Source organism: Theobroma cacao, chromosome 6, assembly GCF_053813885.1.
Source record: "Theobroma cacao isolate CCN51 chromosome 6, ASM5381388v1, whole genome shotgun sequence".
NCBI classification, from domain to species: Eukaryota; Viridiplantae; Streptophyta; class Magnoliopsida; order Malvales; family Malvaceae; genus Theobroma; species Theobroma cacao.
This window is the reverse complement of record NC_142644.1, coordinates 7510471-7582131: the sequence shown is the minus strand read 5'-3', so window position 1 is coordinate 7582131 and position 71661 is coordinate 7510471. Positions and strand designations below refer to the sequence as shown.

General features: G+C 33.5%; 5 protein-coding genes and 1 long non-coding RNA gene across 15 annotated transcripts; 5 read left to right on the top strand and 1 right to left on the bottom strand.

The window, feature by feature from the left end:
- Positions 1-16090: 16090 nt before the first annotated feature.
- LOC148762037 (uncharacterized) lies at positions 16091-19471 on the top strand. The gene is made up of 4 exons (XR_016026947.1): positions 16091-16189; positions 16843-16928; positions 17757-17822; positions 19428-19471. It is a non-coding gene; the product is annotated as an uncharacterized LOC148762037 (long non-coding RNA).
- A 4196-nt stretch (positions 19472-23667) lies between these two features.
- On the top strand, positions 23668-26862 carry LOC18595592 (DNA-directed RNA polymerases II, IV and V subunit 12). Its single transcript, XM_018122572.2, has 4 exons — positions 23668-23802; positions 23998-24070; positions 24146-24238; positions 26484-26862. Exons 2-4 carry the CDS (start codon positions 24031-24033, stop codon positions 26504-26506), a joined length of 156 nt encoding a protein of 51 aa, XP_017978061.1. The 5' UTR covers positions 23668-23802; positions 23998-24030; the 3' UTR covers positions 26507-26862.
- Positions 26863-37228: 10366 nt separating this feature from the next.
- Positions 37229-38335, top strand: LOC18595591 (golgin family A protein). The gene has a single exon (XM_018123570.2). The coding sequence runs from the start codon at positions 37305-37307 to the stop codon at positions 38094-38096; it is 792 nt and encodes a 263-aa protein (XP_017979059.2). The 5' UTR covers positions 37229-37304; the 3' UTR covers positions 38097-38335.
- A 69-nt stretch (positions 38336-38404) lies between these two features.
- Positions 38405-45341, bottom strand: LOC18595590 (pentatricopeptide repeat-containing protein At3g20730-like). 6 transcript variants are annotated; one of them, XM_018123568.2, is made up of 6 exons: positions 44452-45341; positions 41909-43196; positions 41577-41750; positions 41038-41135; positions 40032-40136; positions 38405-38998 (listed from the first exon to the last, which is right to left on the bottom strand). In XM_018123568.2, exons 1-2 carry the CDS (start codon positions 45167-45169, stop codon positions 42103-42105), a joined length of 1812 nt encoding a protein of 603 aa, XP_017979057.2. In that variant the 5' UTR covers positions 45170-45341; the 3' UTR covers positions 38405-38998; positions 40032-40136; positions 41038-41135; positions 41577-41750; positions 41909-42102. The 6 variants fall into 6 exon arrangements, with proteins under 6 accessions (XP_017979057.2, XP_088663383.1, XP_088663385.1 ...); XM_088807257.1 differs by having other exon boundaries at positions 41038-41129; XM_088807259.1 differs by lacking the exon at positions 40032-40136 and having other exon boundaries at positions 44452-44817; positions 44952-45088.
- Positions 45342-45373: 32 nt separating this feature from the next.
- Positions 45374-50056, top strand: LOC18595589 (lipid-binding serum glycoprotein family protein). 2 transcript variants are annotated; one of them, XM_007023613.3, is made up of 5 exons: positions 45374-45534; positions 47317-47577; positions 48356-48507; positions 49112-49248; positions 49589-50056. In XM_007023613.3, exons 2-5 carry the CDS (start codon positions 47324-47326, stop codon positions 49754-49756), a joined length of 711 nt encoding a protein of 236 aa, XP_007023675.1. In that variant the 5' UTR covers positions 45374-45534; positions 47317-47323; the 3' UTR covers positions 49757-50056. The 2 variants fall into 2 exon arrangements, with proteins under 2 accessions (XP_007023675.1, XP_017979058.1); XM_018123569.2 differs by having other exon boundaries at positions 49109-49248.
- An 875-nt stretch (positions 50057-50931) lies between these two features.
- On the top strand, positions 50932-59789 carry LCB1 (long-chain base1). Of its 4 annotated transcripts, none has more exons than XM_007023610.3 (13): positions 50932-51177; positions 51839-52025; positions 52119-52213; positions 52987-53078; positions 53488-53581; positions 53926-53998; positions 54103-54235; positions 55144-55318; positions 57433-57573; positions 57677-57772; positions 57915-58056; positions 59201-59328; positions 59423-59789. In XM_007023610.3, the coding sequence occupies exons 2-13, from the start codon at positions 51920-51922 to the stop codon at positions 59603-59605; spliced, it is 1458 nt and encodes a 485-aa protein (XP_007023672.3). In that variant the 5' UTR covers positions 50932-51177; positions 51839-51919; the 3' UTR covers positions 59606-59789. The 4 variants fall into 4 exon arrangements, with proteins under 4 accessions (XP_007023672.3, XP_088663672.1, XP_088663671.1 ...); XM_088807546.1 differs by having other exon boundaries at positions 50970-50993; XM_088807545.1 differs by having other exon boundaries at positions 50976-51174; positions 51837-52025.
- Positions 59790-71661: the final 11872 nt, after the last annotated feature.

Sequence of the window (71661 nt, the reverse complement as noted above, 5' to 3'; positions counted from 1 at the left end):
ACAAGATGCTTTTGGGAATAGCATGAAGCAGGTGAAGACAAATGAGTGGTCAAGAAAGGAATTATCACCCCAAGTGATTTAAAGAATATATCCTAACAGTTTTTTATTGATATTAGCTTGTTGAAGTCCTTAGCCAAGGCGACTTGGAGATTATGAGAAAGAGTTTTATAAGTCTCTATAAAGCTAATAATCTAACTTTAAGAACGAATATGGAGATCAATAAGAATAGACACTGTACCATACTCTTATCATTTCCGAAATATATGATGAGAGAATGAATTACACTGATAGACTGTACATTGAAAGGTTGTCAAAGAACCCTTTGACTCTCGTAAAAATTGGGTGACCATGATGCATTACTAAATGCCAATCTTGGTATATGGAATTGAATTAATTAATTTAATAAAAATTATAATTCAATTCTATTGCCAATATGTTAAGAACCTAATAGGTCGCACACAATAAGTTGCATTATGAATTAAATTGAAAATGTGATGATTTAAGTTGGACTTAAATCATACACTAGGTTTTTAACTTCTAAAAGCTTAATTAAAATAGTTTAATTAAGTATAAGGCTAATATTATAATTAGTTATAAAATTAAGGCCTTAATTGCAAACAAATAAAGTAATTTAATTTAATTTTAATTTACAATGACTTAATTAAAAAGGTTTAATTAAGTGTTAGACCAATATTATAAGGGGCCATAATATTGAGGCCTTATTTGCAATTTAAGAAGTTATTTAACCTAGATATAAATAACACCTTTCAATTACTCCTCATAATACAAGTGAAACACACAAGTTAGGTTTTTAAGTTGTCAGAAAACTATTAAGAAAGCCTAGCTGCACACTTTCTTGGGTGACTTAAAAAATAGTTTTCCAACTTTGTGATTCGGCTAGGAGGAGTGTGATTGTGTGGAGAGGACAATTTATTGTCCCCTTTGCTAGCATAATGGCATAATTGAGTTCTCTCTTCTTGTGAAAGTTCAAGTGCAATTGTGTGTGCAATCGTTGGAAGCCAAATGCTTGGGTGGCTTATATTCTTCCTCCCTTTATGGTGTACACGGGCATGAGTAGAAACAAGAGTAGTGTCATATCTTCTCTCAATCAAAAGGATTTGCCATCGTGATTACAACATCAATTGGCTAGAACTAACTGAGAGGGATATAATAATTAGGGTAATTAAGGAAAAAATTCAACAAGCTCAAAATCAGATGAAGCGTGTGTATGATGCAAGACGTCAAGAAAGGGAATTTGAGGTTATAGATATGGTATCCTTAAAGCTATAGCCATATAAGCAACATTCATTCACCCTATGGAAGAATCTCAAGCTATTTGCAAAATATTATGGTCTGTTTGAGGTTTTGCAAGAAATTGGAGCTATTGCTTATAAGTTAGAGCTGCTTAGGATGCTCAAATACATCTTGTGTTCCATGTATCAATTCTTTTAAAAGCATATTAGAGCTTAACTCACTGTGTAGACCCAATTGCCAACCTTAGATGATGATAACGAGATATAAATTTTGTTTGCTTTATTCTTGTTTTGAAATAACAAAATTGATTGAACTTAATAAACTTTGAAAATGAATGAAAAATACTTTTGAATATGAAGAAAATCCTTAAAGAAGTATTGAAACTGAACTTATTGAAATGATAAGATTATTTAAACATGCTTTGAATATGAATGATCATGCTCTTGAACATAAAGAAATATCTCTTAATTTTCTCAAAGATTTCTTGTTTTGAAAATTCAAAGCGTTTGCCTAAGAATCAAATCCTCAAAAAAGAAAAACTTGATTCTTAAATGAAAATAAAGCAAAATCTATTTCTTTATCACAAGAAGAATCGATTTTAAAGAAGAAAAAGTCAGTTTTTTAGCAGAGATCAATAGTGAAAAATCGATTCTGAGAAAAAAATAAGTCGATTCTTGGAAGATAAAAGCTTCAGGATTTGTCAAGAACTAACACCTCTAAGACAAAGAATCGATTGTGAGGAGACAGAATGTAGAAGGTAGAAATGCAAATAAGAAAGAATCGATTCTACATGGGGAAGATATCGTTTCTACATATTTTTGCTTCATCATTAAAGATTTTTAAAAAAGAGAATTTTTATTTAACAACCAATTCACCCCCCACTTGGTAGTATTACTTTAAGCTTATCTTTTTAATAATTGGTATTAGGGCAAGTTCTCAAGTTTTACAAGTTTAATCACCTTTGAGAGATCTTGAATAAAAAGCTTAAAGTAATAACCATGGCATTTTCGAGCTTCATTGGAGAAGGACAATCTATGATGTGGCCTCTTTTGTTCAAATAGGAGAACTATCCATTCTAAAAAATGAGGTTTGAGAACTTTATACAAACTTTTAATCTAGATCTTTGGGATATTATTATTGATGGACCTCATATTCCTACTAAAACTGTTGATGGTAAGAAACATATTAAGACAAGAGTAAAATGGGATGATAAGCATAAGAAGTTAATATAGTTGAATCACAAAGCTATAACAACACTTTTATGTGCTCTTAGTGAGGATGAGTTTAATAGGGTAGCTATGTGCTCTTTTGTAAAAGAGATTTGTGATATTTTAGAAAACTGTTATGATGGCACCAGTCAAGTAAAAGAATTAAAGATTAGCATGTTGATACTTGAATATGAGCTTTTCAAGATGAAGGATGAGGAGTCTATTAAAGAAATGTTTGAAAGATTTACAAAAATTATAAAAGGACTTAAAGCTTTAGGAAAAGAATTTCCTAATGCTCAGTTAGTGAAGAAAATCCTTCATTGCACATAAAGGTCATGGAAACTCACTGTCATATTAAATATGCGTGTCTAAATATGAAAAAGAAATACCTCAAGGGATCTAAAAAGACAGCAATTATCGCTACTTAGAGTGACAGTGATGAGTCACAAAATAAAGAATAAAAAGAGGCTGCAAACCTCTACTATATGGTGCTTAATGATCCTATGGATGAAGATGATACAAAGTCAAGCAGATAAGAAGAAATTCTACGGTATCTTGATTATGAATGTCTAAGTCATAAAATTTTGATTAAGGAGATACGTGTGAAGCTTGAAGCAATAGAAAGCAACACAAGTGTTGAAGAAAATCATAATGATCAACATGAAGATCTTGAAGTTGTCACCTCAATGGACATAGATTCTGCTACACCAATTCCCAACAGAGAAAGATCATCTGTGGAACTTCCAAAGTTTAGTGGTGAAAACTATTTTCAGTGGAAATTTCAAATGAAACAGTTCATCCAAACATATGATCTTGAAATGTGGAGAACAATTAAAGAAGAGCCACTTAGGATGATGAATGAAATGTATGAGTGGGACTTAAGTGACTGAAAAATGCTAGAACTGAATGCTAAGGCCATGAATATTCTCTTTATTGCATTTAAAGAAGGAACATACAACAGAGTCTCTATATGCAACACCGCCAAAGAAATATGGGAGAAACTAGAATCTCTGTATGAAGAGAAGATTTGAAGGAAAAAGATTATGAAAAAGAAAGTTCAATAAGTCGTGAAGAATCAAGCAAGATCAAATCCTCAAGACAATGTTGTGAGGTAAGTTCTTCATCTTGTAAATCATGTTCATCCTCAAATCAAGAGGAAAAGGTAAAAGTCTTGACAAATGATATTTTCACATATACACTTGATGAATTTGAATAAGTCTTTAATGAACCGGTTCATAAATATGAAAAGATAAAGTTAAAAAATGAAGAAAATATTTCAAGTTTTAGTATTGAAATTGATTTCTTGGCAAATGAGAAACCTGATTTAGAAAATGAAAATAAGAAACTAAAATTGGAATTGAGGTTATGTCAAAAGAATCTAAACAACATAGGTAAGGAAAATATAAAATTGAGAAATGCTATTGAAAACTATAAAAAAATTGACTGAATAGAATTTATAAATGAAGTAAATAAATTTTTCTGTGATTGTTATGACAAACAAAAAGGATTCAAAGAAATTTGGATACCAAAAGTTCAAATGAAGAATTTTCTTGTAGGTAAACTAAGGCAGAAAGAAACAAAGTCTTAGAGATTGGCACACACTTAAAATAGTTGATTTTTGTGGCAAAAGCCATTTATCTGTGAATAATGATTGACTGCATTCTTATTTTAAGTGTTTGAGAAATTGATTGATTTATCCATGTTTAAGTAGTATATATTATGTCTTGAATGTCATTGACTGAAATTGACCCCTATTAAGTTGATTCTTGAGTCATATTTTTTAAAAAACATAATTTGAATAAATGATATTTTGATTAAAATCTTGTGTGTTGATTTGTTGCATTCATACATTATAACATACCCGTGCATTCTTTCTGGTTCAAAGAAAGTCATGTATTGAACAAATTTATCCTATAAAGTTTATTCATTAGCAGTTTGTCTTTTTTTCCCTGTCATTCGAGAACTGACTTCTAGTTTTCAAAGAGTCGATTCTAGTCATATAAAACCGACTTTCTTGTGAAAACTCCATAAACTTTAAATTTTAAAAAATACCTTTACCACTTTAAAAATAACTCCCAAAGGTCATAACCTTTCATATTTTGAAAAAGTGTTTGTTGGAAAGTAAAAGGTTGAAACTTTCCAACATTTCACTTCCTTTCGTAACTACAAATTGAATTTTCATTCAAGGTATACAATCTTCAAAGAAAAAACTATTTTAGTACACAAGAAAACAACAACTCTTTTTCAAATTCTCATCAACCACTACCCTAATGGCCCAAAAAAAAAAAAACCACCAAAAAAAAGGGAAAGGGTTTCGAAAGTCATCTAAGAAACAACAAAGTCAAGAAATTGATTTTCTCTACATACATTTTTCACCTGAAGAGAAAAGAATAGTGTTTGATGAAGATTATGCTTCAAAGAAGGTACTCAATGGTAGAATGATTGACTTAGAATGGCTTGAAGAAGACATTGGAGAGAACTAGGTTGGCATTACTATCCAAACCTGAAGAGAGGTGTGTATGAAGACCTTGTCAGAGTTTTCCATTCAAGTGGAACCACTATCTACAAAGAAGAAAATGATAAGGACCCAGTCAATCATGATAATTCATTCCTTACATCTATCTTTTGGAATAATTATGTCATTACTCCTGTACTGCTTTAAAAAGTCTTGAAGTTAAAACCTGTCAGTGAAGATACAATTACACACTTGGGAGAAGAAAATGTTTTCTCTGAAGATGAACTAGTTGTAGAATTCTTAGTCTGATCAATCACTAATCTAGAGTTTCCAAACAATGCTCAAGACTAAGTCTACATGACAGAGTCTTACACTTTATAGCTGCTCATAATATTAAACCTTTTGGAACCAAGTCTAAGACGGTGACAATTGAAGAAATGTAGTTTATGCATCACATAAAGAACAAAACACTAATTGACCTAGCCTAAATTTATTTTCAAAGATATGACAATCTTGGTTAGAGGAGCACAAAGTGATTTGGCATATGGAATGGTGATTTTGAAGTTAATTCACAAGTTGAAGATTGACACTTGGAACAAAAAACCCAAAAGACAGAAGATAACTAAAAGGTTAAATAGATATGCTCTTCAAAACATAAGATATGAGTACAGAGCTGATTTTAACACTTGGATGAAGAAGGATGGGTGACAAGACACAGACTTTAGTTCTAACCTTAGCCTTGATTCAAAAACTGAATCATAGACTCATCTGCATTTCATAACATTTGCATACATTTTGTTTCGTACTAATATGATTTTATTATAAATTATTTTTTGGACATCCTTTATTTAATGAAATATCTATTTTCACTAATCTTCTTTATGTTGATATTTCTCTATTGATTGAACTCTCTTGCTATGGATGCCTTTATGATTTGTCCTTAAATGCTATTTGACCTTTATCTTAACTTGTGGAAATTTTAAACTCTTGCTAATAATGCTTTATTTTCTAAGTTTTTCTCTCGTTATTCTTATACTCTATTTTCTGTTCCTTTTTTATATAATAAAAAAGGAGAGAAATATTCTGAGTAAATTTGCAAGCTTAACTTTTCATTATGGTTAGATTTTTCGAAATGATTTCAAAAGTGCTTTGAAACTCAAATATATAAAGATTTTTGAAAATGCATAAATTCAGGGGGAGATTTACTTGAGAAAAATGTTTTGAAATCTTGAATTGAATTTCAGAGGGAGTTTTCTTCAATAAGCAAATTTAACTCTTAATTTTGTCATATTAAAAAAAGGGAGATTGTTAGCTTTATACTTGTTTTGAAATGAAAAAATTGTTTAAACTTAATGAGCTTTGAATATGAATGAAAGATGCTTTTGAATATGAAGAAAATTCTCAAAGAATTGTTAAAGTTAAACTTATTGAAATGATAAGATTATTTGAACATGCTTTGAATGTGAATGATCATGCTCTTGAACTTAAAGAAGTATCTCTTATTTTTCTCATAAATTTCTTATTTTCAAAATTCAAAGTGTCAACCCAAGAATCAAATCCTCAAAAGGAAAAACTTGACTCTTAAATGAAAAGAAAGCAAATATATTTCTTTATAACAACAAATATCGATTCTAAAAAAGGATAAGTCATTTCTTAAGTAGAAATCAACAGTGAAGAATCAATTTTGAGAAAAGAAGAAGTGGATTCTTGGAAAACAGAAGCTCCAGGATTTGTGAAGAACCAACATCTCAAAGAGAAAGAATCAATTCTAGAAAGACAAAATGTAGATGGTAGAAATGCAAAGAAGAAATAATCGATTCAACATGGAGAAGATATCAATTTTTGAAGCACCAAAAGTAAAATTTAGAAACTTGATGACCAAGAAAGATATGGTACAACTGGACAAGATTAGAGCGGTAAAAATCAAGCTTAAACTCAAATTTTGGTGCCAGACCACAATAAAGAACCAACACCTTAAGGTAGAAGAATCGATTCTCCAAGATTGTAAAAATGTCAGCTTTGAATCTAGTTATAGAGGAATTAGCACCTCAAAATAGAAGAATCAATTCTTTAGAGACGGAAAGCTCTAGACTTTGTGAAGAACCGACAACTCAAAAGCAAAGAATCGATTCTACATATGCGTGACAGAATTATGCAATCTGGCTAGAATGTACAAATAATGATTTACATTTCACTTCAACAGGCAAGAAATCACAAAGACTATAAATAACTACCTTGAGAACATCAAAGAAAGGATTTTGGAGGATTTTGAACAAATTTGAATCATCTTTGAAAAAGAAAAGAGCAAAAAGCCAAAAGAAAAAGTTGTGAGCATAAAAACCTTATCTTTGAGTAAAAACAGAACTTAAAGTTGAATTTTTATCTTTCAACTGATCCTTTTTTAGCTTAAACCTTCCTTAATCATTCACATCATTTGAGAAAGCTCTCATATTTCTAATCCTAAACTTTTTTATCAACCTTTCTATAGGTTTCGAGTTAGAGATTCTTTAGAATCACTATTGTATTGGTTATACCTCCAAACAAAAGGTAGAGGGATTTTATCTGATCCTTTAAAAGGCTACATTTTGTGTGAAAGTTGTGATTGAAGCTGAAAAAGGCAATGTTTTAATAAAGGTTATGCTTAATCCTACAAAAGATATGTTATGAAGGTTACGTTTGATCTAGCAAAAGACATGTTGTAAGGTTACGCATGATCATGTTGAAAAGGCAAGATGATAGTGGATTCAAACTTCTTATGATATCAAAAAAGAGGATGTAGACATTGGAAGACCGAACCTCTATAAAAATCCTATTGAGTACTCTTTATTTTTCTGCTTCTCACACATTAACTTCATACTCTGTTTTGCTATTTTTATTCTCTCATATTTCCACTTCATCATCAAAGATTTTCAAAAAGAGAGAATTTTTATTTAACAACCAATTCACCCCTTCTTAGCAGTTTTACTTTAAGTTTACCTTTATAAAAATTCCACAGCTAATAGCTATCTTGGATAGTCGTATAAGTAGAAAAACAAGAAAGGTTCTTATTTAATGGTAAAGGATACCCCATCAGAAGCTATGTGGGAAGGGTTGAAAGACATTCAAACATAGTTTCTTGATATTGCTTTCGAGTACAAGAGCAAATTTTAAGAGGAAGGGAAATGATAAGTTATAGATCAGGTTCCCACATTTTAAAAGTTTGTTAATTGAATAAGTCCTAAAGCTATTAGGAGGTTAGCTAATTTATTTCATAGTTAGTAGGAGTAGTTCTTACTTATCTACTATTTAGTTCCTATTTATTTGCTATTTTGTTGGATGTAAAGTTTATTTAAAGACTCCCAATAAATGGAAGTATTATCATTGAATATTCAACCAACACATTGAGCGTTAATTGAGGTATTAGTTTCCTCCATCAAACCAATCATTCCTTGTTTTTATTTTCCATCATAGGTTCCACTAAACAAAAGAAGCAGTTCATACTATTTGGGCTCCCAACTATACTAGAAATTTAATGTTTTCATATCTTTAAGGTCTTTTGTCTTCGAAGACATCTTTAAGACGATAATAGCATTTGAAGCAATCGTTCACAACATGCTAGTATCCTTTTGTGTAACTTATTTGATTATGTATAGATATTCAGAGCATGCTTATAAAAAAAATCAAATAAAAGTATAAAATATTTTTAAACAACTTTTAAAAAAAATCTCATTTTTCTAGTTTATGGTGGAAGAATTAATTGTATCTTGAATCAACATTTCAAATTGCTATTTGAATAATCTTCCCATGAAGAAATTCTCAATTTCTTATTCATGGTGAGAGAATTAATTTGCGTGAAAGAAGATTTTGATTTGGATCCCTTGTAGATGAAGAACAAGAAAGAGAGAGAACCATGAAAGAAAAATTCTAAAAAAATTATTTTTCAATCTGATTAATTATTAAAACTTTTTAATATTAATTTTTAAATCTTTGTAAAATTTTATCTTTGTTTATTAAAGATGAGGTGCATTCTAGTGAACTGATAGTGTATGAAAATTATATATTGTCAATGCATCAAATATAAATCGTTAACATATTGTATATGTTTCACTATATTTTGTTATTCTCATGTTCAAAATGCAAAATTTCATAACAAAAAAATTCACTCAATAAAAGATATATATAATACTGAATAAAATAAAAATTAAAAAAAAAGCACTCAATAAAAGTAATTTGTATGCCTTTTTTATGGTTTTCATCAAGGTTTTATCCAAAAAACATGACCCATAAGAAACTAATTCCAGAGTAACAAAAAAAAAAAGCATCCAAAAATAGTTGGAAAACGAGATGGAGAAAAGAAAAAAGAAAAATGGAAAAAGAGATCTTTATGTTGCTAAATAGAGAAAAGATCAAAAAGTTTGATGATGGAAAAGCTATTTTTTTTTCTTTAACCATTTTTGCCCTCCTTTCAGTCAAAAGAAAAAAACTAATGCTAGGTGTCGAGTCTCGTTAGGATTGTCAACAAGTAATGTACCCATTAATTTTGAGATAACCTACTTCGAACCCTTTTAATAAATATGATACCCAAACCATATAACTACCCCACTAATTTTGAATTTCCTATCTAAACTCAAACCCTATTACCCTCACACTACTCATTATGTACCTAAGCCCATTAAAATACTTGATTCATGTATTTTTACCCTTTCTTTTTACTTTAAAAATTTCTCAATCAATCGTGCATTTTTCCATAAACACAATGTTGCAAGCATCAACATAAGGCCAAATGATTATTGTGATGTAAAGAAAACCAATTTAACAATTCAAACTGTTATTCTTAACATTCTTCCCTTTTTGTGTATTCTAGTCCATAGCAACACTAGAACCACTAACAGAATGAGGTGTGGTAAGTCATCTTGCATTTTGATTAAAAGCTTGGGTTCACTCTTATACAGAACATTGAAAATATATAATTTTGCCACCCTTAATCAATTTAAAAACCTTATTTTCAAAATATTGGTAAGCATATAACATTTTGATTAAAAGCCTAGGTTCAATCCCTCTTATGCCCAAATTTCAAAAAAAAAAATTTCTTTTCCTTGTTTTTTCCTACACCTTTTTTCCATTTTTTTCCTGTGTGCTGCGTATAAACCCTTCACCTACTTTTTTTTTGTTATTTTATTTTCCCTTTGCACATGATTTGAATTCGTTCGGTTTGACTTATCTTAACTTTTCCAATTTCTACTATAATTACAGAGTATATATTTTCAGTTATGAAAATTGTAAAAACGAGGTTGCGTAATAAATTGAAAGATGATTTTCTTACTAGTATACTTATCTTTTACATTGAGAAAAAGATTATCAGGACCATTGACACAGATTTAGGTATTAATAAATTTAAAAGCATAAAAGCAAGTTGAGCACATTTTACGAAACCTAATGTGAAATCTAATATTAATTTTTTCTGCTTTATTTCTGTATCTATTTGTGAATTTAAAAATTTATATTTAAATTGTTAGTGAAATTTTATGTTATAATTTAATTTTATTTCAAAAGTAATTAATTTTTTGCTTTAAATCAAATCATTAATCCGATCCATGATCTTGTATAATTATACTTTAGCCACTAAGGATGGCAATAGGTATACTTTAACAAGGTACCTACAGGAACCCAACTTGATTATATAGGGTTAGGGTACCCTATATTCGGGTTTTGGATGGGTTTAGGTATAATTTTATTACTCGTATTGAGTTCGGGTACCACACATTAGGTACTCAATACCTGAACCTGATTATGTATTAGATAGCATGAAAGTTCATCGAGCATATCTTATGATGTCTAATGTAAAAATCTAATGTTAATTTTTTTTAATGTTTTATGTCTATTTCTATTTGTGAATCTGAAAATTTTTATTTAAATTGTTAATGAAATTTTATGTTATAATTTATTTTTAATTCAAAAGTGAATAATTTTTTGCTTCGAATCAAATCATTGACCCTATCCATGATCTTGTATGATTACCTTTTAGCTACTAAAAATGACAATAGATATACTTTAACAAGGTACTTACGGGTACTTTACCTGATTATATAGAGTTAAAATATCTTATATTAGGGTTTAGGATGAGTTCATATAGTAATTTTACTACCCCGTATCAAGCTTGGGTACCACCTCTTGGATACTCGATACCTGAACCGATTTATGTATTATATAGTATATAATAGATAACTAAATATGTAAAATTTTGTTGATGTTAGGAATTGAAGTTGAACAAGAAATATTTTAAACCTTTCCAACTTTACCAACCTTTCTTTAATAATATGATATTGTTAGTCAAATTATTAGTGACATGTCATTAATATATTTAAATAACAAAATTATTAAATTATTAGTTATGTTTAAATAATATCATATTACAAGGAATATAATTACTATTATATATATATATATATATTGCAAAGTGTTATGATTAACTATAACAATCAATTTGTAAAACCCAACCCTATAAATACATCTCATGACATACATGCACTGAGTAGCATGTTATTATGCTAGGAAAGCACATAAGAAAAGACGAAACCCGATATCGTACCTAACGGTACACTTGAGTTGATTTAACCTCGAACTAGTTCAAATAGGAATTGTAGGATAAAATTTAATATTTTATAGTCCAGGAATGAAAAAAATGATTGTTCGGAGTTCGAGGGTTCATTTGGGGTAAAATTAGAAATTTTGATGTTCAAGGGCAAAATCGTCATTTTGCCACCTAAGATAATAATTTGATCATGGAGTGAAATTTTTGACCAAGATTAACTTTTTGGAGTATAATTTAATGATAGGAAGTGAAAAAGTTTAATTCTGGTGATTTTTGGAGTGTAGGGGCAAAATCGTAATTTTGCCACCCACGGACAAAATTTGAGATTTTGAGAGAATTTAGATAAAATTTGACAAATTGGAGAATGGTATGAGTATAAGGGATGAAAAATATGTCTATGGGCAATTTTTTAGTTTTTTGGGCAAAAATGTAATTTTTCACTTTTACGGGGGCAAAAGTGTAATTTCAAAAATTACTCCACCGAGACTTTGGATGAGTCTGAGAATTTTATCTAAGCTATGAATATATGAGACAAGTGTATGGTGAAAATTTGGAAACAAATGGATGAAATTTTAAAAATGGGCCAATGGGAAAGTGACATGTGGCATTTTTTTAATGAAATAATATTATTTTAATGAAAAGTCAGCCCATTTAAACCCAAATTTCGAGTGCTGGCCGGCCATAAGGAAGAACAAGAGAGGAAATAGAGAGGAAAGGAAGAAAAAAAGAAAAACCAAAGAGAAACAAGAAAATTCAAAGGGAAATTCGCGGTTTTCGACCGTTTACGCGTCTAACGGTAAGATTTTTCGATTTTAGCTTGATTTCTACCTTTCCTATGCCTTTATTTCCATTTAGCATGCTTGAGGAGAGAGATCAAAAAGTGATATCAAGGGCTGGACGAAATTCTAGGAGAGAGAAATTAAAATTTTTAGGTTTTGATTTTTAGTTAAATTGATAGTTTTAGTTAGTTAAATGTGTTTAGAAATTAAATTGGGCAAGAAATCATTAAATTTTCACAATACCCACTCTTGGCTGGATGCTCAATGCTGTACAATGATGATGAATTGATTTTATTCTAAGGAAAATGAAGAGAAATGATGAAAAACGATTAAACGTGATAGAAAAACAAAGTAGAAAATTAACCGAGTTAATGTCCAATTTTTGGCCGAATTTTCCAAGGAAGGAAGTGAGCTGATTTTGTCGTTTTTAGAAGGTTATTGGCTGATATTAAATGGTTAGAAATGTTGGAAAGAGAATGGGATGATTTAGAGCTAAAATGGAGCACGTTAGCAATTTATCGGGCAAAGTGCCAAAAATAGGTTAATACTGCGTTTAAGCCGTTTTAGGCTATTGCATTTCATACCATGCATTAGTATAGGATTTAAGTTAATTATATAGTGATTTAGCATCAATGTGATGAATTGTGTAAATTTTTGTAATGTGTCTAGGAGGAGAGCCTTCCGAAAAAGGCAAAGAAGTCGTACCCGACGAGTAGTGATCGGGGCGCTTAGAAAGCTTTTAGTTTGTACAAACGGTGAGTAAACTTATTATTATTGTAAATTATCTAGAGTTTATTTTTAAATGCCCTTTATGTATTTTATGAAATGAAAACGGGATTTTTGATGTTTTAGGAATAAATGTGATAAATAAAAATATATTGTATTGATTATGAAATTGAGTAATTGGAGGCTGCAAACTGACTTGAAAAATATATATTTTCCTAGGAATGGCTTATGAGAAATGAGTATATGTGGCTATATTTTGTGAGTGCATTTGGAAAATTTATGTAAGTTGATTTTACTATGCAGGCTGGATAAATAAATAAAAGCCACGTTATACTGTCGAAATTTTATTAAAATTGGTGGGTTAGTCACTGCAGTGACGAGTTTCCGTGAACTGCCTATTAGAGGGGCACGGTAAACCCAGTTATATAGTTACTCCGGTTGTAGAGGCGATGAGGGTAACTCCTGGGGTAGTATTAGAGCTCACTTCACGTCGAACCCCCACGTGAATGTGTAACTCGGCCAACGCCAAGGAACGGCTGGTTTTTAAAAATAAAAATGTGTTTCACGTGTGAATATTTTAACACCCTTGGCGGACTCGGTTAGATGCCTCGGCCAAGGTATCCCCGAGGATTAGTTTTGGCTTGAGCCTTGTTTTAATAAAAGACATAAGCCTTAACAACTGTTTTGGTAAATTACAAATATTTTATGGTTTAAGAAACAAATTGAAAACATTATGAAATGGGTTGAAATTTGTTGTTTAAACTTGCCTCCATTTTACTCGCCTTTAGATATTTATGATAATGTCTGTTTACTCATTGGGATTGCAAAATCTCACCCAACTCCTTTCCACCCATTTCAGGTTCAGTATAGACTGTAGATAGCTTATCTCATCGAGGACTACCATTGGATCTGCATTTTCCAAACCGTAGGTTCACAGTCCTCTTTACTTTTGTTTATTCGGGGGCCCTCTTGTTATTGTAAATTAAATTAAATATTTTGGCTTACTGTATTTCAGTATGTATAAATTTATTTAGCTTTTACGCTATAAAAATTATTCACATATAACTCTATAAATATTGTTTTATAAGAAAATAGAATATTTTCCTTAATATTTCTTTTATTTTCTTATTATATTCAAATAACCGTAATTTCGTTTTAAATGAAGATTTTAGACTTTTAAACTCATTTTGAATATGAATTATGTGTTTTGTACTTGTATATTACGTTTTAGCCAGTTTCGAAATTTTTGAGAAAAAAATGACCAAAATACCCCTATGTGGCGAAAATTTTTTTTTGATTGTTTTTTATCTAAAATAGTATATATTCTCTAAAAACTCGATATTTAACAATGATTGCTCACAAGAAAGGAAAGAAATTGATATGTAAGCCTTGCGGGGTTCCGGTTGGCATTCCGGATAATGAGTGTCAATTGGGACGTCGCGGCGATTGTCATGGGCTTGAGGGAGGTTCCGGGTCGTGACACAATTATACTTGTATTAAGTATAATAGGTATTTACATTTTTGAGATTAAAAAATACTTAATATGATTATGTGTTAAAGTCATAGAATATGAAATTAGAGGTTATATATTTTAAATGATATAAGTTATATATTTTTTTGTTTAAATAGATATAAGTTATATTTTAATATTAATATATGATTAATAAATATCCTACATATTAATATTATAATTATTACCCCATAGTATATAGTATTGTTTTACCTATGTAAACCTGTATCCTACATATAAATAGGTAAATATTAATAGGTTATAAATATTAATATATTTAATTTATTTGTAAACATTACTATTTACTATATACTTTTTAACATATTAAATAGGTTATATTTAATAATAATTATTATGCCTATATCTTACATATTAATACATTATATGAATAAGCTATAATATAAATATATTTAATTTATATATAAACATTGCTATATACTTATAATGGTTAAATAATTTGCTAGTTATCATTATTATATAAACACAACTTGTAATTTACAAAAATTATAACTTACAAAATTATTAAAGTAACATTTATGCTTACATCAATAGAATATATTAAAGTATTGATATTAAGTGATAATAACTATTAACAACCTTTCATTTATATATACAAATAACAAAATAATAGAGATAATAACTATAACTTATAAGTTGTTTGAGATATTTATTTTTGATTATTCAAGTTGTTGTTTGAGATATTAGTTTTTAATTATTTAAATTTAAATTTTATTGTTTGTTTGCTTTTAGAAATTTAATTATTAGTGATTGTATGGATATTGTAAAACCCGACCCTATAAATACATGTCATGACATACATGCATTGAGTAGTATGTTATTACGCTAGAAAAGCACCTAAGAATAGACGAAACCTGATATTGTACCTAACGGTACACTTAAATTGATTTAACCTCGAACTAGTTCAAATAGGAATTGTAGGATGAAATTTAATATTTTATAGTCCATGAATGACTAAAAAATGATTGTTCGGAGTTCGAGGGTTCATTTGAGGTAAAATTAGAAATTTTGATGTTCAAGGGCAAAATCGTCATTTTGCCACCTAAGATAATAATTTGATCATGGAGTGAAATTTTTGACCAAGATTAACTATTTGGAGTATAATTTAATGATAGGAAGTGAAAAAGTTTAATTCTGGTGATTTTTGGAGTGTAAGGGCAAAATCGTAATTTTACCATCCACGGACAAAATTTGAGATTTTGAGAGAATTTAGATCAAATTTGACAAATTGGAGAATGGTATGAGTATAAGGGATGAAAAATATGTCTATGGGCAATTTTTCAATTTTTGGGGCAAAAATATAATTTTTGACTTTTACGGGGGCAAAAGTGTAAATTTCAAAAATTACTCCACCGAGACTTTGGATGAGTCTGAGAATTTTATCTAAGCTATGAATATATGAGACAAGTGTATGGTGAAAATTTGGAAACAAATGGATGAAATTTTAAAAATGGGCCAATGGGAAAGTGACATGTGGCATTTTTTAAATGAAATAATATTATTTTAATGAAAAGTCAGCCCATTTAAACCCAAATTTTGAGTGCTGGCCGGCCATAAGGAAGAAAAAGAGAGGAAATATAGAGGAAAGGAAGAAAAAAAGAAAAACCAAAGAGAAACAAGAAAATTCAAAGAGAAATTCGCGGTTTTCGACCGTTTACGCGTCTAACGGTAAGATTTTTCGATTTTAGCTTGATTTCTACCTTTCCTATGCCTTTATTTCCATTTAGCATGCTTGAGGAGAGAGATCAAAAAGTGATATCAAGGGCTGGACGAAATTCTAGGGGAGAGAAATTGAAATTTTTAGGTTTTGATTTTTAGTTAAATTGATAGTTTTAGTTAGTTAAATGTGTTTAGAAATTAAATTGGGCAAGAAATCATTAAATTTTCACAATACCCACTCTTGGCTGGATGCTCAATGTTGTACAATGATGATGAATTGATTTTATTCTAAGGAAAATGAAGAGAAAATGATGAAAAACGATTAAAAGTGATAGAAAAACAAAGTAGAAAATTAACCGAGTTAATGTCCCATTTTTGGCCGAATTTTCCAAGGAAGGGAGTGAGCTGATTTTGTTGTTTTTAGAAGGTTATTGGCTGATATTTAATGGTTAGAAATGTTGGAGAGAGAATGGGATGATTTAGAGCTAAAATGGAGCACGTTAGCAATTTATCGAGCAAAGTGCCAAAAATAGGTTAATACAGCGTTTAAGCCGTTTTAGGCTATTGCATTTCATACCATGCATTAGTATAGGATTTAAGTTAATTATATAGTGATTTAGCATCAATGTGATGAATTGTGTAAATTTTTGTAATGTGTCTAGGAGGAGAGCCTTCCGGAAAAGGCAAAGAAGTCGTACCCGACGAGTAGTGATCGGGGCGCTTAGAAAGCTTTTAGTTTGTACAAACCGTGAGTAAACTTATTATTATTGTAAATTATCTAGAGTTTATTTTTAAATGCCCTTTATGTATTTTATGAAATGAAAACGGGATTTTTGATGTTTTAGGAATAAATGTGATAAATAAAAATATATTGTATTGATTATGAAATTGAGTAATTGGAGGCTGCAAATTGACTTGAAAAATATATATTTTCCTAGGAATGGCTTATGAGAAATGATTTTATGTGGCTATATTTTGTGAGTGCATTTGGGAAATTTATGTAAGTTGTTTTACTATGCAGGCTGGATAAATAAATAAAAGCCACGTTATACTGTCGAAATTTTATTAAAATTGGTAGGTTAGTCACTGCAGTGACGGGTTTTCGTGGACTGCCTATTAGAGGGGCACGGTAAACCCAGTTATATAGTTACTCCGGTTGTAGAGGCGAGGAGGGTAACTCCCGGGATAGTATTAGAGCTCACTTCACGTCGAACTCCCACGTGAATGTGTAACTCGGCCAACGCCAAGGGACGGCTGGTTTTAAAAATAAAAATGTGTTTCACGTGTGAATATTTTAACACCCTTGGCAGACTCGGTTAGATGCCTCGTCCAAGGTATCCCCGAGGATTAGTTTTGGCTTGAGTCTTGTTTTAATAAAAGACATAAGCCTTAACAACTATTTTGGTAAATTACAAATATTTTATGGTTTAAGAAATAAATTGAAAACATTATGAAATGGGTTGAAATTTGTTGTTTAAACTTGCCTCCATTTTACTCGCCTTTAGATATTTATGATAATGTCTGTTTACTCATTGGGATTACAAAATCTCACCCAACTCCTTTCCACCCATTTCAGGTTCAGTATAGACTGTAGATAGCTGATCTCATCGAGGACTACCATTGAATCTGCATTTTCCAAATCGTAGGTTCACAGTCCTCTTTACTTTTGTTTATTCGGGGGCCCTTGTCAAGCCCGACCTTATAAAATACTTTCCATGTCATTCATATGATTGACAATATGCTTGCATACTTGGAAAGCCCTGAAAGAAAAATCGTTAAAAGACGACAATGTACCAAATGGTACAATTAAGTTAATTTAAGTCTCGAACTAGATCAAATAGAGAATTTAAAATGAAATTAAGAATATTAAAGTCCCAGAATGGTTTAATATGGTGATTTGGAGTTCGAGGATCAATTTGAAGTCAAACTAGAATTTTTACTGTCCAGGGGCAAAATGGTCATTTGCCACCCAAGGACACAATGGGAATTTTTAGAAAAAAATTTTTTTAGCCCCATTTGACTTATTGGAGTATGATTTGAGTATTGGAGTATAATTTGAGGGTTTGGCAGTGAAAAAGTTTAATTCCAGTGATTTCTAGAGTGTAGGGGCAAAATCGTAATTTTGCCACTCGCGGACAAAATTTGAGATTTTGAGAGAATTTAGATCAAATTTGACAAATTGGAGAATGGTATGAGTATAAGGGATGAAAAATATGTCTATGGGCAATTTTTCAATTTTTGGGGCAAAAAATGTAATTTTTGACTTTTACGGGGGTAAAAGTGTAAATTTCAAAAATTACTCCACCAAGACTTTGGATAAGTCTGAGAATTTTACCTAAGCTATGGATATTTGGGACAAGTGTATGGTGAAAATTTGGAAACAAATGGATGGCTAGAATTTAAGGAATTAATAAAACATTAAAAAAATGAATAAAATAATATTATATTATTTTAGCCTTTAAAAAGGTAAAAATTCCGGAATTCTTATCTTCTTCAGCTGTTCAAACCAGGGGAGAAAAGGGGAAAAAAAAAACAAGAATCCTACCTGAAAAATTTGGAGAAAATCAAGAGAAATCAAGAAATCAAGCATTAAAAAGGTAAATTTCATTGATTTTCCTTGTGATTTTCACTACCCATGCATTTTTTTCTCATTTCCATGCAAAATTAGAAAGTGGGTATGGACACCCATGCTGGCCAAACCTCCATGGATGAGTTTTGAGCTTGATTTTTTGGTTGATTTTAATTGAATTAAGTGATTTTAGTTAAGTTATATTGAAATATAGCAAAAATAAGCTAGAAATATAATTTTCTCCCATTGAAACCCATTATGCTGAATTTTCTAGGGGAATATTGGCTGCTGATCTTGATGGTTATTTGAGGAATTATGATGAATAATGATGAATTATGAGCCTAGAAAAATAATGGAAATTTTCGGAGCAAAAATACAAATTTTTACCCACTAGGGGTATTTTCGTAATTTATTATCGGGACTGATAATTTGCACCACACTGAGGGACATTAAGTCAATTTGGGTGCAATTGAGGTATAGAAACTGAAAAAAATTAATTTGGAGTTTAAACGGACGCGTATATCAATTTATCGGGTAAAAGACCGAAATAGGCTAACATCGCATTTAGGCAAAAATTTAGACATTTTTGCATTCCATATCAAGCATTAGTAGTCTAAATTAGTTTAATTTCAATTTAGTACCAATGTGGTGAATTTCTCGATTTTGCACTGTGTCAAGGTGGTGAGTCCTCTAATAAAGGCAAGGGAATTGCACCCGAGGACCAATAGTCTGAGTATTTCGAAAATCCTCACTCTAGACACGGTGAGTAACCTTACCATCATTTTAATTATCTAAAGTATGTTTTTATTCGGTTTTGGTGAATTTTATGAAAATGAGTTCAAATGGTAAATTTTTATGTTTTGTAAACAAAATGAGTTTAAATGAAAATATTTTATAAATTGTATTGAAACGAAATAACGATTTTGCAAATAGAGTAATTGGAGACCACTGATATGTTGTAAATTTAAAATTGAATTAATGGCTTATGTTATTGTATTGGTATGACTGGCTGGGCTATGTTTTTATGAATTATATGAATTGCTTTATTTTACCCTTGCAAGCTGGGTAGTAATATATTAGCCCTGTCATGCTGTCAAAATTTTATTGTATGGTGGGTTTGACCTGCTGCAGTGGGCTGGATTCTGTGGACTAGCCTATTAGAGGGGCACGGAATCCTGTTATATTTTTACCTCGGTTGGAGAGGCGAGTAGGGTAACTCCTGAGGTATAACTTTTAGAGTTCACTTCACGCCAAACCACCTCGTGAAGGGGAACTCGGCCAACGTCAAGGAATGGCTATGTTTTCAAAATAAAAACATGACTTTCTAATAGCCTTGGCGGACTCAGTTGGGATAGCCCTCGGCCAAGGTATCTCAAATAACTGAGTATGATAATAATTTTTGGCATGAGCCAAGCTTTTTAAGAAATTCATAAGCCATACTGATTACTTGCTTTAAATAAATTGATTTCATTTGGTTGAAATAAGTTGAAAGATGATAAATTACAGTTTGATGAAATATTTTAATAGTCTCCTTTTACTCGACTTTAGATATTTTGAGTGATGTTTGTTTACTCACTGGGATTTTATAATCTCACCACCCTCATTTCCACCCATTTCAGGTTCAGAATAGATTGTAGATAACTGATATCGGCAAGGATTACAGTTGAACTTGCCACATCCAAAGACTGTAGGTTCATTTCTTTTGATACTTTTGATCATTCGTGGGCCCACGTGTCACTGTAAATTAAATTCTATACTTTGGTTATCTGTATTACGGTATGTAAGAATTTATTTTGCTTTTACGCTATAAAAAATTATTTATGCAGTGTTCTTAAAATATCGTTTTATGTGAAAATTGAATATTTTATTGAATATTTTTATTTTATTATAACAGTCATAATTCCATTTTAAACGAATGTTTTAGACATCCAAAATTATTTTTGATTAAGAAATATGTGTTTTCCACTTACATACTATATTTTTAGATGATTTTTGAGATTTTTGGGATAAATGACAAAAATACCCCTGTGAGACGGAAATTAATATTTCATTTGTTTAAGTTGGAAACAGTTTAAAATCTTTTAAAATGTGGTATTTGGAAACAGTTACCCACAGGGGAAATGAGAAGCTGATATTAAAGCCTTGCGGGGTCTCGGTTGACATTCCGGGTAATGAATGTAAATTGAGACGTCACGGCGGTTGTCACGGGCTCGATGGGAGTTCCGGGTCGTGACAGCCCTCTTGTTATTGTAAATTAAATTAAATATTTTGACTTACTGTATTTCAGTATGTATAAATTTATTTAGCTTTTACGCTATAAAAATTATTCACGTATAATTCTATAAATATTGTTTTATAAGGAAATAGAATATTTCCCTTAATATTTTTTTTATTTTCTTATTATATTCAAATAACCGTAATTTCGTTTTAAATGAAGATTTTAGACTTTTAAACTCATTTTGAATATGAATTATGTGTTTTGTACTTGTATATTATGTTTTAGCCAGTTTCGAAATTTTTGAGAAAAAAATGACCAAAATACCCCTATGTGGCGAAAATTTTTTTTTGATTGTTTTTGATCTAAAATAGTATATATTCTCTAAAAACTCGATATTTAACAATGATTGCTCACAGGAAAGGAAGGAAACTGATATGTAAGCCTTGCGGGGTTTCGGTTGGCATTCCGGATAATGAGTGTCAATCGGGACGTCGCGGCGATTGTCATGGGCCTGAGGGAGGTTCCGGGTCGTGACAGATATGAAATATAATTTATTATTGTATATAGATACAAGTTCAGATAATTGGGTACCCATGAAGAGTTTAATAATTTTTTTTATATAATTGGATTTTTAAATGGGTTTGAGTAATTACCTGGTAGTGGGGTTCAAATAGTAAACTCTAAAAGTATTCTGGTAGTTATAGGGTTTAGATATCTTATTTATTAATAGGGTTAGAGTTCGGGTATCTCAAAATTAGTAGTATTCTATTAGCCACCCCTCATACAAAATCCTAATTTGTCACTAACTAGAACACATAAACAAGAACTTTTTTCTTCACAAATCAACAGTAGCATCGAATGAAAAAAAAATAAGATCATGAGAACTAAAATTTAAGTAAAAAAATTGCACTCTAGATGCACAAATCTAATACTAAATAATCTAATTAACAAAGAATCACACAAACTACCATTAATACTTTAAGCACATCATAGAGAAAAAAGGGGCAAAAAGGCAAAAAGGTTCACTACTCATAGTAATAGAGTAGGCAAACGACTAATGGTAAAGAGAAGAAAAGCGACAAGGACGACTCATGGCAAAAAGAAGAGAAGCGATTGGAGTGAAGAAATTTTGGGAAAGAAAGTGAGTTAGCCACTTAGGGTTAGCGCGTTAGGTTAATATTGATTTTGGGTTTAGGGCATAATAACTAATAAATAATTGTCTATCAATAAATTACAAGGTGAATGGCTAGTAAAGATGCAAAAGACTGGAAGTGCTTCCTTATCTCACATGGGTTGAAGTCCCTACCTAGTTATTTAAATTCGAGACGAGTAGTAAAATGTTTACCCCATACCTAGCTATCCAAATTTGAGACGGGTCTATATCTAAATATATAGTACTCGAATTCTAATATACCTATTGCCATCCCTAAGCCTTGTAAACAAAATGATGAGAAAAACCTATTAAACAAAAGACTTTTATATTATGTCAAAGTACTTTAAGATCATAAAGAAAAAACTTTCTAACAACATGTTTGGTATGGGAAAGAGCTATCCCCAACTACTCTTTGCTCCCCTTATTTGGTCGGTAATTTGGGAAGGAATAATAATTCTTAAGTTTTACTTATTCCTCAAAATAAGTAAAAAGTCACTTTTAACTAAACTCAACTTGTCTTGGTATTAGCGATTCCATGTCTAATGGAATATCTTTCAAAATCATTAAGATGAAATTAACTCTCATAAGTTTAGAAAATTATAACCTTACTCATATAAAATCATTGTTTTCTCTTTTCCTCCGCTCCCTCATTCTCTTCTAACCGCATTGTTTTCTTCCATTGTTTCCAACGTTTCTAGTCACCACCATCTTTCTCTCATCTACCTTTTCAGCTACATTACCCTCATCCACCATCCCTTTTTCCAACTCCACTCGTGGTGATCAGGTACATGTTTGATGTAAAGAAAAATGAGTTGAACTGAATATGCTCAAGTGCCCTTTTCTTTTGTTCATTGTATGATGTTTTGGGCTTAGTTTACTGCTGTCTTATTTTTTGTTCTTTGTTTAATGTCTTGGCCTTAGTTTGCTGCTATATTATTTTTTGTTCTTTGTTTAACATCATGGGCTTGCAAATCTCTTAATTGAACTGACCAAATTATTAAAAGATACATAATATTATGTATAATGGGTAAAAACTTCTTCCTTGGTGAGTTTTTCTTAATAAAATATTACACATCAAAAATATTATTTAGAAGAAAATATTACCTAGATAAGTTTTCAAAAACCTGAATAAATTTCTCTTTCTTTTTTGTCTACACCAAGACTGAACTTTGCATCAAAATGGTATATACCAACGTATTATTTTGATAAAAGTAACACAATATATTATTTTGATGAAATAAATATTAATATAATAAAAGATATTTTTGTCTGTTTATCATTTATTGGCTATTACTTTCTTATTTCAATATTATTTTTATCAATCAAATACTGTAATAAATTATAATAACAATTACTACCCTATTTCTTTTACTGTACTAAATTACATAATATTTATTTTATTTTAAAATAATTATTTTATTCAAATCTTATTTATTTTAAACCAAATATTACCTTGTTTGAAAAATACAAACTGAAAGAAGGTTTAATCCACGTCCCCAAAGCCCAGCCCCGTCATACCTTCTTCCACTGAAGTTTCCTTTTATTTAATTAAAAGACAGGAATTAGACAATATAAAGGTCAATCGAAACCTAAACTAAATATTCAAAACCTAAAACATCAGAAACTGAAAAAGAAGACAGGGGCTCCTTTTCTCTTCCAAACCTAGTGTTCGCCACGCTCGGGTCAGCCATGCGCCTCTCCCCTTCTTTTCTCCTACTCTTCCTCTTTATACCCTTTCTTGATAGTGAATAACTATACTGAATTAACTCTGTTTTCTGTAAATCTTTTTTGGCTAATTCAGTGTTGGGTTATTCTTTACCCAATTTGGTTATCTTTCAGTTAATTTGCTCATGCAAAAATCTGTTAACTTTGAGCAGGTTGGTCTGAAGAACTTGTTTGAGTGACTATCGATGGATCCGCAGCCAGAACCTGTTACCTATATCTGTGGAGGTATAACCTTTTCATCACTAAACACTAAATTTTGCCATGTCTTTGATTTTGACTCTTTTTCTTTTCTTTATGAAGACTGTGGACAAGAGAACACATTGAAGCATGGAGATGTGATACAATGCCGTGAGTGTGGTTACCGCATTCTTTACAAGAAGCGAACCCGAAGAAGTAAAGTTGCTTTCTCACTACCCTTTCCTTAATTTTACTTACTTCTTGAGGCCTTTTTTATGTATATTAATTTCTTGTATTTATTGTGTTTATTTGTGACGTGAAGAAGAATGTGTTTTAACACATGTTGAGATATAGAAAGAAGCCATCTTTTCAGCAAAATAGAGTAATAATAGCCGGGATCTCAAGATGATACCTAATTTAACTTAGGGACAATAATAGAAGTGAATGTGAGATGAGATTATGATTTTGATATTTGACAGAGTTGAAATCTTCAATGCAACTTGCTTGTTTGTCAGAATAAACAAGATTCTAGAAGAGAAACCTGGAAATCAACTCAGTTCAGTTACCTAATCTTGGTTTGAATATCAATTGTTGCGCTATTTAAATTGGCTTTCTGATGATATGGTTGATAAAATGCTGACTGTGCGGAACTTCATATTTACTGTTTGTTAAGTTACGAGGGTTTTGGCTTTGGGCCTTGCGTTGTTTTATTCTTTATGCTCGTTGTCTGTCTGAGGAGTGGGTGTGTTCTTTGGTAGGTTATGCTATTTCTTAGTTGGCTAATTTAATTTCTTTTTTAAAGGGAATTTGATGGTAGTTTGGTTTGCAGAAGAAGGTCTTAAGATTCAAAAATTTTTTGTTTGCTTTGATGCAGTGCTTAGGAAGTTGGGCTTATATTTATTTGTGCTTAAGGGTTTATTTTCTCTGGGGTTGGTGCTGCCAAACAAAGCATTTAGGCATTTGTGATTTTAAGCCATTTTTTCTTGCTTTCTTAGTTAATAATTTTCATCTTTTCAGAAAGAAATAAAGAAAAGAAAATTTGCTACAAGTTTGAACACCAATGCAGAAATTGAGGTTGCTCAAATCATGTGGTGTATTGTTTGTAGGACACATGTTAACTTTGACAGGGTAGACAACTAAAGAAGGTAGTTAGAATAGCGAGGGAGGAAAACTGCAAAATTTGAGGATCTGTAGCAATCATATTAAAAGTTAAAAAAAAAAAGATTTTGCAACTCTTATATGAAGTTTAATCAAATATCACCTCTCCTGAAAATAAACAATTATGTGTGTGTAAATATGTCCTCATATTACTTTGTCTTGAAGGAGTAAATCTTCTGTTGCAAACAACCAATAAATAGAGAAAAGTCAGGCTGGCATGTCAAACACTATTGGAATTGGGTAACTTTAAGAACTTAAAAAGATTATTAATTCTATGGTTTCATGTATGAAGGTTATATATGTTTTCTTTTATTTAGTTTATTGAGTTATATGTAGCAAGGTATCCTGTAGAGTTCCAATTTTAACAAGTCTGTGATTTATCAGTGGTGTACAAGCCTTAATGTGCATCTTTTAATGTTATTAGGTCTTTACTTTTGGTTTAAGAGTTGTTTGACGTTCAAGTTTGGTAGTTTTCTATATTTAATACGCAGTCATGACTCATAAATAAGTGTATGAACAGTTTCTGCAATTATGCTTTCTTTTGAGATTGGATGAAGCAACCCAAATCCTTAATGAGCATATTTCACCAATCGAGGATGAACCTGGATCATTTATATTCTTTCCTTTTGTTCTTTACGCTTTGGTACTATCACAATTCAACTAGCACAAATCAACCCTTGTCAATTTACAGTAATTATTCATTAAAACTTCATAAACTGTCCAAAACTCTGATTTTCTAATCTCAGTGTGGGTTGATTACACCAAGAATACAACTTTTGACACACATTGAGCTAAATTTATGTTTAGGGTTTTCAGGGTATGCCATCAACTTTCTTGTGAAAGTTCAAGATGTGATCCTTGGATGTTTGGCATCAGGCCCTTGATTCCCTAACCTTACCATATTTGTTCGCTTTTATTTTATTTTTTATTTTATGGATTTAAGTGTTGCTTCTAGATTTGTGAGCGTGATGTTTTAAATTTATGTTTTATGTTCACCATATTTGTTAGCTTTTATTTTATTTTATTTTTTGGATTTAAGTGTTGCTTCTAGAGTTGTGAGCATGATGTTTTAAATTTATGATTTATGTTCTAGCTGAAAGCTGATAATAGACCAACACTTTTTAGTCGGAGAAGATTTACTGTCTTAACTGCTTAGTGTGTGAAACATTTTTCAATGGAGTCCTTCCACATCTCAAAGGGAAATGCACTTGCTATTTCCTTGATTATTATGTAATCTTTCAACAATGCTGTTTTTATGGTCCAAAATGCTTGCAATTAATTTTAAAACTTTTGTTTACTGCAGTTGTTCAGTATGAAGCTCGCTAAATATGAAATTCAAAGAAGGGGGAGGGCATAAGCACTTATGTCAATGAGAAACAATATCAGAAGTGTTGATGCATTGTATATGGTTGATTGTATTATGCGGTTCAAGAAGATTTGTACATTATTGTCAATCAATGGTTGCTTGGGACCTGAGTGATGGCTGTTGATTTAGAACAACAAGAGTTCATACTTCTTATGGTCTGCTTATGTTCTGTTTTTAAGTGGTTTCATTTTGTTATAGGGGACTTAATCTTTTTTAATGTGTTAGCTTCATGTTATGCACCTTGTCTTGTTGATTTGTTAGCTCCATAATTTTAAAACAAGGATTAAACTTATGTGAGGCAATGCTTTCTTTTTTATTCTTTTTCCCCTTTAAAATGTCAAAGTGCCAACTCATAGATTAGATTTTGTATGTATCGTCACTAGCAAAATTCAATCAGAGAAAAAGTAATGATTCAGGATGCCTTTACGTAGGATTTTCTTCCTGGTATTTGCCAGGAGGCTGCTTTGAAGGCTTAGTTCCTCGTTTTGTCTTAAACTCAAAGGCTTTCCTTAAAATTAAGAGAATTTTGAGGTTGAAATATCAAATTTTGCTCCTCTTGTGCTTGCTCTTATGCAACAAATAAAGTTACTCATCTCGTAATGCTAGCAGTGCTACTGTATCCAAGTCTTTGATATGTGTTCAAGTATGAGGTTGAGACGTGTTGCTAAACAGAAAATCAGAAAACAAGAAAACAAAAAATTGCTAGGCAATTTAGTACACCATCATGGTACGGCAAGTTGCCTAGCATCGGCCTCAATTGCCATCTGCAAGTTTAGAATCACTCTTGATTCTCATGTTCATCTTGTCTCGCATACCTTTTCACTACTAGAGTTTGTTGTTGTTCGTTTGATTTATTTTCATTTTTCTTACCTTTAACAGTTTTCATTATTGTCTCAGTACTTCTGTTTCTATCTACTTTGCTTTACCTATATAAAAGAGAAAGAAAAATGCAAAAAATGGTTGATATTGTAACTTCCATTGCATCTACTTGTGCCCAATGTGAGGTGGCTCCAATTTTAAGATGAGTTATGTGATAAGTACTAGGGGAACATTAAGAATCTAATAGAAAAAAATTGACAAGCTGAGTATTACAAGGGCGATGGTGCTACGTTCTATTAATAGGCCGAAAGGAAAAAGAAAGACATTGAAGAACATATTGACAAGTAGTTGACTAGAGTGGATATTCACATTTAAGAGGCGACCAAGCTCATCAATAAACATCAAGATTGTGTCCTAACCTCAAGACACGTTGGCTCCATCAGCTCTGGGAAGAAAGGGAGGCTTGATAGAGTTGGTTGTCGTGGTGCTTTAAAAAGAATAGAGCACTTCTGCCAAAGGTATGAGGTCTTTGAATCAAGAATTCCAGTTGTGATAGAGACGCTGAAAGCATTAAGAGAACCATATCAACTTGGTAGGTGTAAAAGGGGTCCTTTTGGAAAGGGAGAATAAGTATCGCAAACAAGTAAAAAGATGTAGCAAAGGCGACAGAGAGAAAGATTGGAATAGTTTTTGAAGTACTGAGTGTCGTAATAGTTGTAAATGAGTAGGTAAAGAATTAAAAAGAGAATTTAGAGAGAGGAGCTTTAGGTGAAAATATGTTGTTCTAGCTTTGGAAAAAGATCCTCCAAATAAATTATGAAGGCTTTATATATAGTGTCAGAAGTGACGGTTACTGAAGAATATGCTTTAATATATATAATGAATAACATTATTAAGAAAAACTTTAATGTGGATAACCGTTATTGTAACTTATTATGTGGATGTTAAAGTGGTGATTTTATTGCATATAATGAGTAACGATTAAAAACTCATTATGTGACCATTGAAGTAATAGGTGTAATAAGACTTATTCTCGAGTCGAAGGTTAGATAGAAGAGGTATACGTGAAAACATACAAGAGAACAAGACAAGAGAAAAAGGTGTACATGGATAGGTACAAAGAACAACGTAAAGGTGAGAAGGAGAAACACTTGTACTTGAAAAGGTATAAGAGAATAAGGTAAAAGAGGGAGATACTTGCATGTCCTTAAGGAAAAAGTTAAGAAGAATACCTCTTAACTACCTCCATATTTGAGCAACTAAGTTAAACTTTTTGGAACATTCCAAGGTGAAGGTAACTCATGAATCCTATCACTTATTCCGAGTTGCTTTCATTGTTATCTGTATGAAATAGTTGTTCCAAGTGTGTTAGATGTTCTACATGAAGTAGTGCTCAACTTGCTCTAATTGTTCTGTGTGAAGTAGTGTTTCACTTGTTCTAGTTGTTCTATATTAAGTAGTGCTTCGCTTGTTCTAGCTATTTTACTTGAAATAGTAATTCATGTGTTCTAGTTGTTCTCATCATTCTCTGCATAGCATTACGTTGTAAAACATCTCTAAAGAGAATAGGTAAAAACCAAAATCAACTATTTATATTTTGCTTCCTACATAAGAATTTTTACTTAAAAATAATTTTTATTCATTAATTTATGGAAAAGTTTTATTTTGTAGTGTGAAACATTGTACCTGTAATACTTCTATTGTAACACCTTAAGTGGTAATGCTTTATATAGCAACATCATAGATAGTTAATTTCTTAGGTGGTAACACTTTAAGCATTAACATGCTACTGTCTTGTGCAATACATGATGCTTATATCTTGCACAATATTTGATTGATTGTGTATTAATGTATTCTCCATATATAAAATAATATAAGATTTTTAAGATACAAATTGTAAAAGGAAAATTAATCCTTTTTATCAAAACCTTAATTCTATGAGTCTTATAAGTACAAGTTTACTCTAAACAATTTTACTTCATTCATATTCAAAACAAAGCAAAATTCAAGGCAAAACAAAATTTAAAGCACAACTGGTTTCCTTTTGCAAATCTTTATGTGCAAGTAAGTTTTTCTTCCTTTGCTTATTTGTTTGTTTTGTAATTTCTTATTTGTATTTTTCTTACTTGTTGCCCTTACATGAATTTTTGTTTTTTTGTTTGAATATGAAACAAAAGTAATTCATGCTTGAGATAATTTTTTTTATTGAAACAAACTTATATATATATAGACACACACACACACACACACACACACACATACACACATAAACGGTTTTTTTTTTTTTTAAGAAGAACACTTCATTTTTTTATTTTAATACTGAGTAGTAACATGCAGGTAGGATTTTCTCTTTTATGCGTGGCAGAAGGGCCATGTGTTTTTTTTTACTTTAGCACGCAACATAAGTGTCATGCGTTACTTGGCTTTTGGCACGCAGCGTAAGTGCTGCGAGCAATTTATTATTTTATATTGCGTAAAATTATCTTTTCGTTTTTTTTAGCTACTAAATCAATCATAATAATACAATTTATAATTTTGATAAGTTTTGTTGTTTTGTTTTTTTCTAATATTATGCTAATTAAAATAAAAATATTATTATATATGTAAACTTATCTCCTTTTCCATGATCATGTTTGCAAGCTTCCTTTTTCATCTATCTCTATGCCTTGGGCACATTTCACTCTAAAGATCCACTATGGTGAACTTGGTAGGGTTACAGTAAGGAAAAAGACCACTGCACATAAAAAAAAGAATATTGCTTTTGAAGTTATTCTTCCTAAAAAGTTTTGAGTAGGAAAAATTAGTGAAATTCTTCCTGTTCTTGAAAATTAAGAAGATAAAGTTATTAGTAAAAGAGGAGAAGATCGTTTTTGGAAAGAAGTTCGTGCTAGATTGGTTGACGAACATCCTTTTAAATTCGTTGGATATGATTGGAATTGTCTATGCTCAGAAGCTCCTTTTTATAAAAGAATTAGTATTCCAAGACGATCAATTTTGAAGTTCAGGTTTGAACGTGGTGAGTTTTCATTTTTGGTTACTAAATTTGGCTCAAATTCTCAATTTGTTCATAGTTGGGATGAATGGATAAATAAGGTATTGAAGAATCCTACTTATGATGAACTTCTCTCAACTACTAGAATACCTCCAAGCTCAACATTTGTAGAGAGAAAAGAATGGATGTATTACGTTCCATTCCCACAAGATTGAGCACTTTTTTTTCTCATATTATGACTACAACATAGGGGAATTTAGCTTCACTTTGGAGGATGTGTGTATTCTCTTAAAAGTTCCTTACATGGGAAAGAATGATTTTCACTTCATCAAGCTTTTTGAAGAAGAATAATGTATTTGAGAATTTTTTTCTTGATCTACTCAAGAGTTTGAGTAAAATTTCAAAGGTTGCACAATTCTCCAATTGAATATAGGTATTTTACAAGAAGTTCAACACTAAGGGAATTGAGCTTTGCCTTATTGAGTACAGAGATCATGAGTATAAGCTAGTGGCTTTGTATTAATTTTTTGGTTGGCACGACATAGACTTCCAAGGTGTCTAGATGATGGCATCTTTTCAGCAATCATTCCATTAGCAATAGAGATTGCCAAGGGGATCAGATCTTTATATAAAAGGCCAAGCTTATACCAACTCAAAACTACCGAATTAGCTAGGCATAACAAAATTTTACGTATGTGAATGCTTTCTTCATTTTGATGTGCTTATGAGTTCATAGTTCCCAATTGCCTTTTATAATTGAGATTGCTACTCTAGGTAGAGATAGAGACTTACTTTTGTCGAGGTATATTCTTCTTATAAAGTAGCATGCCAATTTGGGTTTTGACTAGCTAGCTTTGCCTGACCCTTCTTTATCTATAAGATCTTCTTCTTGTGTTTCTTCATTTTTTATGGCAAGACTTTAACTTCGTTTATATAAACATAAGAGTTGTGTTGTCCAAAGTTTTGATAGAGTTGATATTCACACTTCTAGATGGTTTGCTTACTGGAGAAAGTGTCTTGAAAAATGGAAATCTTTTGTTGTGCCAATAGCTAATCCTAAAGCTCGTCTCTACAACCCTCATTTTAGTAACATCAATGTATCCTTATGCTTGATTTCTTTTAAAAAGATGAAAAATGTAAATGAAGAAGAAGATGTTGCTCCTCATGATCCTACTCATCGAACAAATAAAAGACATGCATAGCAAAAAGTAAGTTTATCCTTTACTTCTTCTTCTATTTATTTTCCTTTTTTATTTCATTTCCTCATTTTGTTTTTTTTAGAGAGAAACAATTGCAAAAGTATAACTTAACTTAGTTGAAGAGGAAAAGACATTCGAAGTTAAGACTGAAAAGGAACCATGTGACTATAAACATAGTGATGAATCGGATGATAAGTTTATTAATGTTGATGAGGTTGAAGTTAAAGGTGTTGCTACTTTTTTTAGAACACCAAATATATTGACCGACCTTTTTGATGATTTCATTGATTTAGATACTTTATTGCCTCTCATACTCAAAGTTCCAATATAAACTAGGTAAAAAAAAATTTAAGATGTCACTTCAATTGATGTTGTTTCAACTTTTTTTTTTTAAAAAAAAACTAAGATTATTTTTGCACCACAGGCTGTTCAAGATGAGGTTGGTCCTACCACTGAGGTTGTTTCTAACATTGATGCTATTGCTGCTGTTGAGGCTGTTCCTAATGTTGGAGTTGATGTCGGAATTACTCCATATAATGACCTTGCTCCTTATGCTGGAACTGTTATTGATGATGCTAAAACTACTCCAACTAATCCTTGTGCCTCTTTCTCCTTAGTGCCAGAACACAAAGATGTTAGTAGTGCTTCTGGCACTTACGTAGCACATATTGAGCAAAGTGGTATAAAAGTCGACTTCCACAACTTTCAAATTTCATTGGAGCATGTGAAAAATTTATAGCTAATTTTCAGTATAAAGGGGGGGCTTTTAGAGTACCTCCTCTTTAAAGAACATAGATGTCATCTCTTTCATAATAGAGGTCTTGGGTAGAATTTTAGTGATTTCCCATACTCCATTGAGGAGTTCTTCACTTGAGAAATTGGAATTGATGTTATAGTGTATCAATGACACCTATAACATTGGATTCAAAGTTGAGTGCTTCAATGATTGTAGATCTAGAGCTAAAGCTTTTCTTAAAATAGAAGGTGACAAGTTTTCCTTGCAAAAAGAGTTTGAAGAAATTGCAACGAAGGTGGCTGCATTGAGAAAACTTGATGTCGATATTCGAGAAAAATTAGATGCTTTTGCCAATATTAAGAGTAGTAACTCTTCTTTGTGAAAGTATATAGTTGCCTAGACTTTTGTTTTTTTTTTTTAAGTCATATCTATTTTTCTTTTGCAATAATTATGATGCTATATGCATGCTAAGTACTTATTCACATTTCATATTATTGTGTGCGGTCAAAAGGGAACCCTCAACTTTACATCAAGGAGGTTAACTTTAATCTAATGTGAAGGAGATTTACTCTACCCTTAAATAAGCATTACAACTGCGATCTATTCTATCCAAAATATGAGCGATTAAGCTGCAGCTAAAGTATAAATAGTAAAACACAATAAATATAAAATTGATAAAGTTGCAACTGGTATGGTTTTCATTTAAATAGATAAGATAATGAAGAATCAAATCATGTACTTTGCAAGAAAAGTGAAGTAGAGATCTCATACATAATACTTCTTTATGTATTTAAAATTGATTGAAATGGTGATGGCATTATTCTTTGGATTCACTGATTTGCAATATCGTTTTTATTCACCTCATGAATAATATATGGTCCTTCCCATTTTTGGTTGAATTTAAAAATGGGGTTACTCTTCTAATACGCTTAGCTGCACGTAGTACTAGATCACCTTTTTTGAAATTCCTCATTTTCACTAACTTGTCATAAGCTCTACTTAACTTGCTCTGGTATACTAATAAGTTCTTCCTTACTTTATCTCTTCTTTCTTATAAAGCTTTCAATTCCAATGTCCGTAAAGTATCACTATCTAGTTAAGCATCTAAGGCTAATCTCGTGGATGGAACTAGAATTTTCATGGTAGTACAACCATTGTCTCATATACTAGTACAAAGGAGTTGCCTTTGTAAGTCCATATTAGAAAGTCCTATATGCCTATAATGTTACTGGAAGTGTGTCATGCCACATCTTTAGTTTTTCATACACCATTATGCTAATCACTTTAAGTAATGTCTTGTTAGTTGCTTCAGCTTGACCATTCCCTTTGGGGTAATAGACTTCACATGATCCATATCGTAAAAGGCAAGTAATTCCCTTACATTGGAGCTAATGAATGGAGTACCATTGTTTGAAAGAATACACCTAGGTGTTCCAAACCTGCAAATGATGTTTACTTTGATAAAGTTTGCTACTATTGGACTAATCACATTCTTAAAAGAAATAACTTCCACCCATTTAGTAAAGCACCCTGTTGCTACTAATATCCATGTATATCCTCTATAAGAAGAATTTATGGGTCTAATCAAATCAAACACCAAAGTGTGGAGACGCTAGTGAGTAATGATACTATGAAGTTGTACAATTGAAGCATATATGGCATTCCTATGAACCTAACATGGATAACACTTCCTTGCATGATTCATTACATCCACTTCCATAGTAAGCCAATAATATTCAAGATCTAAAAGCTTTTGATAAAGCTTCTTTCCACCTTCATGTTCTCCACTACTACTTACATGTAGTTTTTCCTACAATAGATTGACATCAATTGGAAAAACACATTTCAATGGTGTTCTTGCAAATGAAAGTCTAACAAGTCATTCCTTTTAAGGAAGAAATATTGAGCTCTACTTTTAAGTTGTTTTGCATCTTGAAAAATAGTTGGTAAAATCCCATTTTGGAGAAATCAATATAAGGTCTATGTTAATCACCAGCACTTCTCATAAAATGGCACTCTTATACATTTGGTGGTTCAAAACATTTGGTGCAAGACTTTTGAAGCTATAAAGCATCTTTGGACATCGATGGTCAGAAATATCTTACTCTTTAGAGTAAGCGATGTAAAGGTGATCATTCCTATCCACACCATCGTTCATAGGGGTGTGCAAACGGTTAGTTCAGTTAGTTCGATTTTGGATATCCAATAACCGAATTAGCCAAACTCTTTTTTAAAAATAACTGAAACCGAACTAAACTATATAATTAATAGAACGAATCGAAATCGAACTAATTCAGTTAGTTCAGTTCGGTTGCCAAAAACCAAACTTAACAAATTTTTTATTTTTTTTGTTTGTATATATTTATTTATGCTGTATTTTTTAAAATAAATCAATACTATAAAAATATTAAAAATGACCCTAAAAAATTATAATAAATAAAATGAATACTCATATAATTTATATGATGTAAACAACAATAAATAATTTAGGTTTAGGAATTTTTTCATGTAAAATCTCCATAATACTCTTATTTAGGTTCGATTAGTTCGGTTATAAATTTTTCTAACCGAAACCGAACAAAAATAATTTTACTAACCGAACTAATCGAAAAACTAAACTAACCGAACCGAAAAGACTAAACTCATTTTGGTTTGATTTGGTTATTCGGTTCGGTTTATATTTGCTCACCCCTAATTGTTCGTGAGCTATTCTCAATCTTTCTTTGCCTCATGCTCAGAAATACATGTTGCTAGCACTCCATTACTTCCTTTGTAGTATAATGTACCATGAATTAAAACAAAGTGTTTCAAGTGTGGAATAGTAGTAGAACTTAGATTAAGCAACTCTTCTATGATAGGTTTTCGTCAATCCTCTTTTTCATGAGTTGAAGGTTGTAACAGCTCATTAAATGGACATAAAAGAGTCCTCTTAAGTGCAATTACAGGAATACTTATTTTGTTCTCCGAAATGGGGACTCTAAAGGCCAAGGTAACAAGTGCATTTACATAACAGCTTACTGTTCTTGGAGTATGTTCACATCTCATCGCTTAAAATGTTTCTAATAAGGATCGAGCAAGAAGCAAACATAGGCTTTTTCAAGGAGAACTCATCGTTGCTCTGCTTTATGATAAGATTAGAATTTTCATGAATGCAAAGATTGTTTACTTCAATTGTTGTTGCCACATGCAAGCCCAATGTTAATGCTTCATACTCTACTTGATCATTAGTGCATGGAAAATCTAGCTTGAAAGCTAAAGAATAGGTTCTCTACTCAACTCTAAATAATTGAACTCTAAACCTAGAGTCAAGGAGCTTCCATCTTTAGTTGACATTTCCAAGACATAAAAATCTTTTTCCTCCAAAAAGATGTGACTTCTACTCGAACGAGAAGAGGTTAACTCAAAACTCCGTATCAAGGAGTTATCTTCTCTACTTGGTGGAATAAGAACTATTCAAGCATCTCTTCCAAAACTATTTGAAGAACCATTGAAATATAAATTCCACCCCCTTATTTCACATCCACTACCCATACCTTTTCATGAAATTCAGCTAGAATAGCATTAAGAATAATTTCTTCAAACTGAGATGGGAAATATGTTAACAAATCTGAAAGAGCTTGAGAATTGATAGCTTTTGTCTAAACAACTGATATATTGAATTCTCCCAATAGAAGAAGTAATTTTGCTATTCTTTTAAATAAAACTGACCTAGAGAGTAAAATCTTGATGGGGTCTGACTTTGTATGAGCTTGTGAGCCAAGAAATAATGTTGAAGCTTCTAAGTTGCATACACCAAAGTAAGACAATACTTCTCCATAGGGGGATAATTCAACTCACTTGGAAAACATCTTCTATGTATTGCACCATTAGCTTCAATTTTTTTTGAAAAATATTTGCCAATAAGGATGATGTGATCTCTAAAATGTTGGCCAAGGCCTCTAAAATAGTTGCATTCATGTTTTGGCTTTGGAAAGGCCAAAATTCACCTTCTATGCTATACATATGCTCCAAAAGCTCCAAGTGTTGCGACAAGACTAGATTGCCATGAAAGTCTTTAAATGAATGTCAGAAGTATCATTATTTCTCTACATCTATCATTAGGGGAGGATGACTCATGGTGAGTAGCAAAAGGAAACAAAACAATACTTGAGTTATACTTGATAGCTTCGGGAGAAAAAAAAGGGCATTTCAAGTAGTATTCTCAATAATTCCAAGAGAAGAAGAAACATTGCGAGTCTTATTCTAAATACTTACAAGAGAAGAAGCAACATTTCAAGTATTATGCTGAATACCTTTAAGAGAAGAAGAAGGATTGCAAGTAATATTCTAAATACTTCTAGAAAAAGAAAAAGCATTACGAGTAGTATTCTGAATACCTCCAAGAAACAATGAAGCATTATAAGTAATATTTTGAATACATCCAAAAAAAAAAAATTTGTGAGTAGCCCTAAGGGTAGCACCAATGATTGTTCTATCTCTAGTCCATCCTGTTTTACTTGTTGCAACACGTCTTTCTCTTTTTATAAAAAAAAACCCTTTGCACACAACTTCGGATATTTTGAGCCAACTATCAAAACTGGTCCATGAGGAAGATTTTGGCTTTGTTTCTTCCTTTAAAATTTATTTCTTTCACATCTTTTAACCTTTAACAATTTGATATATGTGACTGTGATTTATATTAGCTTACAAAACAAACCTAGCAATAGCAGAAAATGTTGAAATTCATCCTAAAGAAGTGGGAAAAGGAAAATGAGAACAGAAGAAATTAAGAAAAGAGTATTTTCCCACTAATTCAATTACAGCAAAAGAACAAATCCCAACTTTTTAAATACATTAATTTTCTTGAATTTTTGTACAGATTTACCAAATATCGGGCTAGACCAAAGATATTTACTTATTTATTGTCATTGGCTCCCCCCCCGCCCCCCCTCAAGTGACTATTGGCCTTTCTACCTTTATTCTTTCCCTTGTAGCATCTCTGCTGTTGCTTCAAATATTTTGAACCTCAATCCATGACTTTCCTACTTTTGAATGCTCCTTCTTCAAACCCAATATCTCTAGGTCTAAGACTCTCCTCTTCTCTGAAACCCAGAAGAGCCTCATCAGCTTCGGCTCCCAAAACAATTCCAGCAACAGACTTAGTCATAGACTTTGGCAAACACAAAGGCAAGATGCTAGGCACCCTCCCTTCAAACTATCTCAAATGGGTGTCCAAAAACCTGCGTGTCCGTCACTTTGAACACTGGGCAAACCTGGCTGACCAAGTGCTTCAAGACCCTGTTTACCAGGACAGAATAGAGTGGGAGTTTGCTGAGAATGTTTTGCATGGAAACAATGCAAAAGTAACAACAAATGACTCTTTCTTGTCAGGTAACCAGAGCGCAGTGTCTATGTTGTTAGAGATAAGTGAAAGATTCGGTTGGGATAATGAAGATAAGGCTGGCTGGAGGAAGGTTAACTTCGAGCTTCTTGGGACTAGTAAAGGTGGCAGGATACCGAGAGTTGCGGATATGAACGATGGTGAAAGCAAGAGTGGAAGAGAGGAAAAAGAAGTGAAACCTGAAGATGGGGTTTTCGGAGAGAAGAGGAGGGAGAGGAGGGAGAGAGTGAGGTTGAAGAGAGAAGTGAAGTTGGGGATTAAGCAGAAGAGTGGGGGTAGTTTCGGACATGGGGTTGATGGTGGTGTCAGGTTGGACAGGAGTCAAGGGTCTGATAAAGATCGGACGGTGAAGATTTACAACCCATTTCCTGGTCGTGAATCTCTCTTGAACAAGCTACTTAACAACCGTAGAAGATTTTTGTAGTGTCTCCTTCGGAATGTATTTTAACAGTTGAAAATACTGTCCATGTTTTTTTACAATGTATGTGGATATTACTCAAAGTTCTTGGCGATTGGTGATTCTGGTGATCTATGACATATCCTTTTTCAGCAATTCCGAGGAGATCCCAGTCTCGGGATGGTAAAGTTGTATCAATTTATTAGAAGGAAATATAGGAATTCAAAGATAGTTTAATTACAGTGGCTGAACAAATTGGCATCACAGAGTTATGGTGTTGACCCCCTCCCTCTTCTCCTCCTCTTTCCTAACAATCTGCTACACAGGTCTTAAGCTTTCGAACTGAAATTTAGACAACATTTTACTTTTTGTTTTCTACAGTTTTCTTCATTTTAACGAAATTTCTTACAACTTCTTTGCAGCAAATGTCAATGACAGAAAAAGAAAAGATAAAAGGAGAAAGAAAAAAACTCTACAATAATTGGTAGCCGCCAATCCAGTTCATGAAACACTACAGCAACATGGCTCTTCTCAAGATCCAACTTTGTTCCTGATGATGCCCCTGTAAGTCTGTAACATCCCTGTTTAACTGAAGGATAAATTAGCATTAAGCATCCACAAGTCAGGAGCAGACAGACTTTGCATATCCACAAACCATTCTCTGTTTTGGGTTAAGATATGGTCATCTTGCAGCACCAACTTACCATCTTAAGTTGATACTTCGATTCTCCAAGCATCACCCGATGGAGGAAAACATGGCCGTTAGAAGGTCACCAGTTGAATTTCTTAAACAACCTGGTCAAAAACATTTAGAATGCTAGAACTTTGTTGCTGTATCATGGTTACACCTCAATTTGTGGCAGTACCATATTTTCTCTGGGCTATAATTTATGCCTGGAGTTGCTTTGCTTGGAATTCCTACTTATGTCCTGTTTGCACAGACAAGAAAATATCAGCTGTTATCCTAAAAATCAAGATAAACCAAAGCTATTGCATATAAATAAGTAATTATCCTCTATTATCATGCTTCAGTTAATTGCAATTAAAAGCAAGTAATATCAGACAGATTTATAGTAGGGTAAAATACACCTAAGTCCTTTAAGATATTGCCCCGATTCAGCTCAAGTCAATTGGTTTTCAAAATGGACACCTCATCTTAAAATAATATTCTTCACAAGTTTCATAAGTCCTGTGATTAAGCCACCATTTGACTTTCCGTTAATTAACTCACGTGGGTATCCCGTGATACCCATTTTACCCTTCATGTAGAAATATAAGAAAGAAAGACTCAGCTGATGACTTAGACAGAACGAAAACAATCTAACAGAGAGAGAAATCACTTGTTTAGCATCATCCAAAAGCAAAATGTGGGGGTCCTTCAGAATTGCTCTTGTTATTGCCACACTCTGCTTTTGTCTACCAGACTTCAATTATTGAATGGGGAAGTAGCATTAGCCCATTGAGCGTAAGATAATAGCTCTGAAGCTCAGCCAAGGTGAGTTTAGTCGATGTGAGTTAGGGGACTCGTTCAATGAAAAGCATATCCCTTCTTTCTTATTGGTGAGAACACCTATTTGGGGTCAACCCAAGAAAGGTAAGGTTGAATAGAATAAAATACAGGCATTTCAATACTCAACTGATCAGTCCCTCTTCATTCCCATTTCTGGAGCAGAAGAAAAGCAATGGACAAGACACACATAGGCTGATGGAAGCTATGGACTTGGGAAGCAGTTCGAAAGCCATATAAAGGTGGTAAGCGGACATCTTTGGGCTGAGTTAAATAAATCCCACACAAGTGATTACCCAGAATGGATAGCTTACTACAATTACACATGGTTGAGTTATGGTATGTGTCCCCCTACATATGGAGTTCGAAGTTCAAAAGTAAATGCACAATTCAAATATAATTACAAAAGTTGAGATATAAAATAAGAAATAACCATGTGGATGAGAAATTAACACCTGAGGTAATTCATCAATGAACTTAGCAGCATTTGCATGTTCAGCTGCAGCTTTTATCTCTTCGGTGATTTTTGGGTGTAGAGTGGATGAAAAAAATGGAGCAATCTGGAAACAAGAAAAATCCAACACAAATGAGCTTGGGCTTTTGGGTTTAGGATGGATGGAGACAATGAAGATGAAGATTGACAGGTGAATGACTCGTCTAATCTGTCTTCAAAGAAGGATTTTTGGTGTTTTAGAGTCATAGGTAGTTTAGTAATTTTTCAACATCCGCTAACACCATTTGGTGTTTTAGGGTGGGGTGTCCATTTTGAAAACTAATGGACTTGTGTTGAATTAGGGCAATACCTTAAAGATTTGGGTGTATTTTACCCATTCATATAATGTCAATGGAAATTTTTTTTTGTATTAGCAAAAAGAGTGAGGGGGGAGCTACAACTTGATGCACTAACTATTCTCCTCCCATTTGTCTAGTCAAGGAAGATACTATGTTTGCTAAAATGTTCAAAACAATCAAGGTTATGTGGTGATTAAGGTACTTCAGGCATATTATTTGTGACAGCCAAAACCAATGGCATAGCATGGTGTCAAGAAATAACATAGCGTCAAACCTAACCTAGAAAGTTGTGGGAAAATCATTGTTAAATTTTGACAAATTATATTTAGAGATAAGATATAAAGATGGTCTAAATTAACAGCAAAAATGACATTGATGTTTTTCTGTCTTCTAATGCAATGAGATTGATAGGATCTTTTTCCTCAAATTCTGGTTTGATCCCTTTATTTTATTTATATCCTATCTCCCTATGACTGCCCTCTTTCCTAAGCAACATTATGAGTCTTAATATGAATACTAATTCTGACGATCTTGCTATTTGAAGATGTTCTATGTAATGATTCTCACATCATTCAATTCAACGATGAGCAAAATAAAATGTTTATCATTAATAAATTGCCTGAACTTTAAATCAATGGAATACAAAGATGTAATTTTATCACTTCTTACCACATTATTGAAGATTTGATGACATCCCCAGCCTTGACTTTATTTAACTATGAGCTTGGTGCGTGTCAAAGATATTCCACCAACAAGACAAGCTAAGTCTGTAAAAACGAATGCCATGAATGATTACGACAACAGTAAGAGGGAGGAAATACAGCTAAAATCCATAACAAAAATAAAAACAGTAAATTAGAAATTAGTTTATTCATTACAAAATAGAAATATGTGTATAATCCCTAGACCAGTCATTTGACCACTAACCCAGATGGCACATAGTTTAAGACAAGAAAACATTGAAACCAAATGGGAACTTATATAGCATATAAGAAAGCAAGAATTTGATGCACATTTGACATCTCAGGGAAATATACACACAAGACATCAATTTTACAAATATATTAAACAGAAACAATATAAATAAACACATATAGAACCCCTCATATCATCCAGTTTCAGTAAGGAAACATGTAATAAACCTACAATTTGACTTTCATCATGAACTACAGTTAATGCATACGAAAGGTCTAAAATCAGCAACCAACCTGTCTGATTGAATGGGCTAGTTAGACCCACATGCAACCAAAGTTAATCATAGATTTACAACAGCCGATCACTGTGTTCACTTAAGCCATCAACTTAAGATAGAATAGCCAAATTGAAGGCCTTTGCTCTCAATCATCATAGCTCATTTCCCCAAGATAAAAGAATCTCCTTGCCTGCAGATATTTTCCATAGATAAATCAACCTCTCTTATATGCTCACACATGCAAAGAGTTATCAATATGCATAACTAAATGCATAATACACATCTAAATTACTTAATACTTGTTTGAGAAGAAAAAATCGATGAATAAAACTATAGTTTGTTAAATACCAGGATGATGTGCAGCATCAGAAGGACATTAGTCAACCGAATTGATGTCCTTTGAATAGAATGACAATAAACAAAACCAATACTCCAACTTTTCTAACCATCAACATAAATTTAAGTGTCTAGAAAAGTTCTTGTAATTTGTAAATAATGCTGCATCTCCTACATGAACAACATAATAAGATAGTTTGACCCTTTCAATGTAGCTGCAAAAGCACCACTTTCTTCTCTGTAGAGCTCAGAAGGCTGTATGCCGGATCCTTTACTGCACTTCTTTTGTCCATTAATTTACGTGTCTCCCAAGCATTTTCCCATGCACCAGCTCCTGCATATATTCCAGCTAAGGCAATGTAGTTAACTGACTTCTCTGGATCCATATTAAAAAGGTGTGCTGCTGCTGCTTCTCCTATAGACATGTTGCCATAGATGTTACTAGCCCCAAGAAGGGCACCCCAAAGTGATGTTGTAGGCTCAATATTCATCTCTTGTATCAGATTATAAGCAGCTTCTAACTGCCCTCCACGTGCAAGGAGATCAACCATACAGGAAAGATGCTCAGCTCGGGGTAATATCTTGTATTTGCTAATCATTGCATTAAATAATTCTAAACCTTCATTAACCAACCCAGTATGGCTACAAGCAAAGAGAAGGGACAAAAAAGTTACATCATTTGGCTTCAACCCTTCATGCTCCATTTTCTCATATAATGCAATTGCCTCATGACCATATCCATGCCTTCCATACCCAGCAATAAGTGATGTCCACGAAATCACATTTCTCTCATCCATTTCATTAAATACCTTGTTAGCATCTTTTATTTGTCCAGATTTTGCATACATATCAATTAGAGCATTGCCCATTGCCAAATCACTACTTGGTTGACATTTCAAAGAAAAAGCATGGATCTGTCTTCCCAAGCTCAGTTCTGCTACATTAGCACATATGTTAAGAATAGAGCACAATATCATATTATCCATTCCCATTTGCGTTGAGTTTATTTCTTTAAAGAGATCCAAGGGATCCCTATTGTGCTTGCCCTGACGTGCAAAGCTAGCGATCAAGGCCGTGCAAGATATAATGTCTTTCTTTGGCATATTCCTATATAACTTAGAAGCACACTGTAGATTTCCACATTTAGAATAAGCATCAATTAGTGATCCAGCCAACAAATTACACGATTCAAACCCCAGTAGGGTGATCAGTCCATGTACTTGGCTGACCTTCATGAGGCCACCCTCCCCAAAGGAGACTCTTAAAACACTACCAAAGGTAAAGCAATCAGGGATCTTTCCTGTTGAAGCAGAGTGTTTCAGATAATTTCAGACTGTTTTTTTTTTTCTAATGTTAATTGAAAGTGAAAACAGAGTATGCAACAAAGAGATGCCAAAACCAGATGATGTCATAAAGGCAATTGATAAACTGTCAATAATGACAAGAATATTCTAATGGAGAGAACAAGATTTACTAGTTACTAAATATGGATGGGAAGTTTCAGATTTATCTTTAATGACCAAGTGTTCCTATTGATCTAAGCCTGGATTAGTTTATATATCACAGTTATTTCTCTCTATTAAATTTAGAGTAAATTATATTTTTGGATCATCTAATATTTTGAGACCTTTCATTTTCATCACCAAACTTTGAAAAGAATATTTTGGTCACCAATTTTATAAGTATTATTGTTTTGGTCACTCAATTAATAAAATATAACAGACCTCCCAGCTGACATTCCACATCACCATATCTTATCTAGGTGACATATCCAAGTCAGCTACTATACAACATGGTAATATAATTTTTTTTCTTAAAAAAATAATTCCATATTTTTGAAAGTCCATTTAAAAGAAATTATTACCACGTGAACTTAGCTACATGGATATGCCACTAGCTAAGGTATGGTAACATGAAATGCCAAGTGGAAAGTCTATTATCTTTAATAGTTGAGGGACCAAAACAATAACACTTATAAATGCTGGTGATCAAAATATTACTTTTTAATGTTTGATGGCCAAAACAAAAATTTTCAAAAGTTCAGTGACCCAAAAAGTAATCTACTCTTGCATTATATGCCCCACAGCTTTTTCTTGTAAATCAATAGTACTTAATATCAGAATGTGTTATGCATCAAAGTTAACATTACAATAATAAAAGAATTTAATTAAACAAAAACATAATAATTGCTACAAAGCAAGTACATTTTGCTGTCATAAAACTAAAACTAAGGCTAAATACTCATTTGAAGATCTAATAATTGTTAAATTTTTCATAGCAAAATTTAACCTATTATTTTGATCAAATTAAGTTGCAACCTTTTGCATCTATCCATTTAAAGAAAATTGATGATGAAAGTTAGTAAATTACCATCAAAAGAATTAATAGATTCAAATTTGTATTTGTTAACTTTTGTCATAATTTTATTTAAATGGATAAAATCTAAAAAATTACATCTTAATTCGAACAAAATAATAAGTTAAAATCCTGAAATAAAGAAATTAATCAATGTTATATCTTAAAATGTGCGTTTAAAACAAGTTATGAAAGCAAACCTTCTCTCATCATTTCTCGGAACAATTGAAATGCATCATCAGGGAATCCTTGAAGAGCAAATCCACCAATCATCACATTCCAGGAAACCAAATCCCTTTCTCCCATTCTATAAAACAACCGACTAGCATCCTCCATGTTTCCACACTTTGCGTGCAAATCAAGTAACCCACTCTGAACAAACAGGTTCATGACAAACCTCCCTTTCTCAACACACCCTTGAATTTGCAACCCTCTTTCCAAACACCTCAAACCAGTACAAGCTTTCAGTGCACTCCCATAACTGAACTGATTACCCTTAAAACCCGCTTTTCGCATCTCCGAAAATACCAACAAGGCATTCTCAAAGAACCCATTCTGGGAATACCCTGAAATCACAGCCGTCCATGACACAATAGTTCTTTCACTCATTTTATCAAACACTTTCTTTGCAGCAATCATGTCACCAATTTTGGCATAAGAAATAATTAATTTAGTAGCTAAATGGACATTAGAAATATACCCATTTGTTATAATTTGGCTGTGAACTAGAAGGGCTTGCCTTTTGGCTTTAGAATTGATGCAAAGCTGCAAAATTCTCATGTAAAAGGAAGAATCCAATTGAACCAATTTGGAATCTTGTTGAATTTCACCTCCATTGCACAAAGATTTCGTGCCTCTGAGTTGTGTTCGGTTAAGAAAGTTGATGGCTTTAGCTGTTTTTATACGGACAACATTCATGGTTTTTTTCTGGTATTCTCAGATGAACAGAGAACTAGAAAATCACCATGCTGGTGAGGAAAGCAACGTTCAATCACAAAAAAGAAGAAAAAAAAAAAAAAGGAAAGCAACGTTAACCTACTCTCTCTTCTTACACGACGTCGCTTCTTGTCAAAACAGTTCTTTTTAAATTCTTTTTAAACTCTTTTTAATTTGCTTTTATATTCTCATTGCCGTCTTGGGACAGTAATAATAAAGGCCTCAAACGATCACGTCATACATTTTTCTTATTTCAGCTCAGGTACTTTCCCTCTCTCTCTCTCTTCAAAGCTCAACCTTCTCAGCTGAAGACTGAAAAGAAATAGGGGAAAACCAAAAAAACCCAGGTGATATTTTGTTTTCATTTCTCATGCAATTCTTCTGTCTAATTTTTTGCACTATTTTAAGTTTGGGTCAATCATCTTCCTACTGAATGGTACTAGTTACTTGATGCACTGAACACCCCACTATACGTCTATTTTCTTCATCAGTTTATGATTATGTGTTTATGGGTGGGCTTAAAGTGTAATATGTGGTTGTGGGGCTAAATTTGGATAGTTAATAATCTAATAAATGGTGGGTTTTTATCATAATTCAGCCCGGTTGTTAGAAAGGCTTTTCTGGGCTTCGTTTTCTGAGCAAGCTGTCTTCATTTTCATGACCTTCGTGCCAGTTTCTTTCTTAATATTTTGATTTTTCTTGCCATTAACATGTTCTGTAATGTGATGGACTGATTTTGTTCTGTTTTGAATGTTTATTTGACATAGTTTGTCATCAAGATTATTTCTTTGTATTCAATTTCCACCAATCCTCCTTTTTGGACATCTTGAATTTGTCTTTTTTTCTTTCTTTTTTTGTTCTTTTACAGAAAGACAGCTTCAATTTGATTGCTCTGTTTACTGTAAACAATCCAATTGATGCAATTTCTTAGTGAAGAAAGAAAAAATTATCTAATGTTTCCTTACAGTCATCATGCTCTCCCTAGGCTGTTTTCTACCCTAAATTAATGGGGATTATGAATCCTGTATTCTTCAAGCACATACTATTTTGATTTTTATGTCATTGTCCTAACCAGAATGCTTTCAGCTTGAATGTATTGACTTGTCATATTTTAATCAATTTATTACGTCTCCATCTTCCTGAAATGGATTCATTTCTGGTTCAATTTATTCATATATACCTATTAGTACCATGTTGCTTCTGTCTTAGTCACTCCATGTTTCATATGGTGAAAGGAAGTTGCTTCCCAATTTAGTTGTTTTGCTGTAGAATGTTTATGAAATTGACACCAATGTGGTTTCTTTTTCATTGCTTTATTGTCACACCCATCATGTATTGAATTCTGATATTCTTGTCAATTATTCATTCAAATGCTACGAGAAATATAATGGACACATCAAATTTGCATGGAATAACTAGACTTAACTTAGGCAGCATGCTTGTTGACTAGTTTGGTCAAATAAACTCTGATGAGTGGAGCTATTTTCAGTATAATGGAGTAGGTTATTTTAAGATCTCCTGATTAGAGAAGTTGGTTGAGAATCTGCGGCACTTGTATCTTAGTGCTTCCTACCCTGTTGCTTGAGGGATTTTTTTTTTTAAACTATTGGGCCCTGGTATAGATTTTTTAAATAGGCAGTTAGGATGCAAAATATTGTAGTCAAGCTTTTGATTGCTTATGGTAGATGATTTATACCATAATAACTTTGAATGCATTTTTAGCCTAAAGGTCTTTCTTTCTCTTTTTTCCTTTTCTTTTACTGGGGGTTTTTAAAGCTCTCATCATCTAATCTTATTATTGCTAGTTTTGGAGGAATTTTTATGTATTCTTTCTCTAATCTTTAATCTGATTACCTTCTTTTATCTTTTTTCCGTTATATGCTGAAAATATTAACATGATTTTATTAAAATTAAAATGGAGCCTCTACTTTCTATGGTATCAAAATCTTATATTGTCATCTTGACCATTATCCTGTCTTGAGAATACTATTTTTCTGCCTTCCACGATTTGAGCATAAATTTTGTCTAGGACTTTCAACATGAAGAATATTCCATTTCATTTGCTGTCCATTTTCCTACCTTTTCTTTTGACAAAAATTAATCTCCTAGAGTTGGCTTTTGCTTTGCAGAACTGTAATGTCAGATAATAGGGATAATGACACTTCAACATCGGTTGGTAATTCATTTGGAAAGCTTCCTGATCATCTCCTAATTGAAATTTTCATCAGAGTACCAGTTTCAGAGTGGGCAGAATTATCTTGTGTTAAAAAACAGTGGGCCAACTTGTTTCGTGGAGAGTGCTTGTGGCAAGCTGCTCTAATGAGAACATTTCCTTCGGCCAGCCAAGTTAAAAGGTGGCCTGGACCTATTCCTCAAGGACTAAGCAAAAGGTTGAATGGACTAGCAATGTTCATGCTTCATATTTTTTTCCTCTCTCCTCCCGCCACCCTTTTCCTCTTCCCTCATGACTTTCCCTCCTCCCCCTCTCCCCCCCTTTTTCCTCTGGGCTAAGTTTAGTGATTCCTTTCTTTCCTGTACTACATATAAGGAAATTGTTCACTGAAATTTAATTTTTCCTAATTTTTCTTTTATACTTAACAAATCTTAGTGGGTTGTGCAAATTGCTGTAGGACAACTGGCTTCTTAAAGATATAATATTTCTTCCGTTTAACTTTGAGATTTAGAATTACCTGTCATTTATACCTACTTTCTATTCCTTGAAGCCTTTCATAAAGCTCTGTTTGTCTCTTCAAGTGATAGAATTCATAACAATTTAAAGCAATTAAAAATCTGGAGTATTCTTCCTTTTTTAACCCAGGAACACAGCAGCCATACTTATCCTTTAGCCTATGTTTTGCTAATGATTTCAGAAAGATGAAGTCAGTGCTATCACTTGTAGCAAGTGAGATCCTAAAGAAAATACCTACCGAGCAGACTACATCATTATTGAATTTGATTTTCTTTGAGTAACTGCTATCTTCATTCTTCTTTTCTGTTTAAGGTAGAATCTAAGCAAACAATATTAATCAGCTTTTGGACATCACAAAATCAGTTTTTGAAGTCTCATCACAATATAATTAACTGTTTCTTAAGTAGTTCAAAAAATTTTCCTTCTAGCCCTTTTTGTTAAGCTTGACTTGATTATAACAGTGTTGCCTAATATTTCAGGAGATTTGCTGCTTTATATGTTAGTAAACACATCTTTGCTCTAGAAAATGAGATAGATGAGATTGTGGGCCATACATATTTATTTTTGAAAGAGCAGCTTGAACTTTCAACTATGCCACCTCCCTCTGGGGTACTTCATGGAACCATAATTGGTGTGGCTTCTATCCTTTTCTGGTTCTTGTGCCTACAAATTTTTTAATGTTTCATAAGTTGATATGTGATTCCTTATATAAAGGTGGAAGGTTTTATGGATTTCTTTCCTATTGATGTTTCATGGGCATCTATGTTAAATGTATGCTTCTGTTATTGGAATGCTTCATTCTTCTATAAATGCTTTAATATGTTTTATTCTCTGTACCATTTTAATTTTTAAGAAGCAATTGTTCTTACTAAAGGTTGTATGATAATAATAAATTAGCATGACTTATTGCTGGATACTTGTTTCGTGCATGATCCCTTTCCTTTTCATGGTAAGCAAAATGTTGTATTATGTATTCATGATAAATGCATCTTGAATGTCAATCTCTCATGTAATGTCAGTGAGTTTTGATTGGGTAAATTAAAAGGATTTCTGCTTAAAATCAAGTACAGCATTCCGTTTGTAGTGTCTGCTTATCCATCTTTAGATACTGCATTTGAGATTTAGACTGCTCTAATCTTTTGCATCTTATCTCGTCATGTAGTACCAGTATCTTCTTTCTGGAATGACAAAAACATGAGTCCATCACTAGCTTCTGTTTTTCTTTGTTTTAGCAGATCAATTTATTGCTTGTGGGAAGTCAAGAGACACAGCCCACGAGCTTGCTTCACAGATTTGGCTGGCAGTTCTTGACAATTTGGAGGAAAATCAGCACACATTTCTTTCACTTAAGCACCTTGCTCTGGAGGGGGATGTAAGTTGTCGTATAGGGCCCATTTTTGTATAAATGTGTGTATATGATATTTGTATGTGTGTGTGTGTACATGAACATGTGGCAAACAAGAAGTTGCACATGGAACAACAAAAAAGATAAGACTGACCTGTTCATGGCACCAAACTTGCAAAATGGAAATGATATAGGGTGGTGTAGGAGGGGGACAAGGAGGAGTTTGATGATGATATAGTGTCTGCAATCGGGTTTAAAAGTTCTTTTGACAATAACAGTCTGTTTGAAATCTCATCTGCTTCCAAATATTAAAAAAATGACATGCCGTTGTACTATTTTTTTCTGATTCCTCTTTCATTTTCTGCAGGTTTTTCTTCCATACCCATACTCTAGATCAATTAAAGTCCAATGGAAGGTGTTTGAGAAGCTTTTCACTGATTTCCGTGACTGCCTCAACCGTGCAGATTACTATGACGTGCTGGCAATGGCAAAGAACAAGTTTCAACCAATACCGTCTGCATGGTTAGGTTACTAGTGTTTCAAAAGTATGCGGTGGGTCAATTTATCCAGAAAAGGAGAAAGAGTATATCCTGGATTAGGCAAACCAATTTGTGCATACGAACACAAAAGTATTGACCTCCAGCCCTGCTGCATTACTTGGTAGCATCATTGGGTAAAAGATGTCATTGCCCTGTTCCATAAACAAGTGTACATTGTGTTCTATGAATCAACAATTGTTAGAAAGTGTTGAATACCACAAACTTATGTAAACTCCCTTACCGGTTAGTTTATATTTTTCAAATAAATAAAAAATAAAAAAGAAGTAATTCTTAGACTCACAGTTGCACATGGTACAGAACACATTTGCATGTCATATTGTGAGGACATATCACATGGAATTTTCAGTAAGGATTACTTCTGTAGTTCTTCTGCATGTAATTATCAGTAGAGCCATCCTACTTATAACAAGTATTAGATTTTATTCTCTTGTAGCTACACGCATATTTAACAAGATAGTCATGATTTAGGATTTTCCTGAGACGCAGATTTTCTGGCAAATTGTTTGGCAACTCTATCTCAGCAAGTAAATTCATCGAAGCTAAGCTACACCGTTAAAATGCAAATTCAATTACGATAAGTTTACGAGCAAGCATGGATGTCGATTCATTTATTTTATAATCAAGTTCGAATAGGGTTTGGATAGAAAAACAATAATAAAACTATTATTTATCACAGATTCGATAGACAGTCTTAGGATATCTATTATTTAAAGTCAATTATAAATACTTAATTTTTAGTTACATATATAATTTTTTATTTATAAATTTTTTATAATCAATGTACTATTTATTAAAAATTATTAATTATTTTAAATATAATTTTGAACTTATTTTTTTATAAATTAACTTTAATTTATTAATTAAAATTTTATTAATAATATACATAAAATTTGATTTTAAATTTATTTCAATCCAATTCGGTTGTACGGACTGAAAGGAAATGAGGAAATCAACATGATGACGTGTTAATTTAACAATAATCTCTTTTTTTATTTGATGCGTGGATAGAGAATAACGCAGGAGCATAGAAGGATAAAATTGACTAAAAATAATAATTTTGGGATATTGTTGTAAATTAGAAGAGCAGTTTTGTGTACTTTTCGCCTTTTTTATAAAAGAAAAATCAAACAAACAAAATTGTAAATGAAAGAAAGATCAAATAAAAAAAATGGAAGTGTTTGGACCCTGGGGTTGACCATTTCCTATTAGCATGTGTATTTCCTTCTTCCTTTTCCATTCCCATTAGCATGTGCTTCATCAAATTCCAAATCTCTTCTTCTTTTTCTTCTTGGCTGCCTTAAACTCGTTTGATTTCAATCCCAAGGCCAAGCCAACTCTTATCAGACACAAAAATCAAATCAACCGGACCAAGAGGTGTGCCGGTGCCGGCATCCTGGTTCTGGCTTCTCCCTTCTGCGGCAACTTGCTTTTTTTTTTTTTTCTTTCTTCCGACTTTCATCTTAATTTTCCATTGAAATTACGCCGAAATCTTCATCGTTGGATTTTTATTTTTATAATTATTCTTCAACCAAATCTGAGTGATCTCCTAAGCTTTTCTTTTTATTTTTTTTTTCAATTTTCTAATAGATCATTCCTTGGAAATTTATAAATTCTCTACTTTTTCTTCTCTATGTCAACATTTAGAAGTGTAGAAGTTTTCATTTATAATTTATTAATCCATCCATATTGGTTTCAATTTTCGGTTTGTATTTGTGTGATTGATGGTGTTAATTTTTATTAAGAGAAGTATTCAGCTTTTGGTTCATTTGGATTAGCTTAGGTACTGTTTGGTTGTAACTTTTACGATGACGTACTTTTTAGAAAAAAAAAAAAAAGCTTTTGGATATGAAAGTTCGATGATAATTTTGAAGAATTTAACGTTAAAAGTGCTTTTTTTAAAAAAAAAATTTATTTTACTTTTGTATAGAACAATTATGTTGGGTTTAGCGGTGTAGTTTAGACTCTTATTCATTTCTAATCAATCAATTATGGTTTTGCTTTCTATCCTTTTGCTTTTGCTTTTTTTCGGAACTTAAGCTGTTAATTAATGGCTGCAGGGTTGAGGTCAGTGGGCTGTATTCCTCAATGCTTTAGAGCAAAAAAAGTTAGTCATTGGATCCTTTTGTTTGCCAACTGCTATGGAATCAGCTGCTTTAAACTTAGTTAATGCCACTTTAAATTGGGTCACTTTGGCTTTGGATGCCCCTTCTGCACGAGCTGTAGTGTTTGGAGTCCACATAGGAGGTACCTTCACAAAAATCTTAATTACATGATTCTATCTTGTCTCCTATCCATGCTTTACGTGTTTATCATGAACTTTTTCAAGTTTGTTTATAGGGCATTTGTTTGTGGAGGTGCTTCTTTTGGTGGTCATTCTTTTTCTGCTTTCCCAGAAAAGTTACAAGCCTCCTAAGCGACCGTTAACAAAGAAGGTGTGCTGCAATTCTACTTTTAAATTTTGATTTTCCCCTTGGGTAGATACTACTTCATGTTTATGTGGTTGGGATCACAGTTCTGTGAATCTATTAATGTGATATGTGTATTCAATATTTCATAGCTAGGATTTGGCTGATCATGTTATTTGGACCAGAATGTTTAATGATTAAAAGAATTTTCTTTCATGATTGTAGTCTGATTTGTGCTGCCATATTTGAAGCCTTACTACCATTGAAAATTGTTTGACAGCTTTTCAATTCATGTCCTTTTTCAACTCCATTTGATGAAGGACTATATCTTTGAAAGGTCCAACAATAGTACGCCATTCTTTACTCCTTTTACATGTGTAATCTGCATCCTAGCTTCACCTCTTTTTATTCTTTTTACCCGAATCAAATTGTTCTTACATTCTGCAATGAATTTTATTAAGTAAAAAAGTTTCAAGTTCGCATGTGCACATCATCATTGGATTGTCTCTAGGTAGCCATATACACTTGTACCTTTATGTTTAAGCATAAAATTTTCTGCTGAAGGGTTTGGTGATGTGTGTTGGATCAAGTCCCTTGGTGTTCTAACAATTGATATGTTTTTACTATTAGACTAACTTATCTAAATGGTGCATCTGTGTCAGATTGTAATCTTATTCTGTTCTATGATTGATATGCTTTTAGTTTCATGCTTGTATATTGTAGTTTTCCTTATTATTCTTTTTGATGTCGACGCTTTTGCGTTAGCCTAACATTCTGAGAAGTCTCCCAAATGTCTGTAGGAAATAGATGAGCTATGTGATGAATGGGTTCCAGAATCTCTTATTCCTCCTATTACTGAAGAGATGCAGAGTGAACCCCCAGTGTTGGAAAGGTGAATATAATTGTTATCTTTACATATTTTGAATTGCATTTGACTCTTGAAAAATTTTGGTTCTACTTACATTTATTCCTTTCCTCCTCCATTTTGAAGATTTGGGAGATATGCGTTTTGTCCAAGTATTATTTCCATGTTTTTTCTCTCCCAAACTGAATGGATTTTGTTTCCAAATAATGTATGCATTTTTTTTTCTTTTTTACGTCATTTAATCTCTTCCCCAATTTTGTTTTCATTTGGAATCATAATTATGAATTATTCCTGTATGTTATTTTTATTGGTGTATGCCTTTGCATGGGAACTTTATAGAATTTTGGTAACTACTCATGAATTGTTATATTAGTTAAAATACTCAAAGTGAATTTTTTCCAAAGGTGTCCTAGCTTATGAGTCTATCTTTATGCAGTGCTGCAGGGCCTCATACGATAATCAATGGCAAAGAAGTTGTGAACTTTGCTTCTGCAAATTATCTTGGATTTATAGGGCATGAAAAGTTACTTGTGAGGAATCTGTCGCTATTATATATTTATTCTTCTATTTTGTTAGCAGATTAAGGACCAGGGAATAAATTACAAAAACCCTATATCAAGATAGCATAATGACAATCCTCTCCAAATTTACCTCAAAACATACACTCTCCCACTTGATGTTTCCTAAGAATATACATTTACCTTGTCTAAAATTTGTTTATGAAGGGTGTTGAATATTATTAAAAAAGCTGGCTTCTCAAAGTAGAAGTGTATATTTTTAAAAACTTGGTGGAAGTTATAACCAGACTATGTTTTCAAGGGGACTTTTGTAACTAAGATATGAAAATATGAATTAATAAAATGTGTTATTTCAGGAATCATGTACCTCTGCATTGGAGAAATATGGTGTTGGTTCTTGTGGTCCTCGTGGATTCTATGGAACAATTGGTAAGCATCAATACTGAAGCAACTTTAAATTTTGTACTTTGGAGGTCTCTTCCTAAACTTCTATAAGAACAAGATTCAGATTGTGACAACCTTCTGTTGTTCAGATGTCCACCTTGATTGCGAGGCCAGAATAGCAAAGTTTTTGGGAACGCCTGATTCCATCCTCTATTCTTATGGGCTTTCCACCATGTTCAGTGCAATCCCTTGTTTTTGTAAAAAGGGTGACATAATAGTTGTGTAAGTAAAATACTTTTACTGCTTTAATTGGTTAAATATGTGACTATTAGCCAGAATTTGATATGGTAAGCTGTGGAATGGATAACTTGTGAAATTGATTGATTTACTCTTTCTTTCTCCTTATTTTGTTATGCTCTTGCTATCCCTCTCTCAATTTTTGCATTGTGAGATAGAATTGATTGCTGAATGCACCTGAAATTCCCAAGCATGGCAATAGACATTTGTTTCTTTCTTGTATCCTACTGGAGCTTCTTTTACTGAATTAACAACTGGATTGACTCATTGCTAGATGGTTTCACAACCCAGATTATAATATGTTTTGCAATGGGCTGCTATAAGTGATGCCCAGCTGTTTACAGAATTGTTAAAACTAAACTAATCAATTATTGTATGGTTTAGAATTATAAAACAAATTAATTAAATTATGTGTATGAATAATGCTAAGAGAGTGGATCATTTTTTGCTTTACTATTCGGTATTGAGGGAGTTGTGGTGGTAGCATCTTCTTTTTCTGGTGTGTCCTATCTAATTCCTGGTAGACTGCATTGTTGTAATCTTGGAAGGGAAATTTGGAGGAATCCATATGAAGATTGTTTAATTCCCTTTGTTTGATTTGTGTATTTGGGCAGAATGGAACAGCTGCAATTTTAAAGGGATAAAGCTTGTATTCAGAGGCCCAAATTGCCTATTGAGTTGTTCCAGTTTTTCATTTTTCTTGTTTATTTTCTGATCTTTGTTCGATTGTATATGCACATGTATGATCTTTCCAGTCCTTGTGTCCTGTTCTATCATTCCTTGCTTATCTTAGCATAAGTTTGTGTCTTTGCTTTCAATACCTTTTTAGAATCTTTTAGGTGTAGATTTATATCTCATTATCATATATATTATGTTTGTGTTTGGTTATCCAGCGATGAGGGAGTACACTGGGGTATACAAAATGGCCTCTACCTTTCTAGAAGCACCATTGTTTATTTCAAACACAATGATATGGAATCTCTAGAAAAAACTCTTGAGAAAATTACCGCAGAGAATCAGCGGGCTAAGAAATTGCGGCGCTACATTGTGGTTGAAGCTGTGTATCAGGTATGTTATGTCAGATGTACATATAAGCTTTAACAATTTGTATCTTTGGTGTGCCCCCATTGTCCATAAATGGCCATATCTCTAGGATTTGAATGATAAATTACTGCACAAGAGTCATTGGTATAAATAAGTCTAGTGGTATTTTGCTGAAAATTTGCACTCAAGTTCCTCATTAGTTTATGATAATGCCATTTGGCTTTTAAAATGTGTTTTCAGTGTTGGCATTAGATTATTTTTAAAATGTTTCAGACAAGAAAAATGCATAGGGTTAGTTCATAAAGTTAACATTTTGTGGGTATTGCATGTCATTTCAGTGGACTTTGTGATCCATTAATTCTTGTCTGCACCATGCTCATCTTTTGTTGGTATATCAAATTAGGAACAAAGTAGGATGAATGAGTGCTAGAGAGTGCAGCCATAAATTATTAATTATGTGAAGAACATAATGTTTTTTTTTTTTTTTTTTTGAACACCAGAAGCCAACATGACCTTTCAGAAACGAAAAATTTCAGAGTCAAATAAAAAGAAATATACCTATCACTGCTTAACAAACTTGCCTAGGCCTAGATTCTTGCAAAATGCAAATCATTATTTGATTGCCCTAGTGAATCATTCACACCATATAGTCATCTTTACTTTTTCTTTTTCATCTTCTTTTTTTTTTTTTTTTGGTAAATATACCTTAAAAGGGCCATGTCCCAACTTTTTGAAGTTTTTTATATGTTGATATGTTTTTGGAGCATCCAAGATTTGGATCATGTTAAGAGTAGTTATCTTTAGAAGTTTGAGTAAGTTGATGAATAGAAGACTAGTTAGACAGATTTCATGGATGGGGAATATAAAAAAGTGACAGAAATATTGTTGGAGGGGGCTTCTTTATAGAATCTTCAATGCTCTTCAGATTCCAATCATATGGGATAAGAGCAAGACCAAGGTTGAATTTATTATTAGCTTTCAGTGAGCAGTGAATAAGATGATTCAGTGTTCCTTTTTCTTTTCTTCAGTTGAGCTTTCATTTTTTTTTCTTTGTGCATGCATGCACACCACATGTACATGCATTTATCATACGTCTATGTACTCCTTAGGAAGCTTCTTCTTCCCTGTTGAGGATTACTTGAGCTGTCAAATCTTGTTGAGGATTACTTAAGCTGTCAAATTCTGCAATTTTGATGTCATGGAAACTGAGGTTCCATGCCCAAGATGTTTCACCTGAAGTGCATGTGTAACATCATGTTTCATTTTTGTAGTCATTAACTATTTTCTCACTATTCGAAGCTCCCTAATTGCGTAGCCAATAAATAGTCGTGACCTGTTTTGCTGTTGCAATGGTGTACTTTTATATGTGTTTAGTTGGATATTTTCCTTATACGGAATTGCTATAAAGCGGTAATCTTCAATCTATGGAAGTTTCAGTGTTCATTTTCCTTTTCTTAACTGGAACTGTCCATTTTTGTATTTTTCTGCATGCATACATGTACATGCATTTATCATATGTATATGTATTCCTTAGGAAGCTTCTTTTCCTCTATTGAGGAATGAGGTGTACTAAGCTGTCAAACTCTGCAACTGTGATGTTATGGAATTGAGGTTCTATATGAAAGATATTTCTCTTGAAGTGCATGTCAGAATGTCATGTTTCATTTTTGTTGTCATAAAACAATTTTTTCACTATTTGAAGTTTACTAATTGCATAATCAATCAATAGTAATGACCTGTTTATTGTTGCAATGGCTTGCTTTCATATGTGCTTGGTTATTTTCCTTTAATCGAATTGCTGAAAAGTAGCAATCTTCAATCTACTAAAGCACTTAACACTTACAAGGTCCAAGAGCAGTTATAGATTTTGTTAATCATCCCATCTGTGGTACTTTCCTTGATGTGCGTTTGTTTTCTCACACCCATCTCAAAGCAGAGTTTGTAAAAAGACTTTGGTACATATGAAGAGACTTGGAACCATCCTTGCAAGGCTCCTTTTGTGGAAAAAATCATGAGGCCCAATGGGTCAAAGTGGGTGATACCTTGTAGTGGTTGGTTCAGGTCATTTGATTGTTTCTTTCTTTCCTGAATTTAAAGTTCACGTACTGGATCTAACCCTTTGATTGTTAAATATGTAGAATTCTGGTCAAATAGCTCCTTTGGACAAGATCATCAGGCTGAAAGAGAAGTATCGCTTCCGTGTTTTATTGGATGAGAGTAATTCATTTGGTGTACTTGGCCGTACAGGAAGGGGTCTCACTGAATACTGTGGGGTTCCGGTGTGTTTATAAAGTTTTTTTTTTTTTGGTGTGTTCATAAAGTTTGTTACACTCTTATTGTTGCTTTGATTATGTTAGTGATTAATGGTTGCGCATATTGCAGATTGAGAAGATAGACATTGTTACTGCTGCTATGGGGCATGCATTGGCGACAGAAGGAGGATTCTGCACTGGAAGTGCTAGAGTCATTGATCACCAAGTTAGTACACTTTACACTATGACCTTCTTGTATTACTGAATAGTGGAAGTTCTGCCTAGTCTTACCCTTTATTACCATTATTTTAACAGATAGCCTTCCTAGTTCACTTTTAAAAGGCTAATGTTATTCTGATCTGTGGCAGCGGTTGAGCAGTTCTGGGTATGTCTTCTCTGCATCTTTGCCCCCATATTTGGCTAGTGCTGCGATTACTGCTATTGATGTATTAGAACAAAATCCTGAGTTGACATCAAAGCTGAAGGAAAACGTTGCCATTTTATGGAAAGGTTGGTTTGAGCATGCATTTAACTTTTCTGTACGGTCTTAGGGATTGAATTCAAAGTCCTTTGTTTCTGTGATAATACACATGTTCAGAGTTCAAGTAATCTCTGATATAGGCCTAGCTCTAGGTCTGCTAAGAGCTAATTTAAAACAAAATCAGACAAAAGAAAATACTTGGAGATTTGGAGCAAAATCCAAAGTCCTGGTGCTATTAGGAAGCTGAATAGAATAGAATCTGTTTTTTATACTTGTTTAGGGCTTGACATGTGCCTGCTTATTTGAGAATTAGGACAATTAAAGTACATTAAAAAGGTGTGAGTGCTCTAAGGTCCGTGAGCAACCAAATAAGAGTAGTGGAACCTAAGTTTGATTGGTGTTGAAATGTTAGTTTGGAGTACCTAGGAATTGTAATCATATCAGCCTAGCAACGCAGAATATGAAGTTACTTGAGTTACAGAAAAGTTCTTTTTTTTTTTTGGTCAAGAGTTGCAGAAAAGTTTTAAGACCATTTAAAGTATGCAAATCAAACCTTAAACTGTTGATTATTTGATCTAAAAGTCTCACAACACTTGAAAAAGAATTTAACTTGTGTAGTTGATTATTTGACCTAAAAATGTCAGTGTCAAACTAGGCCACCTCCCTTCCACCCCACCCTAAGCCGTACACATATTATAGTGGGGAAAAGAGAATAGGGTACATTGGATACAAGGTTGTGAGTGTTTTCTCAACATTGAAATCTCCATTTTCTAAGATACATATGGAGCTTATTCAGCACCGTGGTGAGTAGAAGTTGATATTTTTTCATTAACCTATGTAACATGCCAACATCGGATCAGAAAGCACCTTGATGACTTACATGGTGTCTTTGTTAAAAAAATGTCCTCATTTTTCTTTTCCTTGCAAAAACAAACATTTTCATATGAGACACCCTGATATTTTCTTATTAACTTATAAAACATCAGAAAGCGCCTCGGTTATTTACTTCATTGTATATTCATTTAAAATTGTTTAGTTTTTAAAAATCAAACGTTTTGTAGTACAAGCCTTCGTTTGGTGGTAGAGAATAGCTGAGAGTGCAAACAACTGTTTGGTGATTATTGTGTAACTGACACAAACCATTCCCGGCTCTGAACTTCTTGTGAAATACAGGCCTGTCAGATATCCTGGGACTTTCGGTAGCAAGCAATCCAGAATCACCCATTGTTTTCCTTCGACTTGAAAAATCAACAGGTTCGGTGAAAAGTGACCTCCAGCTGCTTGAAGAGATTGCCGATCATGTAAGTTCACAGTTCTTTTGCTCCATCTTAGTAGAGTCCTGTGATTGGTGGATGCCTGAATCGAGTTTTATCTGCTGATTTTAAACATTTGCAGGCCTTGAAAGAAGATTCTATATTTGTAGTGGTTTCAAAAAGATCAACGCTTGATAAATGCCCCCTGCCTGTGGGAATTCGACTGTTTGTTTCTGCCGCCCACATAGAATCTGACCTGCTCAAGGCATGTGCCTCATTGAAGAGAGTTGCAGCTGAGGTGCTGAGCTTGCGGGATCGTAGATGATTGATGCGCATGTAAAAATCAGACTTTTTGTTTTTAACTGCTTTGGAAGATTTTCTCATGAAATTGTCTTTATTTTTTCTTAGAAATTTCCATTCACAAGTAAATTATTTTCATATGTAACGACAATTAATTTCATTGTTCATTCTACTTTTATTATTTAAAATTTTGTGATCCTTTCTACCTATTTTAGTTGTTATAGTGTTAATGGTATTCTAATGTCTCAAAAAAAAAGGGTAAAATTAGTAGTCTAATCTCTCAGCTTTATTTTTATTTGGCAAAATGTTTTAAAATTTTTTTGACTTATTTAAAAACTTAAAATAAATTTTTATTTTTTTATTATGTTCAATCAAATTTTGTATTTTTTTAATCAAATAGATTTTTATGATTAACTATTATTAGTTAAAATGTTATTAACTTTTTGAATAAATAAAAGATAAAGTGAAGATATGGAAAAGTCTCATTAAATATTTGTTATTGCACATAAGTACTTTTTTTTAAAAAAGCCTTCAATTTATAATTTCAACTAAAAGATTATTAACCCTTTTGGTGCCCCTAGCTCAATTTCCAATTACCAACAATCTTTCCAGGAGAAATATTGAAGAAATTTTATCTGCATTCATTATTTGCGAGAAACATGCTGCGTCTGATGACCTACTGTAGGATTGGAAAGCAATTATGGTTAACGTTTCAATATTTCATCCAATTTTCATTTTGGATGTTAAATAACTTATTGTATAAACCAAGGTCAAGGTTTTGTAGAGTGCATCTTTGACTGGGTGTAGATACTTGATTTGGTTAGCGTATTATTAGTTTTTTAATAATTGTTTTATAAAATGAGAACAAGCATGTAACAGCTACGTCACGTAAAAAGCAGTGAAAATAACACAAAATAAGTGACAGAGTTCATGAATTATTTTCATTTTGGAGATCTTCTAGAAAGCTTGGCTTGACAACTTACGTATAGAGGTAATTAAAGAGTCATCCTCTTAACCTTTTTTTGAAATACATTTATTTTACATTTTTCCTTTTTATTAAGAAAACACATGACACATTCTTAGATGTCATTGAGCTCCACTATATCATTAAACCAAAATATCCTTCCACTATCCAATACACAAGTAACGAGCTAACGTGCTATCCCCATAAAGAACGTGTTCTTCCCATCATAAATAGGTTCTCTCATAAAGAACGTGTTTTACCTAAATATACTCTTCTATTTCATAAGCACTTTTTACTAACCGCTCTTAAAGAATGTTCTTATTTGGTATATATATAAGAACTTGACAATTCAAGAGGGACATTAGACAAATTGAGGAAATTGTGAGAAAAAGGATCTCGTGATAAGGTGATTTCAGAAATAATCACCCATATAAAGTTATTTGTTTCTAGCAAAAAAAAGCATGAGTAGACCAAAATGCCCTTAACAACATCGTTTCAAATAAATGCTCAGCTGTTTGAGCAATCTCCCTCCCGGTAGAGAGAAAATAGAAAAAAATAAAAATAAATGCTCAGCTGTTTGAGCTCGGTCATCTTTCTCTCTCAACTCTCTAAATTGTCTCAACTTTGGCAAGTCTCTGTTGAGCACCATCATCGTTAGCTCTCTCAGATCTCTGAACTGTATGAGTTCTGTCAACTCTCTATTGAGCACCATCGTCATCGGGTTGTGGTCTATCTCTCAGCATCTGGCTATATTGTTGTAGATTAACAAACCCTATAGCAGAGATGACATCAAGGTACCTATTATTGGGTTTATTACTACAACACACTTAAATTTCTAAAACATTTGGTGTAAATTAGAAAATGGATTAGAAACATTGCTCAAAGTTGTTACACGCCATGCATCTATAACATGTGTTAGCGTTATTTTAGCGTGTCACGACATTGGTTATATGCATGGCGTGTTACAACATTTAACGTTATATGCATGGCGTGTTACCATATTTTTCGTTATATGCATGGCGTGTTACCACATTTTACGCTATATGCATGGCGTGTTACAACATTTTATGTTTTATGCATAGCATGTTACAACATTTTTTGTTATATGCATGGCATGTTACAACATTTTACGCTATATGCATGGTGTGTTACCACATTTTACGCTATTTGCATGGCGTGTTACAACATTTTACGTTATATGCATGGCGTGTAACAACATTTTACGTTATATGCATGGCGTGTTACGTGTTACCACATTTTACGCTATATGCATGGCATGTTACCACATTTTACACTATATGCATGGCGTGTTACCACATTTTACGCTATATGCATGGCATGTTACCACATTTTACACTATATGCATGGCGTGTTACCACATTTTACGTTATATGCATGATGTGTTACCACATTTTATGCTATTTGCATGGCGTGTTACAACATTTTATGTTATATGCATGACATGTTACCACATTTTATGTTTTTCGCATGGCGTGTTACAACATTTAACGTTATATGCATGGCGTGTAACAATGTTTTACGTTATATGCATGGTGTGTTACAACATTTAACATTATATGCATGGCGTGTTACAACATTTAACGTTATATGCATGGCATGTTACAACATTTAACGTTATATGCATGACATGTGTTACCACATTTTACGTTATATGTATAGCGTGTTACAATTTTTTACATTATATGCATGGCGTGTTACAACATTTAACGTTATATGCATGGCGTGTTACTATATTTTTCGTTAAATGCATGACGTGTTACCACATTTTACGTTATATACATGACGTGTTACCACATTTTACGTTATATGTATGCCGTGTTACAACATTTTACGTTATATGCATGGCGTGTAACAACATGACTAACAAATTTTTGATCACGGCATGTATTGTGTAAAATGATTGACAAATTTTTTTTTTTCAAAATTTCAATAGGGTTCTAATTGTGCGACTTGTGATAAGACACAATGGTCAATGGGTGGATGGCATTTACAGGGTGGTGAGTCATGAATGTGGGGGGTTATGAGTGATTTGTCGTTTGCGGGCTTGATAAAGTTGGTTGAAGATGTTATTGGGGTAAACTCGAAAATTGACGAGATTGAGTTACATGCATTGATCAGTACACCTGGAGAGCTATCACGGCCAATTATCAAGGACGATGAGGATGTTGCATTAATTCTACTAGAACAGAGGAATGTTTCGGCTGTGTATGTCAGCATTAAGGGACGCCAAACAAATGTTATATCACATGAAGAAGTTGGACAACATGGTAATCAGCTCAATCAAAATGAGATTTACAATGCTTCACATATACCACAACATTCGGTCCGTAACCCATAACAATGGAAATTGAGGTATGCACAAGAGTTTGTGCAACCCAGTAGACAGACAACATTCACATAACAGTTGGCTGCACAATTCCGATCAGGATGTGCATCAAACCAATTACTTGCTTCAGTCGAACAAATGCAAAGATCGGGTGAAACTGTAAAGTGTGTAATGCCATTATCAAATGAGAACACGAAACTTTAGGACAACAATGTGAGGTTGGAGGGTGACACTGCGACGCTGGAGGATAATACTGCATTTGATGAGGGAAATGAGGATTTGTTCGCAGTCGGTGAAAATAGATTTGATGACACTTCAGATGATGGGCTTGAACAATGGCAAGATGATAGTTTAGATGATGACTGCCTTTATGACAATGACATTCCAATTTGCAATAATGTTGAAGGCGAAACGGAACCTATTAGAGGTGTTGATGTAGGAGATGTTCAGTGTAATGATCCCATATACAATAACCCCATCGCTGGTGAGAACGGATTTGTTCCCTAGATACATTGCTCGATGACAATGATCAGGAAAGGGAAAATGTAAGGATATCTAGTATGTGGGTAATTACAGGTGCAACAAGGTTCTCCTTCCAAACAATTATCACTGAGGAGTCGACATGTGCCGATGATCACTTATACAAAGAAAAAATGTTTTCGTCGAAGGTCGAGTTGAAACAAGCTTTGAACATTTTGGTTATAAAAGAGAAGTTTGCGATAAGAGTAAAAAGGTCATGTAAAGGTCGTTATGAGGTTGGTTGCAAGGACAAGGCATGCAAGTTCAGTGTGCGTGCAACGAAGTTACCTGACAGAGGAGAATATTGGCAAGTTCGGACATTCCACAAAGTACACACCTATACTGTTGATGGTTTGCAAGGGCGATTTCCAACAACGAGTGTGAAGATAATTGGTGAACTTATGTCACACAAGCTTCGGGCTAATGAAGTAGCATTGAGACCTAAGGACATAATTTGTGAGATGAGGGTTCAGTGGGGATTGGAATGCTTGTATGTAAGGCTTGGCAAGCGAAGGAGTATGTAGAGAGACTTGTTTTCGGTCCACCGAAGGAGTCATTTCAACTACTACCCTCATATTTTTATATGTTGGAATAAGAAAATCCTAGCACAGTGACTGCATTGGCTACTGATGAGGCAGAAAGATTCAAATATTGTTTCTGGTCATAAGAGGCTTGTATTCGAGGGTTTAGGGATGTAATGCGTCCTACGGTTGTAATTGATGCGACACATCTAAAAGGCAGGTTCAAGGGTTTTTTGTTTGTCACTGTATGCAAAGATGTGAACGAGTGCGTATATCCAGTTGCGTTTGGCATCAGCCATGTTGAGGACAAAGACTCGTGGACGTGGTTTCTTTGCAAGCTGCGTGATGCGGTTGGTTGTCCTGAAAACACTGTGTTTATTTTTTATCAGCATCTCAGCATTAAGAAAGCAATCCAAAATGCATACCCAGAAGTACACCATGGTTTATGCAGTTACTACTTGAAAAAAAAACTTTAAAAACAAGTTCAAGCGCGACGACGTTTGTATGATTTTCACCCTTGCTCGAGATTGCTATAAGGTTTCCGATTTCAACAGATATATGAACTAGCTCAAGTATATTCACCGAGAGCCCATGCTGACCTTATGAAAATAGGGTCTGAGAGATGGGCACTTACATGTTCATCGATAAAGCGATACTAAATGATGACATCCAACATAGCGGAATGTGTTAACTCATGCTTGAAGCATGCAAGACAAATGCCAATCACTGTTTTGATCGAGTTCATCAGAGACATGTTCCAGCATTGGTTCCATGACCGGTACGAGGAGGCCATCAAGGTGACCACGCTTCTCAGCCCTTGGGTTGCCAAGTAGTTGAGCAAACGGTTCAATGATGCACATCGTTTTGTAGTTAAGCCTATCAATCGAGTGGAGTTTAAAGTTAAAGACGGAAGATGGACGGACTTGTAAACCTGTCTAGGAATACGTGTTCATGTTGTGAGTTCCAAACAGATTTACTGCCATGCAGCCATGCCATTGCAGCAACAAGGTCAGAATATCCTTATTTCTTATTTGAACCGTAATTGACATAGCATTTACATTGTGCTTGAAGATTGAGTTTACTATATTTTTCAATAAATGCAAACGTGAAGCCATCGAATTCTGCGCTGACTACTACAAGATAACCGTTTTAGTGGAGGGTTATTCGGGATCCATTAGGCTGGTAAGGCATCATAGTGAGTGGGGCATCCCCCCTCATGTGAAACAAATTATCGTCTTGCCACCACCTTGGCGAGGCCAAGCGGGAAAATCTAGGAGGAGAAGGATTCCATCGGGTGGTGAAGGTAGTCAAGCACGGAGATGTTCGCAATGCAAGAGGTATGGGCATAACAGACAAAATTGCCCATCCTCATTTACAGTTCCATCCACAAATTCGACACCATCTCCAAGTCAATCGGCCTCTCCACGAGTGCATGGACCCAAAGCATATTCAAGTTGCAGATAAATCGGTCACACATGTAACAACTGTCCAATACGAGGGACAATGTCTGAAAATGTAGGGTGTGTTATGGATGAAGACAGCTTGTCAGCCTAACTAAATGTGTAACCCATGTGCAATACCTTTCTAACAATTTCCTCTTACAGTATCTTACATTCATTCATATTTTTTAGTGTTTGTTATTTTCTTCTTGTAGATGAGTTTTTATTTTTTTTATTAATTTTGTAGATATATTATTTGAGTATTCATTTCATTTTGTCCGTAGTTTTGAACACTGAATAGACTTGCGAAGTCCTTATATTGTTACCCCATTTGTCACATTTTATTACCACTTGTATTAAACAATTAATGATTTGATTTAATTCCTTTCTATTTCATTTGATTTAACCGTTTATGTTATTACAATAAAATTCCTTTCTATTTCATGAGTAATTAGATTTTGCCAATACTTTCTGCCTCTGTTTAGAAATTTAAGGAAAGTTTTAAAACAGTAACACCTGTTATAAGAAAAATAATATAACTTGATATTTTAATTGTTATTTGAGTGATTTCGCCTCTTAGATGCTTATCCATACTCAATATAAAAAATTCTCGAAGTTCAATTTTCTTTTTCGAACCTTGCCAAATATATGTCTATTTTAAAAATGAAAATAAGTAGAGTTTCGAGAATCTCATCGGCTAAGCACTTTTATTATATTTATATAATTTATAAGTCATTAATTTATATTTTTAATTTAAAAAATGTATTAATAAAATAGAGTAAAGTTTTTATTTATAAATTTAATAGGATTTGTGGTCTTCAATAACCTAATAAGCTCTAATGTAATTCTTGAAATTTATATATAATTTCATATTTGTATAGTAGCAATAGTATTAGATTTTGATTGGTCTACCATGATACTTAAATTAAAAAAAAAAGAAGAGAAAAAAATAAACGATAACGAATTTCTTGAAAAAAAAAAAAAAGAGGTAACATTAAAATTCTTTTTGATTAGTGAGAAAGAGAGAAAACCTTTAAGCTACTTTTTATTAAGAATTTCTTAGAAAATGATGTTTAGCCTGACCTTTGCTTTTAAGAAGTAGATAAGATGAAAGGGCAAGCCGAACAGATACTTAATAACCAATTCAACCTCCTTTCATTGCACTTATATGGGTGTAGAAAACGAAGAGTCAGTATTCATGCCTATAAATAAAGGAAACCATTAACCATTTGAATCAAATTCAACTATCTTAATCAATCTCAAATAATTGAAAAATGACCTCCAGAGATGCAAGAGTCGAGAACGGGGAAGAAGCAGCCTCCGAAGAGGAAAAGGTGCCTTTGAGGGAGCAGTTGCAGATATTCCAGCAGGATATGCACGCCCTCATCGACAACCTTATGCAAAGGACTTTTGACCTGGAGGCTGCCATCCTGAGCAACAAAAAGATTCTCGCGGAGATAGAGTTCAAAGTATATGAACTTAGGAAGAAATGAACTACGGTTCTTTTTTTTGTATCATCTCCTTGTATTTTCGGGGTGGTCTTTTTTTGAAAATTTTAATAAAATTTATAGGAATTTTTATTTTCATTGAGCACATATTTTCTTGAGTTATTTTCTTCGTTGAAGTTATATTATGCTGAATAACTTCGTGAGTGGATGTTACGCTGAGTGCATGTAGACTTGACGTGACACGCTGAGTTAATGCAGACTTATGGCATGACACGCTGACTTGTTGCAGTCTTGTGGGGTGACACGGCAAGGGCCAATTGTGGTGACACGCTGAGTGCAAGCAAACTTATGGCGTGACACGCTAAGTTAATGCAGACTTATGGCGTGACATGCTGACTTGTTGCAATCTTGTGGGATGACACGGTAGGGGCCAATTGTGGTGGCACGTTGAGTGCAAGCAAACTTATGGCGTGACACGCTGACTTGTTACAGTCTTGTGGGGTGACACGGCAGGAGCCAATTGTGGTGACACGTTGAGTGCAAGCAGACTTATGGCGTGACACACTGACTTGTTGCAGTCTTGTGGGGTGACACGACAGGGGCCAATTGTGGTGACATGTTGAGTGCAAGCAGACTTATGGCGTGACATGCTGAGTTAATGCAGACTTATAACGTGACACGTTGACTTGTTGTAGTCTTGTGGGGTGACACGGCAAGGGCCAATTGTGGTGACACGCTAAGTGCAAGCAGACTTATGGCGTGACACGCTGACTTATTGCAGTCTTGTGGGGGGTGACACGGTAGGGGCCAATTATGGTGACACGTTGAGTGCAACCAGACTTATGGCGTGACACGTTGAGTTAATGCAAACTTATGGCATGACACGCTGACTTGTTGCAGTCTTGTGGGGTGACACGGCATGGGCCAATTGTGGTGACACACTGAGTGCATGCAGACTTGGGGTGACACGGCATGGGCCAATTATGGTGACATGCTGAGTGCATGCATACTTGGCATGACACGTTGAGTTAATTCAGACTTATGGCATGACACGCTGACTTCTTTCAATCTTGGCAGGTGACACGACAGAGGCCAATTGTGGTGACACACTAAGTGCATGCAAACTTGGCGTGACAAGCCAAATTGTTGCAGTCTTGTGGGTGACACGACACAAAATTAATAAAATTAAGAAAATTTTGGCTTTTCGATTTTTTGGGTTTTTTCAATATGAAGTTTATCTCTCTATCTTTACCTTTATACTTTTCAACTTGATTTTATATTTAATTGATAAAGAAGTAATGGGAAAGTAATGTATAAAATGTATGAATATTAAAATTAATAAAATTAATTGTATATACAAAAAAAATGATGTACATACAAGGGTCGATATGTTCAGGGTTCGCTCTCACAATTGTTGGAAACAATTTCTAGTGCGTATTGGCGATGCATATTTGCAATCATATTCTGCTTAACTCTGATATTTTTCGATTGCAAAATATCATCAATGTACCCTATCATGAACATACAGCAACTGACACTATCGTTCTGCCAATGCACTTTAGCTTTTGGCAAATGGATATCCAACAGCATCGGCATCATATCCCGTGTCTTTCGACGTGTTTTGTTGAAATAACCGGTTTGGTGGCAGATGATTGGCATAATAGTCGTAAGGGGTGTCATCTGAGCCGCACGCACTCCATTATCCTTAACATTCGAAGTTCTTACGGAGTCCACCACCTTGATCGTCCACCTCACTAAGTCAATCTTTGCTACCACCCAATGCCTGCCCACATTGCAATGTGTGAGGATGAAATCGACATCTTCCCATTTTTCACTGTATGTCAGCATCTCACCCTCCATATAACCCCGCAACTCATCCAAAATTTCCATCGTGGACCGAGCATTTTCAATTGGAAATAAGGTATGTAGCATATGGATGGTGTCTTGTGAAGCATGTATACATTAGCTTACACTTAATGCAATAAAAAACTGAGTATTTTCATAATTGAAAATTTTTCAGATAAACTTTCGAAGAATATCGTGTCAACCACGCATGCATGGGTAGTGTACAACTTCGACTTCGACCCTGTCATCTGCTTACAGAGTATGCTAAGGCATGCGTTTATATGTTCACTACTCATTTCTTCTTTGGGATCCTCTAATGTTGTGAAAAATTCAGCACCTTGATCCCTTAAGATTCCAACGTCATACCTGCATATGTAACAGAATGAATTTCAAAAGCCTTGTGGATTAATGTTTCATTAAAAAATAATATTTCCAATGTTATTTTTGAGCTTACCTTGCACACTCGTCTTTCTTGAAAGCTTCGTATGCTTGCTCTAGTGCATCCTTCATTTCCCGACGGCTCACTAAAAGGTCAACGTACAGGCTTGAAATGTATTTGCTCACCAGTTTGACTTGTGCCTACTCAATTGGGTCTAAAATTGGCGGTGCACGATGATGGACATTAGACTCTACTGACAACAACCGTTCCTGCTGGCTTTAGGAGTGCTCTAACGAAAATGGTCCCCTTCAACCTGAACTAATGCAAGGTTCCCATCCCGTCCTTCTGTTGCCTCGACTACTGCATGGGACTCAGGAAAATGCTGTCCTTCAACCACGATTGACTGAAGGTCCCTCTCCCCTATCGCAGATGCATCGATAAACAAATCAACCTAAGGAACATGGACTACTTCAGCCACGAGCAAGTGAAGGTCCCTCTCCCCTCCTGTAGATGCATCAATAACCAAATCAACTTGAGGAACATGGACTCCTTCAGCATCATCTGATTGAAGGATCACATCCCCTGCCACAGCATCATCTCCGTCACGACCAACAACATCATCATGACAGTGAACAGCAACTTCATCATGCTGCCCATCATCAGCATCAACGTCGTCCTCACCAGCATCGTGAGATGAAGGACCGCCCTACAAAACGAGATAAATGGGAAAATTCGTTAGCTCATAAAATACCATAAACCATAAATCGATAACAAAAAATACATCTACACCTACTAAACATAAACGACAAATATATGAGCAAAGATAGAATATTTTACTTGTGATTTCAGGCCCTCTAGAATATGAGCAATGACACGGTCCCCAAATGTCTACATGGCCAGACTCAATGACTGAATTGAAGCCTTCAGCTCCTACATGTTTTTTTTATGCCAATGCATGATCCGTCGTAGCTGACGTTTCGTAACTACTCCGTCATTGACTCTTGTCGAATCGGTCAACTGCAATAACATATATTACTATGTTATTCAATAATCATATAAGGAATTCTTGAACATTAACTGCTACAACTTTAAAATCCATATCGGCTGCTCGTTACCACTGTGCGAATGAGCAGGACCGGTCGGTGGTTGAGGAGTTATCGTCGCTTCCCTCAACTATAATCACAAAAATTACTCTGTTACTCGATAAACATATGCAGAAATATTGAACACAAAATGTTACAACCGATCTTACCGATGGCTCGTTAGCAGTCTACGTCTGAGGAGGACCTATCGGTGGTTAAGGAGCTGTTGTCGCATGGTCCAACTGCAAACACAAATATGTTAATCGATAATCACATATAGAATTGTTGAACATAAACCGTTACAATCGTCCTTACCAGCTATTCACTGCCATTACCATGCTCGTCCCCTTCCTCCATCAACTCAGGGGCTGACAGTTCATCCACTAAAGCAGCGGCGGTGTGCCTCCTCTTGATGCCACCAGTGGCTCTATTCTCTTTTAATTTTCTCCTATTTTTCCGAGCACCTAAGCCCTAGTCTGGCCAATCCTCTAAGTGCTCTATTGGCACTTACTGGTGGCCCTCAGGTAACGGGACATCAATGTCCACATAATACTCCTAGCTGGCCTCATCAAGGGTGGGCTCCAAGGTCTCGATTACCCACAATTGCAAAATAGGGAATGTGATTAAATTAGACTAAATAAAATTATTATACAAATGCATAGTAGAAATTAGTAGCTGTTCAATCACTAGCTCAGTTGACTCCAACTTCTCAATTATTTTGTAGAAGACTTTCGACTTCTGATTGCATTGTCATCTGCACATACGTGGGTAGACGTCCTTCGGAGTAGAGGGGGTAACTATTTTTTGAAAGGCTGAAATTGCCCCCATTGCCCAGAATTGCAAGTCAAATGTAACATTATCAGATCGTATATGATAAACGAGTGCAACCATAAATTTTTATGTTGAAACGAAATGGATAAATGTTTAGTGACAACACCTATATCACCCACGTAAATCCGTAAATGTTGTACCATAAAAGAGTAACCTTCTGCGAGTTTGAGTTAGGCACTTCGAACCCCTTCAAAAGGTAGTCCTCGATCAACCTACAAACATAGTGACCCCATGGGAAGGCATTCCAAGCGTCGATGTCCTCCAGACATTTCATTTTGGACTCCTTGACTTAAGAAGTCCCTTCATGGATTATTCTAAGTTTATCCCACACTTGTTTAGCTGTTGTACAGCTTGAGACTTTATTGAATTCAGTGGAGGTCAAGGCATAATGCAATGTATTGATGGCCTTAAAATTTGTTTGGACTTTCTTAGTTTCAGCCTCGGTCCATTAAGACCTTGGCTTAGGCATCAACTCATTGGTTACTACATTCAAAGTTGAGGGAATAAAAGGTCCATCAGTTATGACTTCCCACATTTCATAATCTATAGCTCTAATGTAAATTGACACCCTAGTACTCTAATAAGGATAGTTAGAGCCATCAAATAGAGGTGGTTTGTTTATTGATCCCTCAACAACTATGGATTTTTGTTGAGCCATTTGGATCATCTCAAAGAGTGTTAGATCTTAATAACAGGGAACTTGCTC

Bases quoted from the DNA above. Each gene is read 5' to 3' on its own strand.
- LOC18595590 (XM_018123568.2), bottom strand. From the start codon at position 45,169: ATGAATGTTGTCCGTATAAAAACAGCTAAAGCCATCAACTTTCTTAAC. The intron at 43,197-44,451 runs GTTTGCTTTCAT...CTGCTTCAACAG, and splicing joins CCGAGAAATGATGAGAGAAG to GAAAGATCCCTGATTGCTTT.
- LCB1 (XM_007023610.3), top strand. From the start codon at position 51,920: ATGGAATCAGCTGCTTTAAACTTAGTTAATGCCACTTTAAATTGGGTC. The intron at 54,236-55,143 runs GTAAGTAAAATA...TTGGTTATCCAG, and splicing joins AAGGGTGACATAATAGTTGT to CGATGAGGGAGTACACTGGG. The intron at 59,329-59,422 runs GTAAGTTCACAG...AAACATTTGCAG, and splicing joins TTGAAGAGATTGCCGATCAT to GCCTTGAAAGAAGATTCTAT.
- LOC18595591 (XM_018123570.2), top strand. From the start codon at position 37,305: ATGACTTTCCTACTTTTGAATGCTCCTTCTTCAAACCCAATATCTCTA.
- LOC18595589 (XM_018123569.2), top strand. From the start codon at position 47,324: ATGTCAGATAATAGGGATAATGACACTTCAACATCGGTTGGTAATTCA. The intron at 48,508-49,108 runs GTGTGGCTTCTA...TCTTTGTTTTAG, and splicing joins ACTTCATGGAACCATAATTG to CAGATCAATTTATTGCTTGT. The intron at 49,249-49,588 runs GTAAGTTGTCGT...CATTTTCTGCAG, and splicing joins ACCTTGCTCTGGAGGGGGAT to GTTTTTCTTCCATACCCATA.
- LOC18595592 (XM_018122572.2), top strand. From the start codon at position 24,031: ATGGATCCGCAGCCAGAACCTGTTACCTATATCTGTGGAG. The intron at 24,071-24,145 runs GTATAACCTTTT...TTCTTTATGAAG, and splicing joins TGTTACCTATATCTGTGGAG to ACTGTGGACAAGAGAACACA. The intron at 24,239-26,483 runs GTAAAGTTGCTT...TGTTTACTGCAG, and splicing joins CAAGAAGCGAACCCGAAGAA to TTGTTCAGTATGAAGCTCGC.